This window comes from Hippocampus comes, unplaced genomic scaffold (genome assembly GCF_001891065.2).
Source record: "Hippocampus comes isolate QL1 unplaced genomic scaffold, H_comes_QL1_v1.1 scaffold68, whole genome shotgun sequence".
In the NCBI taxonomy this organism is placed as follows: domain Eukaryota; kingdom Metazoa; phylum Chordata; class Actinopteri; order Syngnathiformes; family Syngnathidae; genus Hippocampus; species Hippocampus comes.
In genome coordinates this window covers 3,072,341-3,144,084 of record NW_017805625.1, presented here as the reverse complement: position 1 = coordinate 3,144,084, position 71,744 = coordinate 3,072,341, and the positions used below count along the sequence as shown (strand labels likewise).

Here is a 71,744-nt window from a genome sequence, read left to right as displayed (position 1 = left end):
AGCTATTTAGCTTCCAACTAATCCCTCATCACTTTATCACACGAACTATTGGTTCTCCACTGTGTCTGTGGACCTCCCTGCTTCACTTTGGATCTGCTCTCAAGTTCCGGAATAACATTCACATTCTTTCTTGAAACCGAGGGTGAGGGTGGTGGGGGTCACCAAAATTTTTGAAACTGAGAGCTTTTCATGCAAAGGGCTACCAGTTTGATACAAAATTATGAAATGATGATATCTACAATGACTTAAGGCACAGGTGTGAAACCCAAGGCCGAGGGGCCAGATCTGGCCCACCACATCATTTTATGTGGCCCGCCAAAGCAAATCAAGCATGTCAACTTCCATGATGCTTGCTAAAATCTTCACCAAAATTTACAATCCTTATATGTAATAAATAAGAGACATATTGTAAGCATTTTCTTGTTACCAAAACGCTCATTACAGTAACTCAAAAAAATAGTTGAATAAACGTTATTATTAACTTTTGTATATGGTTTCGGTTATAACGGCCCTCCAAAATGTGGCCCACGACAAAAAATGATTTTGACTTAAGGTATGGGAAATAATATCAATGTGCCGCACTTTCTCTCAATCTCTGAAAGTGTGTACATCTTCAAATGATCACTCCCACAACATTCCTAGGAAATCACGATATGCCATTCATCTCCGGTGAGCCATCTTTCGAACAGCCCTGGAGTTTACTCATATGGTGCCTGTCGGTGACATGGTCAACTTATTTCTTTGGCGTGTAAATGATCTTATGCATGCAGGCAAACAGTACCTACGGGACAAAAGAAAATCAAGAACAAAGAGAGACAGCAGATCAGATGAGATCAGGTGCTGTTCAAGTCACGGTTATGGCCGTGAGCCCCACTTGCCGTTCACCCAGCGCAGTACGTCGTCTACCAACCCATTCATTGTATGCTTTGGTCAGGTCAGGCCAATCTAGACAAATTTTGTTAGACTACCATTAGAGTACAGTACACCATTTTGCAGAACAAACAAAAGAATTTTTTTTTTGTTCGCTACTCTTCAAAAAACTAAAGACAAAAATCCACCCCTTCCACTTCCTTATTTAAAGATTCCTTAAGAGCAACACAAGGTACAGCATTGACAGCAGGCTCTAGTGATTAAGTCCTTTCATTGGTTAATTAGCCCCCACAGCGAGGCAAACAACCTCCGTGACTCACCGAGTGATCAAAGACGCAGCCTGTCAAGAGGCTCCAACTCTTGCCGTACCTGTGGGACACTCACACACACCGAGTTGTACCTGTGGGACAGTGTCTCTGCCACACACAGACGCACAGAGTCATGTCTTCTTACCTGTGGGAGATTCCCCCGTGCCTACTCCTGAGGTGGAGTGTCGTGCAGTCACACTCAGGGTGACACACTTAAGACGTGATATTAGGAACTTCACACATCTACATCCGCACAGAACCTGCGAAGGAAAGGGGACAACAGAAACAGAATCAAAGAGTTTGCCGGTTAGGAACCTGCAGTCTGTATAAAACAACATAATAGACATATCAGCAAAGATATACTGGGTTAAATGGTAAGCATGAAAAAAAGAGTCAAAACACGTTTTATTTAGGAAGAGAAAGACCATCTAGGCCAAGATAATATCTGCATCCTCTGGGGGCAGTATTGCGCAGTGTCAGCATGTGTTTGTCTGATTCTCTTTGGATCCCACTCAGTGTTCCCATCACAAGATGGACGGTACAGTGATGAGATTGGCACAGAGCAAGCTTGTCCATATTTGGCGCTGGTTGCCAAGTGACTGCACTGCAGGAATTAGCCTTTTCCCACAGGTTTGGACTCAAGGTAGGTTGCAGCTTGGCAAGATGGATTTGTCAGTTCTGTTAAGAATCAGGACGAGACGAGCAGCAGCTACATAAAATCTAAAAACAGGGAATGAGTCCATCCGATTGCTTATTCATGAGAATTTTCCTTTCAATGCTATTTTCACTGTTGAAATCTGTCGGCCAGTCTAAAAGTCAGTCACGACCACCGGAACTTTTGATTGGTCAGTTTGTCACTAACTTCCTATCCAGACATTGGTTAGTACGGTGAAGTTCCCGCCAGTCACTGGGGAATAGGGATCCACCCCTGCCGCGAATAGAAACACTCTCCACCTAAAAAATTTTGTCATTGCGAATAGCGGCCACAAGATGGCGGCACTTGGCCATGCTGTTTCTTTCAGAACAAAGCTCCTCCCTTCAGTTCAACATAGTTCCTTGGTACCCAGATGCTTTCAAAAGAAAGGGAAAAAGATTACACATCCAAAATTGGAGGTAGCAAATGACAAAGATGCTAATAGCAGGTTTTTTTTCAAGCTCTGGATTTAATGTTTGTATAACATTGTGATAGTAAATTGTTCATTTGGAGACAAAGATGCTCCTGAGAGTGTCAAACTGATTCATTCACTGGAATATTGCGTCTTATTTTCACTCGAAAAAAAAAAAAAGAAATAAAATCATCTGCATCTATTTACATTATTTAAATAGACTATACATCAACTTGGAAAAATGCAGCTAAATCCAGGTGATTCAATTGCTTGCAGCCTCTTGTCAAAATAAAATGTGGGTAAATTCAACACACCCTTTTTTTTCCCCTCAGTGTTGGCCAATTCCAGACACTTAAAGTTACAGTCATGGTCCAGAATACCCTTCGGGATAAATAATGCTAACCTTGCAGCATCCACAGCATAAAGAATGTCGACTTTGGTTAAAAAAATAAACAAAAAACGAACAACTACATTTGACAGCAGCAAAAAAAGTCAAAATGGCCCAAAAAACATCATTTCCAGGGCTGGTTGTGTGGGTATATTGTGTTTTAGCAATAATTAAGGACACGTTAACCCACTTTGTGTAAGATGCCGGTGGTTACATCAATGTCACTTGTGACAAATTAATGGTTTCAAACTTAAAATTTGAAGCCCGGTGATGGACACCACAAAGCGAAGGTGCACCGCCACGTGAGCACCCGTGGCTGGCCCGCAGCACTAAAGAGCAGTAATGGTTCTAATTCCAATAAAGAGAAAATCCAAGGTCACACTGTGAACTTCCTCGCCATCAGAAGACCACAAAGACTGTCTGGGAGAGTGCATAATATCCTCACAGCTATTTTTACCCTCAAATTAAAATCTATGACATGTTGAAATGACTGCAGTGAGTAAGAGGGGTATTCAAAGCAGACACTAATGGCGCTTATTAATGGCATGAATGAAGTCTTGACAGGTCGTGTGTCATTCTGCAGGCAATGCTCCACTGGCATAATGGCTAATGTAAGTGGGGATAATTATATATATTATACCCTGTCTTGTGGTATTTTGGCAGGAGTATGAGGAGCCAGGCAGTTAGCGAGGAAGAGTGAAAAGTACTTGCTCTTTTTCAAGAGATGCGCGTGTGTTTGTGGGTGTGCTCCATCTTCTTTGCTGCTCCAGCCACGTAATGGAATGATTGGGAGACAAGAGCCCCAAAATGTGGCCTAATGTTATTGCTTGCATTTACCATACATAAACGAAAGGCGCTCAATGTGGACAGACGACACTGTTCAACGCGACAGTCGCAATCATATTGCGCTGGTGTGGAGGAGATAAGTTAAGATAAGAAAACCTGTATTTGTCTCACGATGGAGAAATTCCCAATTTACAGCAGCAAAATTATTAAGACCTTGAATGGTGAATTGTGGACTCTAAATTGTCCATAGGTGAGAATGGGACTAAGGGTGTTGAAAATGGATGGATCAAAATTTTTGGGGGTATATTTAGTATGTTGCATTAAAACTACTCGAACAAGTACAACAAACGCAAAAAGTTACTTAAGTAAATGTAAAGCCATAAATATACGAAACTCATTACTAGCCACTTCTGATGGTGGGGGTAATGATGGGGTCACGGTGTCGATGCTGGTAATGGTGGCCGTAGTGCTGGCTGTGGAGTAGGCACGCCTGGGTGGGTCTCGGAGAACGTTTCCTGTCTCCGGGGTTGGCAGCAGAGAGGCGACTAATTGGAGGCCCGGTGGTAAAATATGTTCATTACGCCTGCGCCTTCAAATACCTTCCCTCATTTATCTGCGTATTTACCCACTTACCCCCAAAGCCAACACGGGACCTGGGAGCAGGTTCGGCACCAACCGAATAAGAGTAAGAATGAGAGCCATGTGCGAAGGGAGGGAGGGTTAACCGTATGCTCTGTGGGAATTAACAAAGCACTGAGTAATTAAATCTAAATTGACATTCAGGTAATTAGCCCCTTGATTAGGAGCAATAACGCAATTAGCCAACTAGTCTTTGCTAATTGTTAATTAGTAGAAGCAAAGTTATTGTGCGAGTGCAAGAGGGAGGCATGTAAAAGAACAAATGTTAATCTGTCTCTCTTTCAACAGCCTTTCTGGCTATTGAGCTAGCAGGCAGGCGGCTCCATTGTCTTTGTCTCCATTCACAGGCAGGCGCTGGCTAATTAGCTGAAAGTCTTATCCGGGATGTGATCAGAGAGCAAGCTGGCACATCTCCACTTCGACCCGCTTTGCCTCTCCGAGCGCCTGCGCCGGGGCGATGTATCACACGGAGGCTATTTGTTCCCAATGAAGATGTGATGTGGATGAAGTACGATCCGAAAGGCAAGCGGAGGGAGCCGCTGTGCTGCGGATCAATCTGAAGGAGATGTAACTCATCTAAAAGGTTTTTGAGTTGGCGAGGATGGATGAACACAGCGACTCATTAAAAGGACGCAAGGAAGTAGATGGAGGAATATTATAGACGCTGCAGGAAGTGAGATTTACTTTGGCCACAAGTGAGAAATGGACATCGGTGTGTGTGTGTGGGTGTGTATGTATACATACACATATTGTAACTTACTGCTCCTCCCTTTCTTTAGTCAGCAAAGTAATTTTGACCAGATAAACGGCTCCTCCGGTTGATTCTAAGCAAGTGTTCTCTTCGACATTGCTCCCATTGCTTCTAGACATTCAGCATCTGTATGAGAACTAAATATAAAATTTGTCATATGAACACAAAACATTCCTAACAATATATTTATGAGCCAACAAAGGGGCAAAGCTGCTTGTCCCATAAAAAAAAAAAAAAAAAAGCATCTGCTGAAGATTCGTTTGCTGGACTGGGAGTGAGTGTGTACATTCCAACTCTCAATTTCTTCCTTAATGACATTTTTTGATAGAACATCAGAATTACCAAATGTGTCGGCGTGTGTGTGTGCGGAGGTGTTTAGGCCTGTCTTGCAGTGTCCCACCCAGCGTGCCTCTAATTGGATCCTTATTACCAGGCTAGCCTCCATCTGAGGAATGATGGATTCATAGCACGCAGAATTCCATTAATCATTCCTTTTTCTCAGTCCACTCGGAGGAGAGGGCAAATTCATTTCTTTGGTGCGCCAAGCAGGCTGGCATCATGAATATTCATGAATGAAAATTTGGGGTCAGGCCTAATAGGGGGAGGTGATTTGTTCTGTTAATGCTTGGGTCTTGTTTAAGAGGTTAACCTATAGAATAGTCGCATCCATGCAAAAAAGGCGCTGTTAGGATCCAGATGTACAAGTCACAGGTTATTCATCCGTCCGTTTTCCAATCCGCTTATCGTCGGGAGGGTCGCCGGTGTGCTGGAGCTGTCTTCGTGTAGTAGGCGGGGGACACCCTCAACTGGCTGCGCGCCAATCGCAGGGCACACATAGGCAAACAACCATCCATCAATCCATCTTCCGAGCCGCTTTATCCTCCACAGGGGGGGTCTTCGAGCCAAACCCAGCGGTCTTCGGGCAGTAGACGGGGGACACCCTGAACTGGTTGCCAGCCAATCGCATAGACAAACAACCGCGCTCACACTCACACCTAGAGACAATTTAGAGTGTTCAGTCAGTCTACCATGCATTATTTTTGGAATGTGGGAGGAAACCGGAGTACCCGAAGAAACTCCACACAGGAAGGCCGGAGCCAGGATCGAACCAACGACCTCTGCACTGTAAGGTCGACGCTAACCACTTGACTACCGAGCCGCCCGCGAACAACCATTCGCACTCAAAATCACACCAAGGGACAATTTTGAGTGTTTGGGTCACAGGTTATAAAAGAAATAAATAAATACAGCCATAGATAAATAAATTAATGCATACATAAATACATACGTATGTACATACATACATTGATGAATGTCAGCAATTTGCATTGACCACAGTACATTTTTGGATGCCTTATGATTTAAAAAAAAAAAAAAAAAAAAGAAGCAAAATCAGGCCTCTGAGACTCCCTCAAACACTCAAGTGTCATAGCATCTCACCCTGAAAAATCAGCACTTAAAGTCACTTAATTAATAATTGATCAGCATATTTGAAGTGATTAAAATTCATGACTTGAAAGTGAATCTTGCCCCAGTACCCTCAGGGTGTCCAATCAGTGCGCTGTGTGCGTTAGATCAGGAGTGAATTCCTAATTGTACCTGGATATTTAGTGGGGTCAGGTAACTCCCACACGGGCACACGCATTCCTTCAGCCAGTCCTAATTGGTCTGTCACCCCGTCGTCACCTCCTTGTCATCACTGCCCTTCCTCTTTGTCTCCATTGTCCACCTCTGTTGGAGACAGAAAGAATCATTAAGTCGTCACGATTGAGACGTCATGCCCAAGCCCTGTCACTCACACTCACACACACACACACACAGACACACACACACACAAACACACACATTGTCAGGCTTCTCACCGGTTTCGCGAAGGCTCGTTACCCATGCATGTTCAAAGACCGCAAATTATAATGACTTCATGTTGTGACAGTTATCAACCGTACATGCGTCGTATGCACTCTCTCTGATGTTGAATGCAACATAATTCATTTTGCAGGAAAAGATGCTCCAAACACTCATTGTTATTCAAATCATGTCGAAACACTTACAAGCGTCAATTAAAACGGTCAACCCATTGTGCACTTGTGTTGCGTTGACTTAAAATGTATGCCTTCAGGCAACATTAACTTCACATTCTGTTGAAATAATACAAAATAATTAACTGTGTGCAAAAAGGGCAGCGCGACATCTGAACTGTATTTGTTGATGAAGTTAATAGCCGTTACATCAATAAAATTAGCATGCTGTTTTTGTCACCTTTTTTCCCCCCCATATACTTTGTGTTTAAATCACAAAATGAGTAAACTCAATTGATAAGAGTAAACGTTTGTGTTGAATAGTCCCCGATACAGTCCCCCAAATCGAAACTATAACAAGATTCTGGCTTTATCTTTTTAAAGGCAAAAAATACAAACATGTATTTGTATGAAAAAGCTTGGCCCCACGCGGTTGACCTAAACATGACAACGTCCCCCGCCCCATCAATTATTAAAGCGTCCTTGAGAAGGATTGGTCTGCATAATACATGTTTTTACTGACTGTACCTGCGGCCCGAACGCGTGTTAGTGTTAACTTCTATTGGAATACAAAATCTGTCAAAACAAAGTCATTGCATATTGGAACGCTAATCTGTATCGAGAGACACCAGACACGGGACATGTGGGTAGATACACCCCCACCCCCCCCGCCTCCTTCCGCGCCGCAGAGAAAGACAAGCTATTGAAGGTCTAAACGCAGAACATGATGTGTGTATTTCTCACTGTGGAGGTGAGCGGTGTGGCCAGTGTTCCTCTGTCCTCTCATGTATTAAACATCTCTCTCTCTCTGCCCCGCCCACCCCCCCACTCCCACCCGTCCCAAGGTTCACAAGCCCCCAGCACCCCCAGAGACCAGCGCACTCTTTTAAAGATATGTGCTCACTTAATCACTGAAGAAAAGGGCCCCAGAGCTAGCCTAATATTATAATTAATTAATTCAACCAAAAAGGGGGTATTAAATTTCCTGCCTCTTAGGATAGCGTGTCGAATACATTGACCTTTGCAGAAAAGCCTCTCACTCAAATCACCGTCTCGCGCGCGCACAACTTGTTTCTGTTGCTTATGGCTCCAATGCAAAATGCATCATCGTATGCGGATAACATTATTATTTCATTGACAGGAGGCCTAAATGTAAATTGCACATCACGTTATCATTATTAGACATTAAGGCATCATTTTTGGATGGCGTGGTTTTTGTGTGTTTGTGCATTTTCCACGGCCCAAAGAAGTCCTTTTCCGTTTGGCTCATCAACATGGTTGGATACATTCATTGACGCATTTCCCTTGGCAAATCAGCTGCTGATGATGTGGAAGAATTTGAGGGAGCTGACATGACGTCATCTGTTTTTCGAACAAGAACCCGTGTCTCTTGTAGAATCACACCGGCAAGAAAAGGCAGGGCAGTTTATTTATATTGTGCGTTTCATACACAAGGTAACTGATGACTAAAAGAATACACAGAGCTAGAACATGATTATATGGTATAAACGTTCAAAGCATTTACACTTTTGGCTAACTGCAGCGCTGGAGGGAGCTTGCTTATTCCATTGGTGTGCAGCATAACGGCCAAATGCTGATGCACTATGTTTGCTTTGAACTCTGGGCTCCACTAATGGACCCGAGTCTGCTGACCTCAGGACCCTACTGCGTTTATATGCCATGAGCAATTTAATTAATGCATTCCGGACCGAAGGCATTCAGTGATTTTCCGACCAGTCGCAGCATTTTAAAATCTATTCGATTCTATTCAAGAGAGAAATGATACATGCACTAAAACTTGGCATTGATCCTATTAGACATTAAGGCATCATTTTTGGATGGCGTGGTTTTTGTGTGTTTGTGCATTTTCCACGGCCCAAAGAAGTCCTTTTCCGTTTGGCTCATCAACATGGTTGGATACATTCATTGACGCATTTCCCTTGGCAAATCAGCTGCTGATGATGTGGAAGAATTTGAGGGAGCTGACATGACGTCATCTGTTTTTCGAACAAGAACACATGTCTCTCGTAGAATCACACCAATAAAAAAAGGCAGGGCAGTTTATTCATATTGTGCGTTTCATACACAAGGTAACTGATTACTAAAAGAATACACAGAGCTACAACATGATTATATGGTATAAACGTTCAAAGCATTTACACTTTTGGCTAACTGCAGCTGGAGGGAGCTTGCTTCTTCCATTGGTGTGCAGCATAACAGCCAAATGCCGATGCACTATGTTTGCTTTGAACTCTGGGCTCCACTAACGGACCTGACTCTGCTAACCTCAAAACCCTACGGTGTTCATATGCCATGAGCAATTTAATTAATGCATTCCAGACCGAAGGCATTCAGTGATTTTCCGACCAGTTGCAGCATTTTAAAATCTATTCAATTCGATTCAAGAGAGAAACATACATGCACTAAAACTTGGCATTGATCTATGTGATCATGAGAAACTGACCAGAGATGTTCAACATCTAATCTTGTGTAGGAATTTCGACAATCAATGAAAACATCCATCCATTTTCTACTGTTGAGCTGGGGCCTATCTCAGGTGACTTTGGGCAAATCGCAAGACCCTCGACTTGTCACCAGCCACTCACAAGGCCACTTTAGAGTGTTCAATGCGAAAATGAAAACTCCGATTGAAAAGATTCGAACCTTAGACTGCGAGGTTCCCCAACAGTATCGTCCAAAAAGTGTTTATGCAAACTGGTGAAATGGGTGTGTGATCACTGCGCACACACAAGAAGAGAAAGTTTTCTTATTAGTGGAGAAAGTAGGGAAATAGCAGTCAGCTAAGTCTGTGTCTATCTCGACTCCCCAGTGTACTCTCAGTCTTCACTAACTCTGACTGAAGTTCAGAGGGGTTAGGTGGTATACTCAGGAGGGGGGGAGACAAAAGGGAGGAGGCGGAAGGAGGGGGGTTAAGTAGGATTGGAACAGTGGCAGTTTTAAAACACAACTTTAAATCTCCACCTGGGGGGGGGGGGGGGAAAAAATGGCATCATGTGGCGTGTCGTTATCTTCGGGGAGACGGCGGTATGAGACTAAAAAAGAAGCTTGAAGAAGGGCATAAATGTGATAACAGCTGTAGGCTGTATAAGCTTCTTCTCATGGAGTGATGCGGAAAAAAAAAATCTAATCTTTGCGACCTTCACATCATAAGTTCAGTCAAACACACTCTTGCTCACAACCATTGCAAATGGATTTTAAAGATGGATGGATGAATGGATGAGTGCCCGGTGGAGAGAAACAAATACAGCAACAGAACAAATAGATCTTAATAGGAGCTTACAAGCTAGAATGAATCCTGTGTGCCACACCATTAACTTGCGCTCTTCTATCAAGGACAATGAAATAAGCCATCATTTAGCCAGTCTTTGTCCCGTGCGTAAATTTATTGCCAGGAGAAGGCTGCAATCAGGAAAAGGTACGGGTAGGATACATCCCTCTCAACAGCGGTACAAAAGATGGAGTCTGTAACCTTCAAAAGGAGACAAATCCTGCCGGATGCATTATTTATCTTAATAATGACGATTTTAAATTAGCAGCCAGCACAAAGCTAAATGATGGTGGCATATTTGTGTTCCCTCGTTGATCATTCTAACAGACCAACGAGCTGGCTTAACGCAATTTATGGCTTTTACAGAGACGATAGATACTTTTCTTCCCAGCAACACATTTAACATACAAGTGTTTCAAAGATACGATATCTTATGTTACAAAAAAAAATTCACAAGACACGACTAAAAAAAGTCACTTAAAGTAGATACACGGGTTAAATGTACCTTCTGCCACCTTGTGGAAGAGGATCAAATTGTTCTGCCGGTCATTCTATGTTGCTGGCAGATAAACAAAAACTATTTGTACTGTTAAATTTAAAAAAAAAAAATCATACCAATTGGGTAAAACTGGATAATCTCCTGTGGTACACCTATCATCAAGTTGGCAATCACGACTGAAACCACACAACTATTGAGACGCCTGGCTTTGATCACCGTATAGGGAGCAAAAATGGAAGATTTTTGATTGGGTTCCGGTCAAGTTCTTCCACACCAAACTCATCCAATCGAGCCTTGTTTGACGTAGTCGGACACGAAACGGCCTTCACATAACTGCTCCCAAAGAATTGTCCAAAATGTTTTGGAGTGATTAAGATTTACATTTTCAGGACGAAGAACCCCCGACTGATTGAAAATGTCAATTGCTGTCACTGCAACACAATGTTCATCAAGCCTTACTAATCATCTCCTTAATGGGTTTGTCTTAGGTTGTGGACCACTAACTCCCCCTACTGGGTATGAGGAGTAAAACACCATGGCAGTAACGCAAGACTAGTTAGGGGACAATGTATGTATTCTTAATTTTGCCCGCCCCTCCTCGAAAAATAGGCAAGCAAAATTAAGAGGAAAATGTATATTTCATTTCATTTTCATCCACGGCTAAGTCTCTTAAAGTGTCACCACCGCACATCATTCTCGACGGCTGTCTAAGAAAGGAAAAGAGACAAACCCTGACCACTGACCAATACGCCATCTCATCACCTGCACACACTTGAAAAGACCAAACCTTTCCTTTGCCGCTGTTAACGGCGAGGACATTATTCATCTCTCCAGCCAATTTGAGTTTCTTTTTCTTGCAGGAATGGAAGCACCGGAGGTTGAGGGGAGTCAGTAAAGAGTATTAATTATGTAGAAGAAGATGGACAAAAGGAGCGGCGGAATAAAGAGGGCAGCGGAGGTGGGAATGAAGAAGGACGGGAGGTGTGCGGCGCTGATGTCGAGGTAGTTACAGTGAGAGAATGTGAAGATGGCAGAAAGAAAAGAGAAGACGCTTCGCCTCTGTCACGGGTAGCTGCATGTGCTCTCGGTTTTGACCTTTCAAGAAAGGACACTTCGTCTTCCACATTTGAATGTAGAGCCAATGAAGCTCAAATGAGGAGGGCTCAAAAGTGACAAAGTCTAATGTGGCCGCTGTCAGGGTGGAACCTCCGAGGTCAAATGCCATTCATTCCGCCATGATGGAAAACATTTTCCCATAGAAAATTAAAACACTCTCTTTCAGGGTCAAACTGTTGCAATTTATTCAATAGCATTTGAATATTATTTATTGTCATACAAGTCTAACAATTCAGTTCACAGTGGTATATTTAAAGTGCAATTGGTTGGTGGCCAGTCAAGGAACTGAGTGAGTTGAGGAGTTTTATTTGGACAAAAAAAAATTGTGGTTTGACATCATCTTGTGGCATCTTGGTGTCGAGGAACTATGTTGCAAGATGTTAAACATTTGGCTGCGGCTGCCCTTTCTCTTTGTAACCCCCCGCCCCCCACCCAAAGTATGCCGATAAACCTCCAAAGAACAACGTTGGCTTCCAGGCGTTCCACTGTACAGTATTTGGATCTGAGGACTCCTGGGATTTGTAATATAAATCAGTCTACAGTAGACATGGTCACATATGGTGAGAATGAAGAAAAAAAAAAAGATTATTTAACTGAAATTTCGTATTGTGCGATGTCAGCATGAGTTTGACCTCAAAAGTTTTGTGTAACTACAGGTATATTTCAATTTAAGGGCTCCGTTGCAATTCACCAAGCGGGAAACGTCAATGTGCGGTAATGAAGGATGGCTCTCAAATCAATTTTGCGTCACTTTCTTTGGGACGTGCTACTCAACGATGTACGGCCACGGAAGCTATAAATTGTGGCTCCAATCTTCATCATGTGGTGAGCTCCATTATTTTTGGCTGCCCAAGAGAATCGGCCCGATGCGGAGGAAATCATAAAACTGGCCGTGATTGACAGCAACTTAATGGAGGAGGATGGATCAATGAGTAATATTCCTGATATTATATCAGCAAGGTAACACACATAAACCTTTACCAACTTCACAATGTCACTCATAAAAAACTTTGCTTCACATTCCCTAAGAAAAAAAAAAAGAGATAAATCCATCCAAAAAAAAAAAAAAGTCTTCCCAGTTTTTATAGTCCTTCTCTGCCTTTCATCAATCTTCCTCATCTCCATTTTGATGTGTGTCTATTAGCATGAGGTGAGGCCTTGCCTGCTCTCACATCCAGGGGCTAAATTAGCTCAATCAGGCCCCTTTCACCTCTCTTCCTTGGGCTTCCAGCAAAGTGACACACTGCTCCCCTGAGGAAGAAGGCGGGACAAAGGGAGGTGGAGGGAGGAACGCCAAGCCGAGTGGCCAGAGGAAGACGATGGAGTAGGGGAACAGGTTTGAGAGTGTAGGATGTAGTATGATAGTTTACATTTTGGGATGCTAAAACCTCGGAGAGAAAAATGACATTTTCTGTTTTGCCCTCAACCGAGTGCAGCAAGTGAGCGGCCACACACGTGCCACTAGATTGCCAGCGTTTCTTAAGTTGCTTCTTTGTGTTTGATTTGTCTTAACCTTTTGCCTTGCCTCTTCTTACAAAACAGCCCCCTGAGTATCAATAGAAATGCAAGGCAGGCACTTCTGCCACAGTAATAGCAGCACATTTATATATGTGTGTGTGTGTGTGTGTGAGTGCTGGAGGGAGATCGGAGGTGGTGATCGGAGTGAGCCATAAGATCTACTCTCTGCAGCTCTACAGGGATTTATTAGACCAGGGAGTACATTAGCATCATAAAGACTCTGGAGAATGGGCCTGCGGATGGGCTGCACACACCACTACTACACACTAACATCCTCTCTGTGCATCAATGATGTGTATGTCTATGTGAGGATTAGAAATAAGATTACCTCTATTTAAGTTAAGGACTATTAAACAATTTATGGTTCATCCTGAAGGAGACTTGGGCTAATACATTAGAAGAAGATGGAGAGAAAAGGGACAAAAGGTGGTCGGCGAAATAAGACCGAGGGAATATTGCATTCCTTCTTGAAGGCGCATTGGGTTTGATGTCCTTCTGCACGTTTGTATTTTATTTTTTAAATTTCAACCGCCTGGCGAAAAACATTTTTAAACCTTTTTGGGTTGCAAATTATTATGTGTGTCTCTCTTTCGAAATGACAACTCTATATTTCATAAGCGTAGTTTCAAAAAAGAAACTAGCATTCAACAACCCATAGATCTCTAATGCCCCCTCATGGACGTTATTATAATGACATGGAGCAAACGGTCCCTTTAAAAATGGGCTTTATGAATTGGATAGAAATAGGTTACTAATGACTTTAAAAGCTTGTTTAAAGCCATTAATAAGCAGTTGGAAATGACCTACAAGAGGTCAGCAGAAAGTGCCGGCTTATTATTTGGCAAGTCCACTTTATCGATATCCATTTTTGCAAAAGAACAGAATTTGAGCCAATGCTTTACCTTTGACTGGAGCCCAGCACGCGAACAGTCATAACATATCATACATCAGATCCACTTTAAAACAAGACAACCTCTGAACCTCACTCCTTTTCTGTCACTGGGAACAGACATCGGTCACATCAAACACACCACACAATGAATTGTCTAGAAAAAAGGACATTGGGTTACATTGTTTCATTGAACATTTACATCAGTTAAAAGATACGTGAATATGAAATGTGCACTACCTTCTGTAATGGGGTCTTGGCGTAATGACACTGATCTATTCTGTCTGTAGCTTTTCATTAAAGGGACACTTGATTGGGCTGAACATTGGAACTTATATAAATAATAGGTCTTTATGGAAAAATGATGTCAGGACTGCTTTTTGTCGTCTCGATTTGACTACGTGAGTTAAGGAAGGAGCGTTATAATATTGTTTCCTGGCTTGCGTTGTCATATTCTGTTGTCACCTAATGTCTGAAAAATGATGAGCAATAGTCACAGGAATTTAAACAGAGCTCTACTCCTGTCCATTTCAACCTGTGAAAATATGAACGTAATTTTAAAAATATATTTTTACAAGTTCAACCAGACAAGAATAGGAATGCGTATATGAACGTTGGTGGCAACTGGTCGGAGTTTTCAGACATTTAGCAATGGGAATATTTTAACTCAAAAGGCAGGCAGCTATTAGCCCCCATCGCAGCTAACAGGCTACCACCACTTCAATTTTGGCAGCTGACACAGCCAAAATTATCGGTAGAAAATTATATTAGGCCGGTAAAAAGATCATTTGAGAACGTAATATGTCACCACAGATGAAAAAAAAAGGCTTGAAGCAAAGTGATGGATTCTGGTAAAATATTTTATAACTTATTCCAAATCAAGAGATGTCCCCTGTGTTATGTTGCGCTGCGGAGCGCCCTCTCGTGGAATTCTCGAGGGGTTCCGAGCGAATCTTTGGAGTGTTGGCAAGGTTGTCAACAACAGTCAAACTGTGGTTGAAATGGGAAAAGACAACTCTGGTGGGGAAAAATAAAATAACACGGTCAGGCACTGATAACGTTGCAGCAGAGAGTTGAGGTGAAGTCAGTCTTCCGGTTTCCGTGGAAACCACAGTTACAAAGACAGGGAAAAGGCACAAAACTGACTTCCCGCTGACCAGACCTACTGGTAAACTTTACATTCACAATGTGAGAAAATTGAATTCATTCAGATCAAAGAATCTACTTCTATCTACTATTTGGCTTTAAAGATAACAACGAGAAAAAATAAAAGGTATCAAGATGTACAAATCTTCCAGGTAAGCAAAAGTTCCCAAATGGCTCTTTACTCCATCTCAAGTAACACGTGTGTAGCTTTAACTGGCTTTAAAAGGAGGAGGAAAGAGTTGCACTGGGGGGCAGAAATGAAAATTGCATAAAAAGAACACAAACGAAATACTTAAAAACTGCTTAGTGGCATAAAACTGCAAAATAATAATAATCATTTTTGTACAAAGTCAAAACAATAATATAGTTTCCAGTGCTTTGGGAAATACAACAATCTACGCTAAAGAAACATTTATAATTAGGGATGGGCACAATCATCTACCAATAAAGTGATAATGATTACAAATTTGGTCGACTGCGTGGAATAAATTATTGACAAACTGGTTTGTGGTCTTGGGAACAACATGGCATCACTGTGCCATGGAAATGGGAGTTCTGAACATCCACACAGCAATTCCCCATTCCCCAAAAGAACAAATAATTGATCAGTTAAGCGTTATTTTCCCTCATTAATCAAGGAAATGTGAAATGCCCATCCCTACTTATAATGAAAAATACCGCCAGAAGATTTATTATTTTTTTTTACCAATCACAATGCCTTAAATGCTCAAATTGCCATGACAACGTGGACCAAAAGATATCCTTTTTGTGTGTGAATCGATTATTAATATAATCGTTAGTGAGCAGCTCTAACGCTGAAAAATGTGCAGCTGATACATGTGATCGGTATCGGAATCGGCCGATCCCACTCTTGGATGATGGGTATCGGCAGCATAAAATCAACAGCTCAAATATGCATGTGTGTGTGTGTGTGTGTGTGTGTGTGTGTGTGAGAGAACCAAAGATGTGATCTCTACTGCAATATGTACATGATTAAAAGCCATCCTTTGTATGGGCCTCTACCACCGTAAAGAAAAGTTAACCGTATCAACTTCTGTCACGGCCTGGTTCGAGTTCCCATCGGCACTTAATTCAACCGACCCTGCTTGTGAATTCCGTTATAGTACCTGAGTAGCACGATGGATGGATGAAATGGTTTTAAATGGCAATGAACACATTTACAGAAAGGAGGTGTAGGAAGTGGCACTGGTGGAAGTGTGAGTTGACAAAAAGTACACTGAGAGTGAAGATTAGAAAAGTCACACCTGTAAAGCCCACAATGTGCATGTCAACATGGCTACTTTAAGGACTTGAAGGACTGACTGACACCAACCACATAGTGCTCATCGTGACGACAAAATTGTGCAATCACCGATATACCGAAACAAAAATGAGACGGAGACCGTCATCACTGCAGGCTACCTGTAAATTATGCACACCATGAAGCTGTTCCTTCTGTATATGATTCAGTATTGTGTAATCATTTATAGTGATGCGGCAAATTGGGCAATGTACAAGGTTTTCATCCTGTGAATAAAAAATGACCACCACCATCATGAAAACGACATACGGTCGAACTCTCTGACCTCAGTGTTGGTTTACCTCTTGAAAATGTCCTTTGAAAGTTCCAAGATCCTCAGTTCGTGTCTCCTTCCGTTTTTCTGTTGTTGTGAAGTGTTGCGTGTGTGAGATCAGTGCAAGCTATCAGTTTTGACATTTGTTGGATGCATCGTGGGATACTTTTTATGCGGTTCATAGTGGTACTAACAATTTTTTTTTTCCTCCAAAAGTGTGTGCGAGCAGGAGTGTGTACGCGTGCGTGCGGGCATAGGCCTACAGTATGTCTCCATCCTCTATGCTGAAGCTAGATCTGCGACTGGAGTCGACAGAGGCCTCTGGGGACATCGTTGAGAGCAAAGGGTCGCCGCCGATGGGGGACAACGGCTCATCCATCATGAGGAAACCCATATCGCTTCTGCGGCTTTGCATATCCAGTCCTCCCAGATCGCCCAGCGCCGAAATGCCGTCTGAGAATGCCTGCATGCCGTCGCACAAGTCCAGCGACTGGGCAAAGTCAAAGGGCTGGGAGCTGCCTACGGCCGGGTACTGGATGGGCGGCTGGGGCTGGAGGTGCTGCGGAAGCACGCTCAGCTGCCTGGGTTGCTGAGGCTGCGGCTGAGCCTGACTTGGAGGGTGCAGGTGGGTGTGCGGGAGGAAGTGATGCTGCTGGGGCTGGGGCGGAGCCTGACTCTGGGTTAGGTGGTGGTGGTGGTGGGGAGCTTGTGTCTGGGTGTGGGAAAGGTTCTCCTCTGGGCTGGTCTCTTGTTTTATATATGGGGCCATCACGTCTACTGGGTTGAGGGCAGATGGAGAGTTGCTGGGTAGGCCATGCAGATGAGCTTGCATCTCCAATTCCTGTTAACGCCAAGGTTTTCAATGCAGAGGCGTCTCGACATACAGTAAGGCCCAAAATGATTCCTACTCCAACCACATTTGCCCAACCCAATTAAAAAAAAAAAAAAAAAAAAAAAAACGTACTTCAACAAATGACAAAATTACCTGAATTCGAAGCATCAACTGTTTGTTGGCCATTTCCATCCTTCTAAAGTTAGTCTCCACCTCTCTGGTCCTCTGAACATCCTTCTGCATACGTTTGATGTAATCCACAGATGCTCTCAGGATGGTGCCCTTGTTCCAGCGAACGTCACTATCCAACGCATAAAGGCAAATGACTCATTGACGTCACCTAGCAGCGTTCCTGTATAGTGCCCGAAGCATTTTTTTTTTTTTAATCTCCTCAAGTAACTAGGACTGGAAAATGATCATAATCTTTAATTGAGTTGTCGGCATGTGATTAACCCCCAACATAATCTGATTAACGTGAAGAGAAACAACCTTATTAACTGGACAAACATTTGATTGCTCATTTAATGATATTTTTCCAAGTGTGTTTGTCTGCAGGGCAAACACATTAACACAGCACCCCCCCCCCACCCCACCCCACGAAAAAAAATCATATTAACAAATACTACTTACAGATCATTGGTTTTGGGAATCATTGTGCCAAGCTCTTTAATACGATCATTGATGTTGAACCTCCGTCTTCTTTCAACTGTAAATGATTCAACAAAAGAAGGAAAGACAAAAGAGGATGAATTAAAAGACACAAGGGAGAAAAGAAAGACACACGTCGAGAGAGTTACACCTCTATACACATTGGCTCGCGTTCACATGAGCGCACACAGTCATGGGCAATTAAGTATACTTCAGTGCCAGTGCAGCAAAAAATTTACAGGTTATCTAGCCACCCACTCACTGCACTACGTCTGCCAAATCAGCAAAACGGCATATACAACTGTACAAGATTATTCTTGAGTAGGTGTGTGTGTGTGTGTGTGTGTGTGTGTGTGTGTGTGTGTGTGTGTGTGTGTGTGTGTGTGGGTGTCGCTCCTGTATAAGATTACGCAATGTACTCAAAAACCAAAAACATTACATTTAGAGTAAAACTGCACACTGGTAGATGGAAAGACTTACTGAGATTGTGGTTGTCTTTCTTTTGTCTCTCTTTGGCCAGGGCACGGGCTTCTGTGTCTTTGCAATAACAAAAAGTCATCAACAAATGGCTGACACAAACACTGTATGTGACAATAAGTAGTGCAGATTAAATTTTTTTTTTTAAACTTTTATTATTACAAGCTAGTCTGGTCTGTCTGTATGGTCTTGAAATGGTCGAGTTTCTCAAACGGTAAGTCACTGTCAACTATCAAGGAGTTTCTGTCTCAGGGCCTAACAAGAGTCAAATAATAAACGCAGTACCCGTTGCACCTTTTCTTTGGCTTTTGGGTGACACTTTTTCGAAGAAAAGAACAACCAAAAACTAAATATACCCTAGAAATTAGAGAATTCAATCCGGTGTAACCAGAAAATTTGACATTATTTTACTTGTTTTTCTACTTGTGTCACAGACGTGTTCAACTGAATACATCGACCAATCAGCTTTGCCCCAGTCCTTTTGGATCAGTATTTATCTTCATTTGAAAGTAGACAACTTTTTTTTTTTTTTTTTTTTGCACTTGGATATCTGGGACGAATGTTAAAATGTTACTGAATAAAACATTGCCTCTGCAGTTCATAAAAATGTGATGATGTAGACGCGTTGAGTCTGACCCTGGATAAACTGAAATGGCAACCAATCCGTGATCCAAATATCCCGACAATTGCGGAGTGTTTCAATCGCGCGCGATGAGCGGCTTCGCGACAAGCGTGCAAAATGGTCGCACCTGAAATTTCCCGTTTGATGGTCAAGTTGGCAGGACAGGAGTTGCTGGTCATCGCGATGGCTGGCCCCTTCATCCCCGGACCTGTGTACACATCCAGGTGGCTGCTGGACAGAGGGAGCTGCGGAGGAGGCATGGAAACGCAAACGCAATCAAAACACCAACAAGCAGATGTGTCAACTTCATCTTAACATTGATCCGAACCCATACGTGGCCTCAAGAGAGCCGAGTCTCGACATAGATGATAGCAAAGAGTTGCGGGGATTCCCAACCAACGAGTCGTAGCACATTCGTACGTCGGCAGTCAGTGAGCATCGGCTGTGCCGAAGCAAATACTCGAAGGGCCACTTACGACAGGCGGAACAATGAAATGCTCTTCTGCTCGATGACAAAAATCAACTACTTTTTGTGCCGTGAGATTTACTTCTAAGACAAAATAGGTGCCTCGGTCTACTAAAGGGAAACACTGATGAATACTTCAATCCATTTCACGGCAAAAATCCGAAATGTGACGTCGACGGATCATAAAAAGTGAAAAGTCAAACATCGGGCGAGCGGGCGTAACTTCAGATTACTTCTGTGTGGGCCCCGAGACGACGCATTTACGGCCTCACATCCCTGCTTAAGTACATTTATGAAGTCAGCGTCCATGTTTTTAGTGCGCTGTAAAGAACAGATAACCTAGCGTAATGCGACAATATCACACCTGAGGATTTTTGGACAAGCATGCTGCAAGGAGTGACCGTCATCCTCTGGCCAGTATCTTATCTGTCTCGATGGCTTTATTCAACGCTCATAAAGGTCGCACTTCAAACGCTAACGCTGAGAGCTGTGTTTTTTTTTGCTATGAAAAGACCAGATGTTGTTTGAATGGATTCGTTTATTGATTGAATGCCTTGTTTTCTATTGTGTTTTACTCTCTGGCGTGAGGGCGATTGGGGCACTCGCTAATGAGGCCTGAAAGATAAAGACATCCAAAGGAAGTGATACCTTATCGACTGGCTACTGTGCGAGCTCCAACGTCACATCACACGCACGCACGCACACAAACAAACAAATTGCTCTGTATGTAAATCGCCTGCTGTGAAATGCAAATAATGACTTCAACCCGGTGCGATTGAAATGAATTTCATGTTTTAAATTGTCTGTTAAGAGTAAGTTATGCGTCAAATTGCAGCGCAGAAGCATTGCAAGCCCTTTGCAGCTAAAACCGTCTGACCTATCGAACGGCATATTCCATAAGAAATTTAATTTCACGGGGCACTATATGGTTTATGTGGCTCAGGGTTTTATTGTACAAGGCCACACATCAACACAAACTCTTAACTTCCACCCCAGAGTAAATTCCTGGTATTCAGCGGTGATCCCGGCCGGGCTCTTACTAAACTTTGAGATTCCAAGAATTCCAGGAGTATTCCTCTTTAATCCCCGTCCGGATTAGCAGGTGTGTTTGATTCGTTGGTTGGTGAATTCGGAATACAAGAAAACCGAAAAATGTACTTTAGTATGCACAAAACACACAGGTATATTCTTCTCTCTCTTTCCGGCAGTTCGTTGAGTTCACGGGCTTCACGCCACAAGACGCGTCAGTGTTGATTGTCTTAATCTAATCAATCTACTGCCGTGATGTGACAAATGGACGGGAAAACGCATGCAGACAAATGTGCCCGCTCAGATAAAACCAATCAAGGTCAGAGGAAATTTACCCGACCAATAACTCCGTCGTGAGATGAAATCAAACATTCATGCCATGATGCATCGCACAACCTGCGACAACCTGAAAATGCCTCCCGCCACCGCACTCTGTGTGCGTAATCAGCGACCCGAGGGTGGTAGTTAAAGTCGACCGCCATCTTGGTCCCACTCTTTCACCCAACACCCATGAGAGCGCCGACCAACTCCACCAACACTGACCGCAGTAGTTCAAATAATAAGTCAATATCTTACCAGCTGAATTTGTTCTCCTTCAATAACTTCCACAATGGCATAAGTCGTACTCATCTCCTTCATCCTCTAATCCCTCCCAGTAAGGTCGGAGGGGGTCCTTCCTCCTCACTCCACAGCAGACTGCGTCGGGACACGACCTCACCAGCACTGATCCAATTTTCGTCGAGATACTTCTCTCCCCGCCACCAAACAAGAGTGAACTTTCCCCTAACTGGACTTTCAGCCTTGTTTTCCCCTTGCACAAATTGCCCCCTCCTTCTCCTTCTCCCCCTCCTCCTCTTCCTCCTCCCGTTTTCCAAATACCTTGTAAACACGTTGAACTCTAACTGCCGGCAGTTTAATTGTTAATTCTTACTTTGGCCCTCACCCTCAGTCTTCAATTGACATGTTTTTGCTGGCGTGTATAACCTTGCTCAGCATGTTCAAATCAATAGAACCGTTGGGTGTTTACGCAAGAAAATGCTTGTGACATCACAAATTGTTGCTTGGGTTTGGACACCCAAAAAAATAAAAATAAAAAAAGCATATGTGTGATAAACACTTGGAATCATACTTTGCATTTAAATTGCAATGATGAGATCTTTTTTATTTATTTAAAACTTCTTGTTCCATGCATAAAGCTACGTAACATTTTGTCAAAATAAATAAATACAAATCCTGGAGGTAGAAAATGATGTATGGGGAAAAATACGATAGCAATGAATGAATTTACTGTTATTGTGTAGTAATCTGGTATAATTGCATAAAATGCATCCAAAGTATTCTGCTCAAACTTTTCAAAGACTGGTTATTGCACACACGATATTAAAATGGAACCAATGAATCTAGAAAGACTTCCAATCTTTTCAGAAAATATATGTTCAACATTTTGGATTGCGCCTTTGAGGGTTTGTTGTTCAGTTATCCACAAGCAAAGAGGTTTGCAATATGTCAGGGTGAGCTGAGGAATGAGAATTCTGAGAAAACTAATCGGTGCGGTTGAACTCTGCACCAATTGATTAATGAACTGATCAATAAGATTGCATCAACAGCGTTGTCCATATAATACTGCTCACAATCGTCATTCACGTGTTCGTTTTGGCCGGACTTACTGTGTTGGGCATCTGGACGGGGTCAATGTAGGCTTGAACATCATCGTAACTGGACTGCATGCTGATGATGTCATCAATGACCTCATCCATCTGAAAAAAAAACAAAAGAAAACATGGGAACACTTGTTCGGAGAGTATTATCACAGCCTGTAACGTCGAACTTTAGGATAAGTCATGCATCGGAGCCACATTTGCACACTCAAAATGACATGTCAGGAGGCCTTCAGGTGAACTCACCTGCAGGCGCATGTTTCAGTCTAGAGTCGACTGAAAAGATGACTTCTTCAAGGACTAACTGCTTAGACTATTTCCTCTCAGTAAGACTGACAAAAAAAAAAAAGAGGCTGAGAGCTCCGGTAGAAGAGATTTTGGTCAAAGTCTGCCAGGTTCAAAGGCCCTTGGCATAGTAAACTGTTGGTCTGTCACTTGTTAAAGTCGTAATAGCTGTTACGAGGCCATAATGGAGCATTTAAACTTCAATGAACGCCCGTGTCAGTTCGTCAATACTGTTATTCACCCACTGTGCGCACGACACAAATGGCTTTTAGAATGCCGCTTCAGCTTACCAGCTTACCAAAGGACAATTAAATCATTACGACCCATCATAAAATGTGCCGGTAATGGGGATAATCTTCAATCCTCATAATGTTATATGTATGCAATAAGGTCATATTTCAGGGGGAGACTTGTTCAAGGTGTTTTCTTGTAAACTGCACTATTTGACATGACCTCCAATATATGTTTACAGGCCACAGTCTCTGCGCCCCTACCTCTTGCTCATGGTTGGAGCCGATGTTGAGCATGGCCATTGGGCTGTTGGGTGCGCTACTGCCAGTCATGAGCTGCTCAGTGCGCCTGTGGGGAGAGTGGAGGGGTGGGGGGAGGGACGCCGAACCCCCTGTGGGCCCGATGGCCGCGGGGGGAGATGGCGGCATTGGCCCCGCTACGGCGTGAACCATCTGACAGAGAGAACCAGAAGAGCGGCTGAGCAACTTCCAATATGCGGTCACGGTGTCATGTCGCGGAGGAAGGATGATAAGTGACAGATACCTGTTTGGTGGCAAAGGTGGTGGAGAGGTACTCTTTCACCTGCTGCCTCCGAGACTGACGGATGTGGTAGTCTGTCGGGTTCTCAAGGTGGGTCTGTACCTGCATCGGAAAGGAAAGCAAAACTCTCGTTGATTTTTGAACATTTTGGGTTCTCACCATCGTGAAAACATTACAAGCGAAGAAAAATGATTGATGTGATGAAGGGCTTAGGGGTGTGTTTGCAAGTTCCTGCATTTTAAAAGCAACTCGTGTGTTGCTCGTAGCGAGCGTGTCCTTCTGCTTTCCCTGAGTGTGCTTTAAAATGTTGATTGACATTTCAGTTGGAGTTTCAGAGGTGCCAAATGTTTACTGATCATCCGCATTTTGTTTCCGAAATCACTAACTCGTTACGGGCAAAACACTGATTGTTGTCTGGCTAGCCAAAATGGCTAAACGCGATGCAGAGTTATGGAGGTGAAAGTTCACTTAGCATCCGGTATCAGCACAACATGGGTCACTAATTATCACCTCCATGGCAGAGAATAAGCTCGACTTCTGTCAGTATCGCTATCACGGGGAGTATTTAACAGGAGAAAGACAGGCCATGCTAGTTGCCTAGCTATCCTCGACGTAGGCGGGAAACCACGAAATAAGTGATGGGCGATACAGTGAACTTGCCACAAATTGCCTGGCTAAAACTGCAAGAGAAAATAATGAACAGTAACGTCACAACGAACCGGAAACAAAAAATGAATTAGGACATCGCTGCATAAATCAGCAGAGAGGAGGGGCCTATAAGGTTCAAAGTACATTGCAGTAATACGATAAAGAGTCATAATTTAATTCTTTTCTAGTCCCACAATGGGGAATATATATGTGAAAATGATCAATCGCGGCAGTCCTACTGACCTTAAGAACCTCCACGGGCACCTGCATGCTTTGGTAGTTCTGGGGTGTGCTAATGGCCGCAGTGGGGGCAGGTGGCCCGGCCATGCGGTGCTGCATGTATTGCAGGGCTGCATTTTGCTGCTGTTGCCGCTCGCGCTGCTCCTCTTGCTGCAGCTGGTCTCGCATCAGCTGAGGATGGAAATATGTGCAATCACTGAGCACGAAACAATTGATGACTGCAAAATTACAAGGTGAGGCGTTTGTTTCCATTCTTCTTCCAACTTCCAAAAAAAAAAAAAAAAAGTGGACAATAATAACGGTGGACAAGTTATGCTCATTTTTTTTACCTGCATACGCAGACCAATGCGTGAGGCCATTGCTGGAGGTCGAGGGGGCAGGGGAGGGCGAGACGAAGTCAATGCACCACAGTCCAGTCCGAGAGGTGGTGGAAGCTGTGAGAGAATGCAAGTTGGAAAAAAAAAAAAAAAAAAAAAAAAAAAAAAAAAAAAAAAAAAAGAAGAACGATCAAATTTGGGTGATTTCCATTGCAGTCATATAGGATGGATGGCAAGAACAATCGTGCCGATGGTGGGCACTGGGGTGCTAAAACGAGTATTGCGATACATGCTGACTCCGGTCATATGAGCAAAGAGGTAATGGGGAACACCCTGACCTCTTTACAGCACATCCTTCTGTTTTCTCTCACGCATACCCTCTTGCGACATTCAGATATAAACATTCGGTGGGGACTCCCAGTTCCCCTTCTGCAATGACACGTGTTCATTTCCCCTGCATGACTAAGCTCGGCTGGAGTGAACAAACAGCGTGCTGGGAAGCGACTGACGGTTTCTACTTCATTTTCCTTGTCTCGGTGTTGTTTTGACAGCCACAGATGCAGTCACATGAGGTTCTGAACCACCAATCGGAGCCAGACTCAGACATTGGACATTCATGGTCACGAAGACGACGGAGTGGAACGAGACAAAGAGAGAAAAGGTCATTGTGCACGAGGTACAATAAGAATGGCATCTCCTATTGAGGGAGGCTGAAGCTGCCTGTTGTCCAAAGTGTGCATTTCAGCACCAGAGGGGAGCATACACTGCCCGCTTTGTACCTGCGGGATCGCCCACATGAAAAAGAAACACCCGTGCAGATAATGACAAATTGAAACACTTCCATTCGATCACAAAAATGTCAAGTGGAAATCTGATCCACAGTCAAAGACCATCAGAAGTCAAATAAATGACACTAAAAAACTAAAAGAGTGATGTTTTCCGGATGCATATGTGCTCACATATTATATGTGACTGATAAAAACGAGGTACTCACGAACTTAAATATACAATCTTAATTTTTATGTTCAAAATTGTTCAATACATAATCAATCAACTTACACATCTGACCAAAAGTTATCAAATGTCAGTTATACACACATACGTTAAGAAAGCCCAAAGTGATTAATAATATGGAATTAAGTGAATTCTTATTTGTTAAGTGGAATGTATCTGCTGGAAATGACACAAGAAATGGAAAAGTTATGTTGAATAAAAATTTGCCCACTATTTCGCGGCATCTAAAACCCTTTCTACTTCTGAAGAGCTATAAAACTCTTCTTTGCCGTTGGACGTGACTTTTTTTTTTTTTTAAGTGCAGCTGCACTGATGCGATCTGCACCAATAATCATCAAAAGCTTCTCCGTCAGTCCAAACAACAAATCAAATAAGTGACAAGAAGCATTTGTCTCATTTGAGACGTGCCAAAGAAATCTAGCAAATTCAATTAAACACATTCGATGTGCACCAGTTTGTTCTAAATCAATTGAAACTTCCAACAGGTCAACTGCTCCTAAAAGTAGATCTCGTGGCGACATTCCACGGCCCTGCTGTTTATTCGTTTGCACAATGAAACAACAACAGGAACAACAGGCTAAAAGACAAACAATTACACAGGGCGTGGAAAAGAAGCCTGAGGGCTCGTATGAAATCCATATGCTGTCAAACACACATGACGTAACTCGTGTGTGGCTTGCAGCTCTGACTAAGTCATGGTATGTCAGATTTGAAGTGTCGCACGCATGCACGCACACAAGTGGGCTATCATTTCCTGATCTCATATGGTGACACTCGGCTACCAGGCAGTATAACATCCCACGCTGGCCTTTCTTTCCATTGCCAAGCATCCACCGGGGGAAGCAAGCATCTGTGACGCAGCGCAGGGACAGCAGGACCATTGTTGTGTCCGACGCTGTGATGTCACAAGCCCCAGCACTTCAAACGCTCGGCGCCAGTGGGAAGACACGGAACGGAGGAAGCCGGGCGCAGAGGTCAACTCTACAAATTCACCACCAACATGCGCGTCAGCGGAGGTGTGCGGACCACAGGCGCCGTTAAACCATTGACAAATTATTACAAGGAGTGCTTTTCTGCCGTCAAGTCAAACCAACTCGTAGCACATATTTGATAGTGTGCCCGGACACACACTTGGGGGCAGTGTGGGGCCATGTCACTTGTGCTAACAGATATGGTGTTAATATGTGTGGGTATTTTTAGATGTGCGCTATGCCAACAAAGGGCTTTTAGCAGCCAAGGGGGGGGAGGGGGGGGAGTAAAAAGAATTTGTGTACAGAGACGAACACAAAAAAGGTGGAGCCTCTCAATAAGACACGTGAGTGCTACACATGAAACTAAAATTATAATTTATAAGTAGTTTCATTTGCGCAAAAAGTCTGAATCCAAAACAAACACGAACGTAACATATGCAGTCAATCAGACTCAACACACACACACACACACACACACACACACACACACACACACACACACACACACACACACACACACACACACACACACACACACACACACACACACACACACACACACACACACACACACACACACACACACACACACACACACACACACACACACACACACACACACACACACACACACACACAGACATTCACAATTTGGGTAGAGACTAAAATAACATGCTCGCTTTCTCTGTTCTCCTTTTCAGGAACGCGTTGCAGCTTTCCTTTGAAACAGGCATTTTTCTTGGCTTACTGCTAAGCGCACGTCTTTGTTTGTGTCGGGGCTTGAGGTGAGCCTATAGGCATGAACACAAAGTGTCTTCAGTTACAGGTTCTGTTCGGGAGGATTATGGGAGTCGGCTGGCCCGGCAAATATGACTTGACAAACACAAACAGCCATAGCCCTTGGTGACAAGAGCACACCAAACATTCTGGATGAAGACGGACAGACACGCACGCGTCTTGTGTTCATGCCGTACACGCTTCCTGATATCCTGATGGGATCCGTTCATGGGACTTCATCTAAAATATCAATTCATTCTTTAAATTGATGGGGGAACACTGCAAGGTGCTACAAAGCACGACTGCCAGAATGGACGTCTTCTATTGATTTTAGATTTGAAACTCAAGAGGGCAGACATACGGTATTTACCTTGTTTGAGAGGAAAAATGTTTTTTTTTCCCGACAGGACTACGCTCTGCTGCTGCTGCTGATGATGATGATGATTACATGTCTGGAAGCTGAAGCACGATGATGACGACGATGGAGGAGAGCGGTGATGGGATGGAACAAGAACAAAGAGACAAAATGACAGAAAAGATGCTTGGTTATAAAATGGAAATGTAAAAATCAGCGGGTGTGTGGGACAGTCATCCCCCCTTTCAAATCGACAACAACAAAACAAAAACTTGGGCCTGTCAGACATAATGTTAGTTGCATTGCTGTAATTGCAACACTGTGGTGTTCTCTTCACACATTTACATTGATGAAAAAAAGTCACACCTTAACTTTAGCCACAGGTGCTTCTACTGAACCTGCAGAAGGCTGTTTATTTGAAAAATATCACAGTAGCTCTGACATTAAAGCCCGGATGGCGATTGGTTGCCAGTGTTTGTGCACATAATGAATGTAGGTTTTTCATCAGGGTTCGTTAAAAGTTGCAAATGTTCGCCAGATATTTACAAACAGTTTTAACAGTAACAATTTTTCTTGTCACATTTTGAACGAGTTTTAATTTTGATGGCGGCAAGACAAAAAAAAAACTGCTTGCGACCATGAAAGGAGAGGCCAACTAATTAAAAACTACTTTTTTTTTTTTTAAACAATAATGTGTTCCATGCAGCCCCATTAATCTTAACACGGTATTCTGATTCAAATTGTGTCTGAGGAATATGAATTGAGAAGCAAAATATTTTTCCCCCCCACCATCTCAGGTGGTGGCCATTTTGCATTTGTCGACTGAAAATGACATCACAATTGCTCGGGGCTCAGGTGACAAACAACCACAGCTCACCAACTTAAACATTTTCTTTACAGTACCGTAATAAATTCTGTAGCCCCACTCATCTATTCTGATTAATATTTTGTTTGTGGGATATGAATCAAGCAGCAAAAGCCACCAGTTTGTATCCATCTTAGCGAGCGGCCATTTTGCCAGTTGTTTGAGAATGTCTGGCGAACGTCTTTGCAATCTTTTGCGACCTTGAATGAACCCTGACCAAAGAACAACATTCGCAAACACTGACAAGGCAGTGTGATACCACCTTAAATTAAATTGCAGCTGTTCATGAAGTGTTTTTGTATGAATGATGGAAATTAAAACCGGCTGTTGTTGGCAAGATTTTCTGTTTTTGAATTTTTTAAAATCTGCTAGCAACAACAACAAAAATGTTGCCTTTACATAGCATAAAATGTGAGGTGAGCTTAGAATGTTCTTAAAAAAATCTATATATATTTAGTCATGCCTCCCCTGAAGTCCGCTGCTGAAGCCAAGGCACACCTCAAAACTTTTACAATTTGAAAACCGTTGGTGTTAAGGAAAGAATAGTTGCTCAGATGCAAGAGCTAAGATTGGCAAATGCGATGTGAATGAGTGACATGTTTAAATGGGGAACATATCGTTAACAGGTGCACAACCCGCAGAACAACACTTGAAGACTCTTAACAGAGGAGGCACGAAATCAACAGACGCCGCTTCCAAACGGGGCGCCGACAGGACTGTACATACAACCGATAGATGTGAACAGAGCGTGATTAAAAAAATAAGGCATATATATATATATATATATATATATATATATATATATATATATATATATACAGTATGAAGGTTTTGATCATGTTTCCAAAATGGTGTCTGCGGCTAAAGCAGCCGCCTGACATAAATAGTTGGACACTTTCACGTTCATTCTCCAGATGAGATTTGAAGTGACCAACATTCTAAAGGAAGGCCACCGTTTGTAAGGAGCGTGAACCCGCCAACATCCACGAATCCTTCTGTCCCAATGCAAAACAAATGTCTATATTTAGTCCACCTCTAGTGAATGTGTAAACATTAGCTCCCTACTAAGGCACAGGAAAGACAAAGATGATCATCATCAACAAAACACGGCGCATCACTTCCCTTTTCTTCCCTTCGGTTATCACAACTCCTACTTTTGTCAGAGTTAAAGTAACTTCCTCTACACACAACACAGGAAAACAACCGACCTTTGTGTACTTTTTTTTAACATTTGTGAATATTTGTTTTTTTAAAAACAGGTAAGGTTGGTATTCCCTTTCCTTTTTCAACTATGTTTTTAAGTAAAATAGAATGGTGTCTAATTTGAATCCCGAAAAGGAAAACAGCTATTCCTCATGCCTAACCAAACTGGTTGAACAAAAATTACTTCGCGAACACTTTGTACACAGGTATTTGCACTCAGATCACAAGATATACAAACGGTTGTTGCTGTTATTGATACACGCTGTACACTTGAGGCAACAAACTATACAGTACGTCATCTAAAAAAATATATAGAATGCTCTCTATGCGCAGTTGTATTCCGGGGATCATTTAGAGACGACGACCACATCGTCTTATTTAAAAGTGCTTCTGTTGTAGTCGCCAAAAGAAAAAAAAAAAACAAACTTTCTGGTCAACTGCAGAATGTAGGAGCTCAAATGCTTACCGGCAGTTCTCCAACGAGCTCAGAAGTAAGACATCCACGTGAAAGCCGCTCCTCCACGTGCCGGCAGATGCACTTTTGCTTTGCTGAGCCTCACCAACTTCCAAAAGCGAGTTCAATGGTTGTGTTGTCACCCCTCCTTCAACTGGTGGAGTTACAGTCACTATTCATCATCTCCCCCCCCCCCCCCTCTAAACACTGGCTCAGCTTCCTCCTCCCACTCTTACTATTCCCCTAAATTAGGCTGATAGCTGGAGTCAACAGCAACAACAAAAAGAACTTTGTCTACAGAATTCATCCCCAATTTATTTTTTTTTGTTGTTCTTGTCTTCTTGCGACTGCAGAAACGTCATCCCCATTCCTTGTGTGCAAATGTCTAACACACACCTCACATAAGATGCGCACACAAAGAAATGTACTGTATTTGTGTTTCACAGTATAGGACAGTGAATATGAAGATTTAATGAATGACACTCCCTGGACGTTTCAGAGTTCAGTCTGAATTTTTGGACATGAACAACAAATCTGTGATATGACAGACATACAGATGTCGGGCTTGCATGGAGCCTTGCATTCTGATTTGCATAAAAATTGAATGACAAAATGGAATGAAAATGCTCCATATAAACAATAGGAATAAAATGGCCAAATCCGCAATGAATTTCATTCGGGTTCACAGGCGTGATATATTCCTTTTGCTAATCCGAACAGACACGATTCAATCACAATAGTTAGGCCGCGTCCAATCTACGCACGCTCGGCATTCGTAAATGCAGAGCGATGTCAACGTTTCCACACATCAAAATGGCTTCCGGACAGAATTTATCTGCAACTGCTTTAAAACTACTTCAAACTTGTTTTTATCAAGCTGTTGCTTTAATGAACATGTAAAAACAAATCACAACCTACCGAGCTAAATAAATGGTTGAACTCCTTCCTGATAAATCACATGATGTTTACGTCAATCTGTGCGTATCACATGGCTGTAAAATTACTGTTTTGATTAATATAGTGGTGCAAGTATTTGGTGGATCAGAATAGATTATGTAGGGTCCAGTCAATGTGACAAGACAGGAGGTGTAGTTTAAAACACCCGCACCAGTTTTGAGTTTGCAAATCCAAAGAAGCATTGCTCCGAGGGGACCGTGGCACACACAAAAGAGCTCCCACAATGCCTAAAATTAAAACTTGTTACCTTTCATCAAGCTGGAAAGGTCACAGAAAAGGTCTCCAAAAGCCTTGACGTACATCAGTCCGGGTTAAGACAAACCGTCAACAAATGCAATGTCTCCTAGCTGCGGCCGTCCTGTAAAGAGCACTGCACGAGCACATTAACAGAATTTTCAATGAGGCGAATAAGAATCCAAAAAGTCAGCTAAAGACTTCCAGGAATACCTGGCCCATGCGGACATCTCTGTTGACGACAACAAATTAGCTCAAACATTAAACAAATGGATGTCTTGGAGGACACCATGGATGCTACCGGCAAGCAATGAACAGTGTGGGCAGATGATCCCGAACTTGAGTTGTTTGTAATGAACACGCAATGCTACTTACGGAGGGGAAAAAAAAAAAAAAGCACAACAAAAGCACAACAACCAACTGAAGCTTGACACAGGATGGGCAATGAACACGACAATAACCAGAAGGCAAAAGTAAACCAACAAATGAATGTCTTCAACAGAAGAAAATGCACCTCAACCCGATTGAGATGCTGCAGCATGACCACTAGAGGGCGATTGACACCTGACCACCAAGGAATAATGAAAGCGGAGTCATGGTCCAACATTCCTCTGATCTGTATTCTGCCATTACGTTTGCTTGAGGTTATGCCAAACGAGGCTGAACCACTTATAAAATCCAAGCGGTGCACATATTTTTAAGTTATGACATTTCCGTTTTGTGTTCAGTATAAGCATTTGTTTCTGTGTTATTATTTTGAAGAAAACTGCATTTGTCTATTGCAGTGACTTACATGAAGAACAGACCACGTTTGATGGTGAAAGATTCATTTTGAAGTGACTCTAATTGATTCGATTGTAGCCGTCAGCCACTCTGAATCGAATGACAGCATTTTGCCCCGAAGGAATCATCTTTGTGTTAACTTGGGCAGGGACAAAGGAACACTTGACTTCATATCAAGAAAAATTCAATGAAAAAAGAAAAACGAAATACAATTTGGTTCAATTTGATGAAAACGAGTTTTAAAAAACAAACCGTCATCTGTCCTCACAAAACTTCCACAAAAGATGTCTGGCTGAGAGTCACGTTGAGAAATGCTTTCAAGAAAACTGCATGCAACCTGCCCACAGTATTTCTTTCGATGAATGCACACAAGCATCGGTATCAAAGTGCCCCTCTACGAGAGGTTGGAGCCTATCACAACAAAGACCAACATTTATAGGCCTGCATGGTTCAGCAGTACACGACTGACAAACATGCCTTGTTTGTACACAAAGCATTCATCAGCTGGGCAAGCTCCAGTTCTCATAGTGCTTGCAGTGTATTTACAGGGCTATTTCGGTCGAGGGGCAGGACCCCTCCAGGCCCTCGGTTTATTGGCTGGGAAACCTGCATTCCTGTCAAGACCAGCCAATCTTAAAAACAAAGTGGAAGGAGAGAAATCATCACGAACCAAGACAGTCGTGTACGCTTTTGACAATGGGTCCGTCACACGGAAGTTTACTTTTCCAACAAGACAACGGTCGTAAACATAAAGCAAAATCAATCAATCAATCAATTGAATGGTTCAAAAAGGAGCATGTCAGGCCTGAGAATGGCCAAGTCATAGTACAGACCTCAATCCAAGTGAGAATCTGTGGAAAGATACCTCAGCTAGATCTGTTTTGCAAGACAGACTGGGCAAAACGTAAAGTCTGAAGTCTATTTAGGAAATGGACACCTATGAGGCTCAAATACAGTGGTACCTCGACTTACAAAATTAATCGGTTCCGGAAGAAATTTCTTAACTAGAAAATGTTGTAAGTAGAGATGAATTTTCCATGTAAATGCCCTAATCCGTTCCAAGCTCCCCAAAATTCAGACAAATGTTTTCTAAAGCATAAAAATGCATCAAAATATGTCACAAATACATGTTACAAATTAGATTATTGCACAATAAAAGAGAGTTGTGCATAATGTAAAAAAACAAAGAATAAAGAATAACAATGATGGTCATTTAACTTTTAACTGTGCATCCTCATCGGGTTTTTTTTTGCCCTTTTTAGTTCACGTTCTCTCTCTCAGAAGTGGTTTTTACCTGGCGTTTTGTAAAGAACTGATACAAGGACGTCTGTTTTTGTCGGCTTTTAAAAATCCTTCGAAAATGTCCAAGGCAAACGTCAGCATAGTGAGCGATCGCCCAACTGGGTGGTTCACATTTACGTAAAACTATCGGACTGGCCTGAGGGGCAAATGACGAGGAAGCTGCATAGACAAATATCTATCTATCCACACACAGTGACGTATATGATAGAGGTTCATCTTAGCCAATGGGATGCCAGGATGATGCTCGGGAATAGCCAATGGCAGAATAGCTATAAGTATGTTGCGTTCAGGAAACTTGGAGCTGTGAGGAGCAACCCATACTGTATTTTTACCTTTCGTATTTTGAAATTTCTTTCGTAACTAGAGGCAATATTTTCCTGCTGAGGCGTTTTGTAACTTGAAATTTTCGTATGACGAGATGTTCGTATGTAGAGGTACCACTGTACAGTTGAAATGGGTTTCTTCAATTCTTACCCTGGGCAATTTCACTTACACCATCAGGATTTATTGATGGATTAACTGTTGTGATATTTAAAAAAAATTATATATATATATATAAACTCTAAATTAATTGGCGGTTACAGCACAAACAAGAACATAGCGAAAAAGGGTCAATTCAAGTCACAAGAAAGTGGCCAAACCTCTTGATGTTTATAGCCCAAAAATATTCTTCCCTTCAGAACATATTTAGTGTCCATTATTAACGCAATGTAAACAAATGGAGAACTAGAAATGAGCTTGCGTCAGAAAGAGACCACGTCCAAGAACCTGCGAAGCCGCCCTGCAGCATTTCTCTCTGCATGGCTGAAAGTCACCATGCGCAGCGAAATGGAATGGGAGGTATTTATGAGCTCAGTTGCCAGATAAGGGTCACACGAAATTAATGCCAGTCACTCCGGGCTGCTTTGTTGCTAAATGCGGTGCGCGCTAATAGCCATTTAATAGAAAGACAGTGGAAGCCCCCTTGAACCATTGAGAAACAAATAACTTGGAATAATGTGGCTGTGCTAATCACAGATTCCAAAGCTTTGCAAGCATGGGTGTTTCTGCAGTTGACGGGAAGCATTTTTAAATCACTGAATTATTCATTCACGTCGTTACTGTTTTGAGAATTACTAACAGGTGATCCATGATCACCGTTTCCAGAAATGGTTTTATCAGCTTTTTGGTAATAGACCAAAGGTGATGGTCATTCTAATTATGACATCAATACGGGGTGTTTTCGGAAATGTGTCGCAAGTGATGGCTTCCGATGAATATTTCCTTTGTGTTGTCATCTCAATCGATAGGGTGGAAATTGCTTGGCTTAGTCTGGGGCGTCTGAGTGAAATCCATATATTTCCTGACCGAGCGACACATACCCATGAATCATCGGTAGACCGTTTTAAAAGAGCTGATTCTGCTGAATGCTGTCAAGGAGAGACTTTCTTTGAATGTTTTGCCACTGTTAGTCTGAAACACAAACACCTGTGGTCTAAAATAACAGGGGGATTGTTACCCCCCCCCCCTATACTTGTTTGAGGAAACACGCAGTGGTAAGGTAGCATATATGGAATTTAGAGATAATAATGTTCAGTGTAAGTAGAAGTACAGTTCTCCAAAAGTTGTTCTGGTCCTTTTATTCAATGGAAGACAGCCCCAAACACAAATCACAGACGACCCTTGCGGTTCATCCAAAAACCAGGCCAACCGCTTTTGTGTTTTTGTCTCTCTCTCTCTCAAAAAACAAAACAAAAAAAAACAACTGGTTGTGTAAGAGAGGCTACAGTCTGCAAGTCAAAAGAGGATATGAGACAGTAGAAATGAGCACAGATGGGGAAGTGGAGTCACACATTCAGCACATGCCCCAAAATATCCCACCCACACTCACCTCTTCTAGATCATGGGTCATCAAATATCACATGCCAAGCTGTCATTCCACTGGTTTCTAAGAAGCACCGTTACGTGACATTTTCTGTGTGCTTTTTTTTTTTTTTTTTTAAATCTCTCTTCTTTAAGTAAAATCCAGTAAATCACGCAGGCGCTTCCTGGCCCAGTCACGAAGCAAAAAAAACAAAAACAAAACAAAAAAACAAAAACCAGCCCCTATCCATATGGCTGCTGAAGTTGTATTTACACACACCTAGTGCGCTTTCACACTGGAGTACATCGGACCAAGCTGGCTTCTGTGTGTTTGCACGGACGCTTCTGTTTACTTGAGGAAAATTAGCCCCATCACCAACACGTATAGGCAAACACAAGCCCAATGAGGCTGAAATAGGACCACTCGCACACTTTTCAACATGGATTGCACACACGCTTGCCCGAGTTTGTACACTCTTTACATGGGTCACAATGTGAACCAATGCGTGACAATGATACAGTACAGTGGGGTGGACCAAGTGCCTTGCAGACCGATACCGGGCCACAGAACGCAGTGAGAATTCGATGAAAGTAATGTGGTGCTTTTATAGCTGCTCAATATACGAATCAACCTCACACCTGGCTGACAGTGACCACACTGTTGAGTGAGTTTGTTTACCTACCCCTGACTCCTCTCACTGTGCGTACTTTGCAACGTCCGTCTACATCTGTCTCAGTTTGTGAGCTGCAGAGGTTTTGGAAGCGAGAGGGAGTGAGAAAATCTAGTCCAAATTTTAAGAGGCCGCAAAGGGTTTGATGTCATCATCGAGGAATCTTAAATGGCGTTTGACAAATAACTTGCAAATTAAAGAATTAGACTGACGACCAGATTTATGTTGCTGAAACGCAATTTCTTCAGAATAATAGTAAATAAGTACAGCGGTGCTCTGAGATTTGAGTTTCAATTGTTCCATGAACACTTTTCAAATTATCTTTCTCCATTGAAAATAATGGAAACTTCGATTAATACTTTCCAGCCGCCCCAACAACAAATCAGTTTTGTGGTCATGTTTTTAAATAAACAATGGCACTCTATGATATTGTATTTTGGTAATCAAAGAGAATTTTGAAAAGTTCAATCGTTGGGGCAACATGATTTCATGCTGCATTCTAATTCATTGTGCTGCTCCTTCTGGTGTGCTTGCCTTGGCTACCGGGAGGCTGTAATAATAGACATTTGTGTTGCAGCAGATTAAAAAGATACACCTGTGAATATTCTTGTATTGTCTGTCTACATGTATCCGATGCTCCTAAAAACGTGACTCCGGTGTCAACGCTAAAGGTTAGCATGTCAATGGCCTTTAGCATTGTTTGTTAGCATTAAACTAAGTGGGCTTTCACATGTCAAAGCTATGTGGTAATTTTATACAAATTGTGTAATTTGTTTCATAGTTAGTTTGACACTTCAACTGGGTGTGGCATTAAACGGCTTGAAGCCTCTTTTTTTTAATGAGTTGTTCAAATATTTGTCAAAGTGCTGCTTATTGTGAAGTGGGTTGAATTGAGTTCATTGCCACTATGTACAACGCTTAAATTTGCACTTAGAAGTCAAAGCACAAAGATGGCTGAATGGCGCCTCGTATTTTGAAAAGCTCATTTTAAAAAGAAGTAACTCATATCTCAAGGCACCACTGTATTCGGAACACTTTTCAGTATGACCAGATTGGCAATACAAAAACACTCAAAGAAATTAAAAGCTCAAATCCTCATACGGTAACAGATTTGCTCGATTAGTAGTAGTCCCAGGTGTTTATTTGAAGGGAGAGAGTATAATTGAGAGCAGCTCATTTGTACAAATGTTAGAAGATGCTACTTTCCTACTATTTAAGTCTAGGCAGTAAAGCAGAGCGTCGGCCTTACGCTGCCTCAGCCGAGCAAAAAGCATCAGGACAGCTCTCACCCTGGCAGTGACCTATTTGACCTGTTGCCCTCAACAAGGCACCACAGAGATGCAGAGCAAGGACAATCAGACGCAATAAGACTTTTTTTGGGGGCTCCAAAATCCATTGCCACCCTTAATTGATTAATTGGTTAACTGTGACATCTCTAGTTTGTTTAATTAAGTGGACAACACCGGCACATTAATTAAGGCATGTTGTCTATTACAGCAAAGATGACTATTTGAGAAATTACATTAAGTACCTAATTTGCATTCACTTTTGAGCAGGTCTAATTGCATGTTCCCACAAAAGAAGAGAGACCACCCATGAAGCAAAGAGTGACGGGGACAGGTGGTATTTTGAAAAGATTGGATTATTAAACATGATGAACAACAGCACAATATGGATACCGGTACTTTTGAATCAAGTGGGGTGGGGGTAATGAGGAGTTGTCGAAAGGGGGTAAAGTTAGACCACCAAGAAATACTATGGGAATGCATCACATTAACTATCCTTATTACTGGACTGCTTTTTTAAAAATCATATTCCTTGTATCACATTTTTTACTCATTTTTTTGTAACAGTGATACCAACCGGTATGACAAATTATATCCCCACTAATAGTAAACCAATGGTTGAATGATTTAAGCCTGAGAGCAAAGAGAATACATACTTTGTGGTACCTTCAACAAATTATGTTGGCAGTGTGCAATTAACTGTAAGCCAAAGTATTTGAGCAGGCAATATAACTTATGTAGTCACAGCTTATACATAGCAACACAGCCTGGGGCTGAGGTGTTGTTACTGATACTGGCCTGGCTTCAGCTGAGAAATGGCAAGCGGCTGACGCTCAGTGAGAAAAGGAACAAGTCGTGCATTTTCAAATGACAAAATCTCGATCGAGAGCTGAATCAAAGAGCCTCTCAACGTTTTCAATAAGAAGCTTACAATAACAGACTATTATGACACATTTAAAAATTAAAAACACCATTTTAATTCGTTTGACTGATCTGAAATGTATGAGACTGCAAAGCATCTTAAAGTTCTTGAACGTATCTGCCTTTTATAAGCACAAATAACATGTTTTAAATACAAACGTAACCCCCCCCCCGCCCGCACACACACACACACACACACACACACACACACACACACAAATAAATACATACATTAATAAAATAATCCATTCAAAGTTGAAATACGCTTTGCCTGATTTACGCCGGCGTTGTTTTAAAAGTGAAGTTTTGTTGAAACGTCACGCTTACCAGCTCTGAAGGTCAGACAGAACGCAGTTAAGAGTAGCTTGGCGACAACTTCTCTGGTGCACTCCCCAGGGAGGAACCAGCAACAACCTCTAGCACTGAAAAAAAAAAGTGCTGAGTTTGATCAAGTAAACGCCCCAAAAAAGATTACGTCTTTCGCCACTAGCACATGTCGCTACGCAGCGTGCAATGTTTTGCCAGTCTAGCCGTGGCGGCCTCTCGGCGCGTCGACTGTCACCTGTACCGTCACCACTGGCATCGGGCTCGCGCGGGCTTGTGGGTAATGTAGTTCTCACGCGCAAGCAGCCGGGACTATAATTAGACAGTGACGTGAGAATTGTCAACGGAAGGAGGGAACAGGTCATCCAACAAGACCAAAAGCAAAGAGGCAACTTTGTTTATTTATAGCTGCAATTTTAGGCGCTGCCAATGTTATATAATCAAGACTGTTCCATCCGTCTTTCTAAAAACTGATATGGGCCCTGGTAGGACTAAGGTTCCCACACAGGTTTTAGAACAATGGACTGTAGGATCCTGACATTACTGGATGACTTATATCAGCTTGAATTGGTTAATAAAAGGTCTTTGTTTAGTGGTCAGAAATTTGTAATGGTATACGGTACACCATTGTGAGAAAGTTTGGGGTCAGGTCACCTTGACAATTTCGTGAGTTGAAATATGTGTGTGTATTCATATATCCACTGTATATTTCTCCCCTAATGGCCCTCTCTATGTGTATAATCTCTATACATACATGCATGCACACATGTATTGTATGCTATAATCTCTATACATACATGCATGCACACATGTATGAACTTATTGACTTTGGTGGATTGATAGTTCTAATTATGTCCTGGTACCGTATATACTGTTATTTCAAAACATTGGACATTTCTAAAGAGTCCCAAGCTTTTCAAGTAGTGTACAAGTAGTGTGTTATATGTACTACTTACAAATATGTTTTTAAATTCAGCAGACCATGGTGTAACAATTGTTGGGTAAAGCACATACCATACTGATAACCATTAGGTGTGTCTGGCTGCTGGGAACTGGAAAATGTTCTTTTCTTTTTGTGTTTTGGTTGTTTTGTTTATGTTGACCGCTGGCTGAAATGAATAAATAAATGAAATGAAATTATCAGGGAAATCAGATGTGATCACAATACCACGTGTCACCACATGAGGGAAGTGTACTGTTTCAAACAAACTACAGTCAGTATGGCATTCAAAGGGTCATTTTCTTTTTTTATTCATTTCAAGACAATTAATGTTCGAGTAAATAGTTGATCCCCAACTAAAACACTCAACTGGCATCTACCAAATGTTTGTCTCTATGAGTCTTCACAGCACATTAACAGATGAAGAGATGCCACGTTTTATTAAAGCTGCTAAACAATTCAGATTGAATCCTTTTCTGAGGTAGCGTCTTCCCTCCACTGCACATTATGATCAAGTACAGCAGAGCCATGTATGATTTGACATTCAATACGCTTAACACAAGGGCAGTTATTACAGTGGTGGAAGGAAGGGATTCAATTCACACAAAGTCAAATTTGTTTTTTTTCTGTGTGTGAAAAGCGAAGAAACATGAATAGATAAACAGCGATGTAAATGTTCTCACTGTCCACTTATCACACAATACATTAGGAGTTTATGATTAAATTATCTGATTAAATCAAAATACGGTTATTACTATGAGGATGTGGATGGGGACGGTTTTTATGGTTTAAAAAACATTTTGTGCATGCATTAACATAACAGAATTTCCTGAAGCGGTCATCAAGTGGCCATGTATTATGATTATTTATTTAAAAAAAACTGGCGAAAGCAGGCAGCGGAGGGAGGACTTTGTATCCCTCTCACGTTATCTTTTGTGACTTTCTGCACGACCCAGCAGTGATCGATTTGAAGTGAGTTTTGGGAAGGCCATCTTTATCGACCGATAAATGCTCAGTCCGTGTAAGTCAGGAGGTTGGAACAAATTTCTCTTGGCCGAGCAGCAAGCAAACGGTGAGGATTCTGGGTGTGACGCTCTGCAGTAGTCGCAGTTAGAGCGAGCCATTTATGTTTACTGGGACAAAGGGTACTGCGGATGCCACCAGTCCACAAGCCTCACACTGTGCACAGGATCCAGCACAACCTGTGTGCCGCCATGATCGCCTCTTTTCTTCCCTCTTTGGATCGGTGAGTCCTGGAACACGAGACGAACGCGGTGATGGCGCATGTCCGTGCTGACGTTGATGGTGAACTACAACGACAGCACAGAGAGCAATGACCATCAAAGAAATCATAATAAATGATCAAGATAAATGTCATGTTCTTCCCATGTTCAAATGGCAACTGCAAAATCGAAATCTTACAGTAAGTGTAAAAACGGAGAGATTATCAGACCAACCAGGGTAAGCGTCATGCCCATGACCACGGGGGTGAAGATGAAGTTGAACGTTGACACTTGAAGCATGTAACAGTCAGAGTCCGAATTTGTGTGGACCTCTTCATACTGTTGGGGCATCCGCAAGGACTTTGCATGTCCGTTCTTCGTGTTTCCCTGCTCAGGAGCAAAAATGATGATTAGGTAAACTGTTAAGCATCAGTGTAGTAGCTGTTTTGGAAAAAGACAACTACCTGCTTTAAAAACTTGAAGTTGAACTCCCACAATCCTTCTGGTCGAGTCCCAGTCACCTTTTTTATCCAGAACAATAAACACTGCAGAAGAAAAAGTCAGACATTCACTTTAACAAGATACTGTCCATGCCAAGCCTTGTCCGGGTTGAGTGAACGCTGGCGTTGTCTGGCTGCCGCTGATCACCCCGAACACATTTTTATAATTTTATCTGTGGTTTTATTGCTCTTTTGATTGTAAAGTGTCCTTGGGTATTTTGAAAGGCGCTTATAAATAAAATGTATTATTATTATTATGATTGTTCTTTGCTTCCACAGTCGAACCAACAACTCACAAAACAATATTGTTGATGATTGCCATTATAAGAGATTGAGCACAAAAAATATCCAGTTGAACTATAAACAGAAACTGAAACATCTGTAGGAAAAAAAGTCTTAATCGTGTCTGAGAGCAAGGTGACAGAGTAGTTTACCTTGGAATTGAGCAAAGTTGTGGGTGTAGATTCTGGCATGGTTGGAATTTTGGAGACACGTGAGCTGAACGGCTCGTACAAATGGAAAAGGGAGCGAATCACACGGGCCCTGAGACTGCACATCCTGTCAATGCAATCAGGCTGCAGACGAAACGGCAGGTCAACATCGTTCCTGTAATGCCTTTGAATGGGAGAAATGATGGGAGGGAGTAAAAAAAAATACATATCAAGTATGTTATACTTGAACCGCAATGCAACCACTATTTTGGAAACACTTTTTGGGCCAACCTCAATAACAATCAGACACTTTAAAAAGCGAATGCGTGATATAAAATTGATGGGGTAAAATTAAACTCACCTTCTGTATAGCCTGGTCCAAAAAACTGCAGTGCATGTGACCGTCCATGCATTTCTACAGATTAGTGAGAATCTGCAAACGTCTTCTGGTCGAATATAAGAAGAAAGCACAAGCCAGATGTCCACTGGATACTCCTGTCCGTCACTGCTCTCACTGCTCTCTAGAAGGACACAAATTGTATTTATTTAAAACAAAGCTGCTTGTCACTTTTTTCTTCATCAACGCTGCCATATCATACCCTTTCTCCTCTTGTTCTTCTTCTTGTGGATCACTTTAGTGTCACTGTCGCCATCTTCTTCTGCGTCTAGGTCATCACTGCTGTCCAAACCATCTATTTTGACGGTCCCAGCAGAGGAAAGAACCTCTTCTACAGTACCCTGAGATGCTTCCAGGCCACATAATAATTTGACTGAAAGGTAAAGCGCTCAAGCTAATCAGTTCAGACACAAAACCCTTTAGAAATTGTGTGCAGCAGTCATTGTTGAATTACCTTCTTTTTCAACTGCATTTGCAACAGCCTTTTTCACCCTACCAGACTTCACAACGGCCGGATCGGCATCAGCGTAATCAGCCACAGTCACTGAAGTGGGGAAAGAAGTGCATGGTCATGCAGCACTTATCTTAAAGAGAACATGCACAAGACCTCTGGCTTATATTTAACCTGCGAGCTATTTGAAACCTAGGGCGGTATGGAAGAGATATGGTATTTTATATTATTAATATAATTAATTGATGGTTTTAGAACGTACTGAAGCTGTCACGCCATAATTTCTTTATGAACCAGGGGAACAGCTAGCTTGTTGGCTAATGGAAAAGTGAACACAAACTCGACCGACCTGATTCCGAGCAAACGTCCCCAGCCCGAAATTTCAGCCGTTTTCGGTTCCCTTTCTTGGGCATGTCGACACTAATGTTCTGTGGACGCTTAACGTGGCTGTGAATCCAGCCATGGCTCTATGGCAAGCTGGGATTCAGAAAAAGAAAAAAGAATGAGAGAGATATTGAAAATTACCCCGCCAGGATCTTCAGCCATCATGGAATGACGTTATGGCTAACATCGCGAGAGTAGAGTTGTCTAATTCAGGAAGTAGTGCTGCTCGGGTTTATATATGAATGGACCATCGATTGGCACAACGCGGCTGAAGTCAGAACGCAACCATTTTACGTTGCCAATGTTCTTGACAACTTCTGTTATTTTTTCGCTGAAAACAGTTATTGCTGCGCGTTTTATGCTATGATCTCAACGTATGGAAAAATCAAAGCCCCCGAAAGAACGAACTTCACTGTTTGCATCGAACATTCAGCGAAAATGATCTCAGTATCGTGAATTGTGACTGACAGAGGTTCGGTTTACGTTTCCCAGAGAATTTTTACCTGGTGGGCCTAGCTTTTCACAAGAAAATGTGTCAAACTCAGGCTTGGCGGCCATATCCGTTACAAAACATCATTTTATGTGACCCGCAAAAGCAAATCGTGTGCATCAATTTCCAGGATTCTCGCTAAAATCTACCAAAATGTCAAATCGTTATATGCAAAATGATATAATGCGGGTTCAAATCTGAGCACCTGCCCTTCTTCTTGCATTTGTTTTCTCCTGTACTGGCTTTCTCCCACATTCCAAAAGGACTCAAAATAGGTGAATTGATGACTCCATATTGACCATAAGAATGTGAGAAAATGGTTATTTGTCTGTCTATTTGTGCAATTAGCCGACGACCCGTCTCAATGTACTGCGTCAAACCCAAAGACAGCCGGGATAGGTTCCAGCTCGACCTATCGCGCGAAGATAAACGCTAGAAAAAAAAATTGATAGATGGATTAATGAATGTCGTTTATTCGAGGTCCATTGCATTTAAGTTTAAGAGAGGTACGGCATTGCTATTCACACAATAAATACTTTTACATAACTTTAGCCTAAATGAACTGGTTTATTGTATTTTCGTGTTGGGTTGTAGCAAAGAAAACACTGTGAGGCTATTGACATTTTTTTTCCACAAAGCCGTATAATATGTGAAGTATATGGCACACGTTAGAGCAGTTAAAACCTAAGAAGGCTTGTAATGCCGTTTTATGTCTCCCATTACAAACGCATGGCGTGATCCCATTTTCATTGGATATCCTGCAGGGAGCGCTGTGCATCCAAGTGTGCAATCATGCAGAGTCGTAATGAGCGTGTGTCTGTGTGGTGGTGATGGAGCTACTGGGTCATAATCATGCAAATAGCGCTGCACAAGTATACGTTCACCCGTGAAGCAGAAGACAAACTTGACCTTGTAAGTGTACATCATATGAGGTAGACGGGCGACAATTGCAGATGCGTGTGTGTTAAGGGGGAAGGGGGCGTGCGTGTGTGCGCGTGTTTGTGTGTGTGTGTGGGGGGGGGGGTCTATGGGGATAGAAGCAGAGAAGGCGGATGCAAATAAGACTCACTCTCTGACACGCGCGCACACATACATAGACGTTGACTGTCTCCAAGAGCAGATCAGACGTTCTGTCACGGATCTATTCTGGCATTTTGGAATTCTTCCGTACTATGATCCCCGCCGTGCTCGCGGACACCGCCCCTCCGAGCGGCCGCGCGCCTAAGCTGTCAATCACGTCACGCCGGGCTTGGTACATGTGAGCGAGAGAGTGCATGGCGCGCCGGCTTGGGCGGATCTGCACACGGGGAGAAACGACGGTGGTTAACGAGGATGAAAGGTCGACAGTTTTCGCATCATTTCGATCACTCTGAATAGGTAAGAATATATGGTGCACTGTTGGAAGAACACGCATGGCGCGCGAACATTAAGTCGCGCGTTTGCATGTTGCCCGTTTTTTTTTTTTTCTCGTGGCCTCCAATCAGTTGAGATGCATAGGTTAGTTTATATGTAACACACACGCCGGTCTTGAACAGACAGTTCGCATCGCCCCTGTCCATTCAGCGCAGCAGAGATGATGTGCGAGGTGATGCCGACCATCAGCGAGGGGGACTCGGCCGGTCCCCAGAGAGGAGCCGGCAGCGTCCCGAATGGCTCCGAGCAGGAGGCCAACTTCGAGCAGCTGATGGTCAACATGCTGGACGAGAGGGACAAGCTACTCGAGTCCCTCAGGGAGACACAGGAGACCCTCATCCAGTCGCAGACCAAACTGCAGGGGGCGCTGCACGAGAGGGACGTGCTGCAGCGTCAGATCAACGCGGCCCTGCCTCAGGTGAGGAGCAGCCGGTCTTTGGAGGGGAACAGATTCCATACATTTATATTGCGCTTGTTATTTGATACTCTGTGGTAGCCTGCTTGGCTAGGCAACAGTCAGTTCATTGTGGTTGGTGAACGTAAGGCGTTTATAGATTCGCACATACTGTGAAGAAAGATCACCGTCATGGTAGCCTTGTTTCCAAAGCATTGTGTGAATGACTTGGGACTCGTGATCTTCAAGTTGTATGAAAATAGGTCAGAGTAAGTGAGCGGAGTCCTTCTACAGAGACCTTGCACAAATTGACTTTCCAGTGGCCGCTCAGGACTGGGGTACGTCAAAATATGTTAGAAATGTAAGAAGATGTATTGGCGAGCGCAGGTCCCAGTCTCCTGAATTTGCGAGTTAAAAGACCCAAAAATGATGGCCCACATTGGCAAATACGTGCACGAATGCAGATGTGATGTTTTCAACATTGTTTTAAAATGTGTGCCACACACTGCGCCGGATTTACACTTTTCACGAAAACAGAGTTCTGTACCACTGCAAACTGCAACCACAATAATGAACAAGGTGAATCAATACCACCCTGCCAGTGTCAATCAAAATTGAACATTATAGTCTTTGTAAGCTTATCTTGAATTGGATGTCAATATTCCCTTGTAGTGATGTTGATAATATTGTGGCTGCCTGGTGTATACGATGCTTCTCTTTCAATATCTTTTTGTGTGAGTTTGGCTATCGGTGAGAAAACCACATTTACAGTTTGGATCTTCAACTGAAACACTTTGGAAAACCTTGCATCAGTAAGAGTCTTACCCAGCAGTAAATGGGCAAATAAAGGTTGTTCACATTGTAATCATTTCAACCAATGAGTCCAAGTACTTGTCATATGTCAGATAAATCAACTGAGTGCAGCAATTAAGGAGTGAAAAACAGTTTCCCTGCCTGTGAGTTACTTCTTGTGATGTTCCCGATGTAGGTCGTGACTGGCATCAAGTTTCCTCCTTAATGGGTTGCTGTTTTTCAGCTCTTGATCTTGATCAGCCATCCTTGACTAAGAAAAGTCGAAAAGTGGAGTTGTGACGATCATGGCCTGGCCCACATTATGCTTGGAAACCCCGCAGAGAAGAGGCCAAGGCCCACCTTATCATTAATATGATTGAAACAGCCTCACGTGGTGACCTGCCTGCTCCTCAGGGCCATTTATGTACTTATGGCGACCTGGAATATCTTTTGATAGCCCGTGAGTGTGTGTTTGAGTGAAAGAGAGCTGAATAAGCGATGTCGCAGCCACCTTGCATGGCGACAATAAGGCCTCAGCACATAATACTGTGTTATCCTCTCCGACCATCAGGTCTAAATGCGTGGCGTGATGTCACACCGAGCACGATGGTGTGCTGCATGCATGTGTGTGTGTTAGTGGTAGAGAGAGAGAGAGAGAGAGAGAGAGAGAGAGAGAGAGAGAGAGAGAGAGAGAGAGAGAGAGAGAGAGAGAGAGAGAGAGAGAGAGAGAGAGAGAGAGAGAGAGAGAGAGAGAGAGAGAGAGCTCGGATGGCAAGAGCCTGTCATGCCTGTTTTCTAATCTTGCTTCAGCGTAATGTGTAATTGTAGCTATAATTCAAGTATTAGTTATACCGTCATACACCTCAGGGACATTACACACACATTATGACTGGCCTGCTTGGCTATAAGCTGACTGCGCGCACACACGTGCGGGGTTTTCACACACCAGTTGTCCTGAATGGAGATGATGCAGTGGGCTAAGCCAGTTTCTCAAACTCGGGTTCAGAAGATAAATTGGGTCAGAGCTCAAGGGTCAATTTTTATTGGGCTGTGGATTGTCTGAATAAAATACTGTAAGAAGCTATCATATTGATCATCAAGCAGGCACACGTTTTATTCCAGGATTTGCTGCGCTCATTTGAAGAATGACGTCTGGCCTCAACACATTTCTATAGTGAAAAATACAAACAAACAAGAAAAAAGGAGGAGTGAATCAAAGCTTTGGATGCACTGAATGTATTAGAGCACTATTGTGCTCTTTGCTGGAGCCAATGATTCTATGTAGCCCCCCGGTCGGAAGTGTCTCAATCGTTTTTTTTCTCTTCCATGTTCAGTTCCCTCTGTTCGTAAGGCGATGTAGCTCATGCATGAGGACAGTATGAGCATGGCAGGACAGCATTGCTATTCCTCAAACCAAACACTTTGTCCTCTGCTGATTTTGCCAGACAAACATTTGTCTTCAAACATGCATCATCTACACCTACTTTATCTGCGAGTGCGTGTGTATGTGTGTGTGTCCGTGTGTGTCCGTGTGTGTTTGTGTGATTTGACAGTTCTGGGCCAGTGTGCTCCCAAAGAGTCAGGAAACACTGAAGACAGAACAATATACAGGCACAAAAACATAGGGGAAGAAAACGTATGGTTAAATCAATACCGTTGTGATGATGTTCATCGAAACCGAGCATATTGTTTTGTGAAGTCTAAATTTGTGATACGGCTCTCAATAAATTCTGCACCTCATATTCACTGACTTAATTCAACGAGTCAGTGAGCGCCACGCAGTTATCTAAACGTCATTGTTGTTTTCAGAAAAGGAGGAGAATGTATGTGAGGAATAGCAATTATAATAACAATAGCATTGCTCTGTTCTCTTATGCTCATTCATTCATCCAGTCATGCATTTTCTAGGCACTGTATAGTATGCGACTTGGTCTTTAGGGCCTCGGGTGAGCTTGTGCCAATCCCAGTTTACTATATGCAAAATAGGCACACCCTGGGCTGATAGCTAGCCAACCGCGAGTCTCCAATTCGGCTAACTTGCAGGTCCAGAAAGTGCAAAATCCTCACAGGAAGGCCGGAGCCAGAAAAGATCAAACCCCCAAACCTCAGAACAATGAGGTAGACGTGCTAATCATTATTTCAGCATGCCTTATTTAGTTATTTATTCTTTAAAAAAAAAAAAAAGGCATGTTACTCAGGCTAGCCAAAATCCTGCTCTATTGAAATCAAGCTAAACAAATAGATATTAGACGTATAGCCCTATAATGTTTCACACACTGAACCGGCTTGGACAGTTAAAAATCATTTGGTTTTGCCCCTCCATAAAGTCGAAACTATTGTATTTAAATGTAAAATATTTTGACCAGCAAACCAATTGCTGTGATGCTGAGATTGAGGTTGCCACCCTTGCCCAGACTGACATCCATTTTTAATTTGGCCTTCATTCTGGTCTCAGCTACTGACCTGCATCTCTCATGATGTCGGTCGTGACTGTTACAAGGATAAAATCCGTCCACAGACAGACAGATTTATTAGTAAGCAGCAAATCAGCGCAACAATATTTCTTCCATTTATTCATCCTATCGCCAATTACTATGCCGATAAATCTCAACTGAAACCCATGCTCTAAGGCCTTCACTTTTCCGAGCATTTGCGTGTTTTCAACGAAAAGATACTCTATTTCGGTAGGTTGTTTCCATAGCAAGAGCATCCCGAAACATTTGAAAACAAGTTTATTAGCATTTCTGTGCTAAAAAAAAAAAAAGACAGTGAAAAAGGAAAACATGTGAACGTATTCACTGGACTGCAGGCATTTGTCGGCATATTCCTCACTATTAAAACAGCAACAGCGGATCACCAGGCTGCTGTTGGTTTTGTCCTTGTTGCGCTTCTCCAGCAAAATCAACATTTACCATAGCTGCTACGGTGTCAAACGGAATTCTGTTATTTTAAACTTGAAAAAAGAAACTGGTCATGTTCCAGTTTCCCGTGTGACATCACCAATTACTCGCCTTGCCTGTGTGTTACAGCGATTTCGGTCATTTTTGCGAACGGAGAACGGGGATTGTTTTTACATTGTCATCTAAACCTTTTTCTCGTCATTACCTTGAGCTCCTTACTTTGCCAAGCCATTAAAAGTGGTGCGAAAGCTGTACACTGCTGCTAATAGGTGTGCTGAATTGTTATTTCCATATACCCCACAATGAGAGGTAGACACTTTAACTTTGCAGTAATTTGATGCCCCCTATTATTTTGGAGTGTCGATGATGAGGAGAGCGAGAGAGAGAGAGAGAGAGAGATAGAGAGAGAGAGAGAGAGAGAACCATGCTGGAGATGACAGCATCGCTGCAGTCGCTTGTGGGAGAAACATGGCTGCTTGCTAGTGTACATCGCCCTGGGCTACTTGCTTCCACACATACACTTACGTGTCACGTGTGTTTTTTATGTATGTGTGGCCGTGTGTTTGTGTGTGTGTGTGTGAGAGAGAGAGAGAGAGAGAGAGAGAGAGAGAGAGAGAGAGAGAGAGAGAGAGAGAGAGAGAGAGAGAGAGAGAGAGAGAGAGAGAGCTCGGATGGCAAGAGCCTGTCATGCCTGTTTTCTAATCTTGCTTCAGCGTAATGTGTAATTGTAGCTATAATTCAAGTATTAGTTATACCGTCATACACCTCAGGGACATTACACACACATTATGACTGGCCTGCTTGGCTATAAGCTGACTGCGCGCACACACGTGCGGGTTTTTCACACACCAGTTGTCCTGAATGGAGATGATGCAGTGGGCTAAGCCAGTTTCTCAAACTCGGGTTCAGAAGATAAATTGGGTCAGAGCTCAAGGGTCAATTTTTATTGGGCTGTGGATTGTCTGAATAAAATACTGTAAGAAGCTATCATATTGATCATCAAGCAGGCACACGTTTTATTCCAGGATTTGCTGCGCTCATTTGAAGAATGACGTCTGGCCTCAACACATTTCTATAGTGAAAAATACAAACAAACAAGAAAAAAGGAGGAGTGAATCAAAGCTTTGGATGCACTGAATGTATTAGAGCACTATTGTGCTCTTTGCTGGAGCCAATGATTCTATGTAGCCCCCCGGTCGGAAGTGTCTCAATCGTTTTTTTTCTCTTCCATGTTCAGTTCCCTCTGTTCGTAAGGCGATGTAGCTCATGCATGAGGACAGTATGAGCATGGCAGGACAGCATTGCTATTCCTCAAACCAAACACTTTGTCCTCTGCTGATTTTGCCAGACAAACATTTGTCTTCAAACATGCATCATCTACACCTACTTTATCTGTGAGTGCGTGTGTATGTGTGTGTGTCCGTGTGTGTCCGTGTGTGTTTGTGTGATTTGACAGTTCTGGGCCAGTGTGCTCCCAAAGAGTCAGGAAACACTGAAGACAGAACAATATACAGGCACAAAAACATAGGGGAAGAAAACGTATGGTTAAATCAATACCGTTGTGATGATGTTCATCGAAACCGAGCATATTGTTTTGTGAAGTCTAAATTTGTGATACGGCTCTCAATAAATTCTGCACCTCATATTCACTGACTTAATTCAACGAGTCAGTGAGCGCCACGCAGTTATCTAAACGTCATTGTTGTTTTCAGAAAAGGAGGAGAATGTATGTGAGGAATAGCAATTATAATAACAATAGCATTGCTCTGTTCTCTTATGCTCATTCATTCATCCAGTCATGCATTTTCTAGGCACTGTATAGTATGCGACTTGGTCTTTAGGGCCTCGGGTGAGCTTGTGCCAATCCCAGTTTACTATATGCAAAATAGGCACACCCTGGGCTGATAGCTAGCCAACCGCGAGTCTCCAATTCGGCTAACTTGCAGGTCCAGAAAGTGCAAAATCCTCACAGGAAGGCCGGAGCCAGAAAAGATCAAACCCCCAAACCTCAGAACAATGAGGTAGACGTGCTAATCATTATTTCAGCATGCCTTATTTAGTTATTTATTCTTTAAAAAAAAAAAAAAGGCATGTTACTCAGGCTAGCCAAAATCCTGCTCTATTGAAATCAAGCTAAACAAATAGATATTAGACGTATAGCCCTATAATGTTTCACACACTGAACCGGCTTGGACAGTTAAAAATCATTTGGTTTTGCCCCTCCATAAAGTCGAAACTATTGTATTTAAATGTAAAATATTTTGACCAGCAAACCAATTGCTGTGATGCTGAGATTGAGGTTGCCACCCTTGCCCAGACTGACATCCATTTTTAATTTGGCCTTCATTCTGGTCTCAGCTACTGACCTGCATCTCTCATGATGTCGGTCGTGACTGTTACAAGGATAAAATCCGTCCACAGACAGACAGATTTATTAGTAAGCAGCAAATCAGCGCAACAATATTTCTTCCATTTATTCATCCTATCGCCAATTACTATGCCGATAAATCTCAACTGAAACCCATGCTCTAAGGCCTTCACTTTTCCGAGCATTTGCGTGTTTTCAACGAAAAGATACTCTATTTCGGTAGGTTGTTTCCATAGCAAGAGCATCCCGAAACATTTGAAAACAAGTTTATTAGCATTTCTGTGCTAAAAAAAAAAAAAGGACAGTGAAAAAGGAAAAAATGTGAACGTATTCACTGGACTGCAGGCATTTGTCGGCATATTCCTCACTATTAAAACATCAACAGCGGATCACCAGGCTGCTGTTGTTTTTGTCCTTGTTGCGCTTCTCCAGCAAAATCAACATTTACCATAGCTGCTACGGTGTCAAACGGAATTCTGTTATTTTAAACTTGAAAAAAGAAACTGGTCATGTTCCAGTTTCCCGTGTGACATCACCAATTACTCGCCTTGCCTGTGTGTTACAGCGATTTCGGTCATTTTTGCGAACGGAGAACGGGGATTGTTTTTACATTGTCATCTAAACCTTTTTCTCGTCATTACCTTGAGCTCCTTACTTTGCCAAGCCATTAAAAGTGGTGCGAAAGCTGTACACTGCTGCTAATAGGTGTGCTGAATTGTTATTTCCATATACCCCACAATGAGAGGTAGACACTTTAACTTTGCAGTAATTTGATGCCCCCTATTATTTTGGAGTGTCGATGATGAGGCATTCGCTGATTTTCAAGTGTGGAGCACAGTGGGTAGCCTTGAGACAGGAATTAACAAGAAACAGCAAGGCTGGTTATTCAAAAATTTAAAATCCGCACGCGGATTTGAAGAGAGTCTTGAATCCAGTTTTCACATTTAGGTGAGTTCAGTTGGGTCGTTTTCTCACAGTGATGCAATTTGTTTTCCATTTGTATTGTAAAAAAAAAAAAAATTGTCTTTCCAAGTATGGTAGTGGCAGGGTGACTTTGGATCACTGGGTTGTTTTTTTTCCCCTCCTTTTCATTTGTCACTATCTATAGTTAGTTACTTTGCCAAGCAACCTCAGAGCGATGACAAGGGAATCCTGCGGCCTCCTTGCCATTCGTTTTACAATGCCAAATTTTTCACGGTGAAGATTTCAGATGGAGCCTTGTCCCATTTTCACTATTATTCCAAGAACGGCCAACCACATCCCAGTATGAGGTCTTATAAGGGTTATAAAAAGTTTCCAGTATTCAGCTGCGTGTTTGTGTGTAGTGATGTTTGGACACCTGTTCCAGTCAGATGCAACACTGGCTATTTTTTGCCAGCATACATCAACGCACGCACACATGCACACAATGCAGCCATTCCAAAACAACAACCAACTCTTGTATTGAATTGTAGTGGCCGGACATGCAGTTGTGCACAAACTTTTATCCGTGGATCAATTTGATACTTATAGTTTTAGTTATGTACTATGATTATATTTTTAATACAGTGACAGCATGCTGGTATCTCCAGAAGAACAGTGTGCCTTGTCCTAATACCTTCTTTCCATTTCGGTTTCAGGATTCAAGAGCCATTTTCACCAGGTAGTACTCTTCAGTTACACTTAGCTCCTCAGGACTGTTGGGACTCGTTAACGTCTAAGAAAAGCAAGTCCTCAGTGCAAAAGGCATGAAAAGCATTTTTTTTTTTTTTTTTTAACATTTTCTTCATTATTTGCTTGTCTGGTGCTGGTTGGTGAAAACAATATACTGTATACGTTGCAAAATTGGGTGCTGCATTTCAATTGCCAAATTCTAACGGTGGTCCTAGAATAACAAACTGTGGTTCTTCAGTTTTGTTTACTTTAAACATTAAATAGGATTTACAAATAAGTTCCTTTGAGCAAAACAAGCACATTGTTGTTTCCGTGATGATGCCAAATGGAATAAAAAAATAACAAAACAAAAAAAAAACTAAACAATTCACCCCCTTAGCATAATTTTTGTAAGATGGTTAGGCTGGTAAATGAGGTGCATTTATTTTGTACCTTAACTGTGCTCAGAGCGCACTGAGTCAGAGCTAATTCGAATTACGGCATTTTAGCCCTGATTTTCCATTTGCCGGTAGCGTTTTGAGCTGGCAGACAGGAGGCACATTGGCTCCGGCTGCGCTGACATGAGACGAGAGGCTCGCTGATGCGTCAGTGACACAATCCAGATGTCACAAGAGGTTTAGTATTTGGATCTGAAATGTTTAGGCCACCATAAATGACGATTAAACCATGTATGTTTTTGTAGTATTCATTCTGAGTCACGTGGTTAGCAGGTTTAATATCAGCATTGCTTTCTGGTGAAACTAGCGATTGGCTACTGTGAAGGAAATGCAATCTTGTATGTGTGTGTTGTTTAAAATCCACTTAGCAGTTTCTCTCAAAAAATATCAAAATATATTGAAGCTCAAGACACGAGCACTGGTCGCCACTCAGCCATTTTTCCTAAGTGGAGTCGTCACGTAGCAGTCACAAAGTGGGCAGGTCCTTGAATAATGAGCGACGAATGTACGTCACAAAGCCACCAAAATCAAATTTGCACATTTCTGTAGGACTTTGCCTTTCAAAGATGATTGCAGCCAAACAACAAACCGCTTATTCTCATGATTATCATTAACAATTTTGTCTTTCGTTGTTCTTACTAGAGGTAACTCCTCACATACTTCTGGGTCAACAGACATGTTTTCACATTTTATTTTTACAATCGCGTTTTACTGTAGGGGAAAAAAAAATAAAACATTGTCAACCACATAAAGTCATAAAAAAAAAAAAAAAGAGCCTGTTTTTTCAGAGTTGCAACATGTTCACTTTGTGCGTGTGAAGTTTGCTCTCATCCATGCCAATGTTGAGCTGACGCCACAGGATCAAGTGTTAAAATGCGTGCGGCAGCGAGAAATCATAGGCTTAAATCTAAATTGGCTCTGCGAAGAAATGCAGTTCCGACCATTGCGATAAGACTTTGTTTTGCTGTACATTATTATCCCGACTCTGTCATTTTAATTCCCATAGTAGTGCTGGCAGGCCGCTAACAGCTAGAAGCGACGTATGGCTAACTGGGAAACAAACAACAAAAAAACAAACACTTGTCGGTACCTGGGCAGGCTGCCAATACGCCTGACAAAAGTATTTTTTTCTTTATAAATAGTGCTAAATGGATGGCAGTATTTTCAAACACTCAGAGGAATAACATTTGGTGTATTTTCGGAAAACCAATTGAAACACTGACAGACAGAAGAGCCACGAGCTGCTCTGTGGGAGCCAAAGAGACGCAGGTTTGGGAGCCTCTGGCCACCCCCGTGAACTAACGTCACAGAAACATTCTCGGTTTCCGAACGTTACAATGTGTGATGGATACGTCAGGGTTTATGAGCGAGAGAGCATGCCCACAGCAAGTGTTGTTTACACATGATTGGTAGCGGCAGCGTGATAGGCCAATATTGGGGAGGGCGAGTGAAGTCACTTAAAAAAATAGGCCCCATTCTCATTGGTGAGCTGCCGATGCCCAATCTTTTCGCTGTGTTACATAAGCCCCAAACAGGGGAATTTGGCTTGATGCAGAGCAAAGTGGAGCGTAAAGTGAGCAGCTGAATGCCACCAAGAAACCCTGTTAGAGGAGGAGAGGGAGGCAGCAAAAGAGAGAGATAGGGACGGAACATGAGAAGTCAAGACAAAAGGACGTGAAAATGTTCTCAAGGGCCTTCTTGTGACGCTATCTGCATTTTGGGGGCTTTTTTCTCCTGGTGTTTTAACTTTGAACATTTGATACTTCCATCCATCCATTTTCCGACCCGGTTATCCTCACAAGGGTCACGGGGGGTGCTGGAGCCTATCTCAGCCGTCTTCGGGCAGTAGGCGGGGGACACCCTGAACCGGTTGACAGCCAATCGCTGGGCACACATCCATCCATACTCACACTCACACCTACAATTCAGAGTGTTCCGTTAACCTGCCATGGATGTTTTTGGAATGCGGGAGGAAACCGGAATACCCGGAGAAAACCCACTCAGGCACGGGCAGAACATGCAAACTCCACACAGCAAGGTCGGAGCCGGAATCGAACCCTGCACCTCTGCGCTGAGGCCAACGCGCTAACCACTGGCTCACCAGGCCGCCTACATTTGATACTTGTAGGGCACAATAAATATATGTATTTAAGACACTTGATCAGACCAATTCCGCTTGTTTGAAAAGATACAGGCCACTTGTGAGCATATTGTAGTATTCTTTATTTTGGGATGTGTGCCTTAAGGGGTGTGGCCTTGTGAGGTACGTCAGGAGCAATAGGGCTGGTTCGTCCATGTGTGAGTAGCTGGGCGTGGGTAGTGGCCGACAGCAGCTTCTTCAGAGTATTCTCGTTTTGTATTTCAGTGTTTGACTGTTCAATAAAGGGCTGAAAGTGCACCCGCAAATGTGGCTCTTGTCGCCCACTTGAGCGAGCATTAAACTACCCCCACCATTTCTTTTCATTTCATTTGAGCAGGGCATATCTGATGCTCAGCCACAACTTGGCTCGCAACTCCAAAAAAAAAAATAAAAACATTAAAAAAAAAATCTACCTAATGACTCTCATAAATTGCAAAACTAAATCTAAAGCCCACGAAATAGATCATGATTTGACTCCAGCGTATAGTATCTATGTACAGTTTCCTACTGTCCCGAGTAGTTTCACACATCCAGATGTAAATACCATGAAATACATGCTGAATTCTGAACGTTTTTTGTCTGATATTCATCGTTTGATCTGAAACCCAAATGTCTTCAGTTTACAACAAAAACAAAGGAATTGACTTTGACGTTCCAATACTTTTGGAGGGGATTGTACTGTACCTCCCGCAGCAGCAGCAGCAGCAGCAGCAGACTAACATCACACTCCTCTCTCGCCAGCATCTTGACAGCTTTACATAATGTGTCATTCTCTTCTTCTCGGCCGCTCGCAATATTCTCTCCGCTCGGTAGCTCTACAGTTTGATTCAAGACCTCCTTGGAGCGGTGTCTGACCAGGTTGCACAGCTTTTAGCCCCCTCTGGGAACTAATGGATTATAATTGTGCATCGCTATCACCGCCATGCTGCCCTCTCACACCATGACTTCGGCGCGCCATCTTTTACTAGCATCCATCCTTCGCTCCTTCCGTCCCTGCGCCAGTGCCATCTGGCTCTCGGCACCAGGCACATTTAGCTCAGCGGGGAGCCAATTTGTCCCCTCTGCATCATGGGAGATCAAGTGGGGACTGCGAGAGAAAGAGAAAGATATACAATTTAGATTTAGAAAGGATGAGCGGGATGACTGTAAGTTTGAAAGGAAACAGAATCAAAACGGTCTTAGTATGAGACGTGCCCTTTAGAGACGCATACACAACGCATGCACATACGTACATATGTGTGGACATCTTCAAGACTTTTTTTTTTTTTTTTTTGCAACCAGCAGAGACACAGAGTGTGACATCAGAGGCTAAAGTCCGCCGTTGAACCGTTAAAGGGATTTAAAGAAACTCATAATGCTAAATGCACTCCATGAAATACAGTTTGTCAGCCACGAAGCACTCTCCGCGAGCTCCCATTCGGCTACCGCACACGCACGCACGCACGCACGCACACACACGCACACAACACTTTCTGAGAGCGTGACTTGCAAGTAAAATAGAGGATTTAGGAGAAGGACACAGAGTTACAACACAGAGTTTGGCTCGTTAACGAAAGGCTGACATTGAACATGTTTCTTGTCTTGTGTGTGACTTCTCCCATGTTATATTCAATTATGACTTTTCCATGTTGCATCACTAGTGACAACTCCCCGCCCCCCCAAAATTATATTAATATATATTGAAAAATTAATCGGTCATACAGTACTTCTAAAATTGTCAGTCAGGTTGAGGTTTTTATGTTCACACATCAATAGTGTGTGAACCAGTTGGTCAGCCAATCCTCCATTAAGCGTCTCCAGTTGGTCCAGAATGCTGCTGCTCGCCTCTTGACTGGTACTCGTAAGAGGGAGCACATAACTCCTACTCTGGCATCCCTTTACTGGCTCCCTATACACTTTAGAGTTCTTTTTAAGATCCTATTATTTGTTTTCAAATCTTTAAATGGCCTCGCTCCACCTTACCTCTCTGAGCTCCTCCGCCCCTACACACCTGCCCGGCGCCTCAGGTCTGCGGACCAGACATTATTAGAAGTACCAAGAACTAAGTGGAGGCTCAGAGGGGATCGAGCCTTTTCCGTTGCTGGTCCCTCCCTCTCTTGGGAATGACCTCCCACTGAACATTCGGCAAGCCCCCTCGCTGCCCATCTTTAAAACTTGTCTCAAAACTCATTTGTACTCTTTGGCATTTGACTCGGCATGACTCAGACTTGATCTTAGTTTGACTGTTTTGTGCTTTTATTGTCGTATATATATGATATTTGAACAGCACTTTGTATACAGCGATGGTTGTTTTAAAGTGCTCTATAAATACAGTTGAGTTGAGACTCCACTGGAGAGCATGGAATGCAATTTCTACAAGTCCACAGCCATCATTGCTAAATTGCCCAGACGGTGTTGCACCTGGCTCAAAACATCCTTCACACACAGCCGCATGGGGATAAACATGCACGACGACTTCTGCTAGCACACTTAAGCGCCTCTCCTGATGCGAATGAGAGATTAGCCACTTGAAAGCGGAGTCATGGCCGGCCACACACCAAATTTATCCGTGTTCTGAGGGTCGTCTGTGATAAATACATGGTGACATGCTCTGACTTTGCCGCAAAAGCCACGCTCTGGTTTTATTTCAAGACCTGAATGCGATCTTGCAGAGTACACTTGAGTCGTATGAATTGACTCGAGTCAGAAGCAAAAGGGAGAGTTTGCACACTTTGGCTCTCCTTATATCCACGCTCGTGTCTTGGCTTTTCTCGCTCTCTGTTTTATCAGCGGCGTTCACTGTTAGCGTGCGCGCTGAGAGGCCTATTAGTTAGCTATCCGTCTGTCAGATAAAGCTTCATATCTCTTTGCTCGCTCGCGCAGCTTCGCTGCGACTCCATAAAGGTGGGCAGTGTGCGCTCGTGTGCGCAAAGATGTCCTTTAGCGATTGCACGTGTGCAACGAATCGACCCAAATCAGCTCATTAAACTAATCGCCGCGTCTCCGTGGCCCGAGAGCATGATTTTTAAATGAATTTGTGTGTGTGTGTTTTTGGAACAAGGTAAAATTAGTGACTGCGCTGTACCACCGTTGGCGTCAGCTTTTAATTCTTGTTCTCTCTCGCCTGAAATCACGTTTTGATTGTACGGAGTGCCGTTCACTCGATAAGATTGGGGGTCAGTAAGCATTGCAGCGCCCCATTAGATGACTGGGGGCTCTGAATTGAAATGCGTCGACGCGCGCTGAGTTGCCTTCCGCTCCCTCTACAGCTGCCACTGTCTTGTCCTGCCCTCAATAACTCCCTCCCACTGCCCTTTCATTCGCTTGGCCCTTACGCTCTCTTTTGGACCAAAACATACTCATTGCATGTCAAATGGCGTGATTTGATCACCTCAGAACTGGAAATTGAAAATCTACCTTGTACCAGTGTGAGGTGCGGATGTTATTTGTTTATTTTGTCCTGTCAGATTTCAGTCCGTGTGCTGCCATGTCAATCTGATCCGCCTAAGACCTTCGGACTCAGTCGTAAGGGCCGTCATAACGTCATTTACAGTGTATTTACAATGGGACTGGTTTTGATCAATCCGATTTCAAGTTCACCTCAGAAGATGAGTGAGCCTGGCCCACAACAAAACATCCAAATGTTTCCCTCCTCAAGTGTATTCAAAGATGAATTGTTTTACTTCATTTTATTATGAAGTAGTGGAGATCTACCTGTTACGGCAGTTACCGTAACAAAATGTACTGTATAAGTCGAGGTTTCATCATTGTGAATCAAGCTGTTTTTTTTGTTTTGTCGCGGGTCGTTACGGTTTCCTTCGGAAGGCCGTTTTGACACGTGAACCCAAACAATGAATGACGAGTTTTGACACCAGAGGTCGGTAAAACTATTTGTGCAGATATTATTACATTTATTTGAAAGGGGGATCGGGAAAAAAAAGAGTGAAGACAATTTACTGTTTTGGTATTTTAGCAAGAAACATGAAGTCGATGCACATAGTTTGATTTTGTGGGCCCCACAAAATGATGCGGTGGGCCAGATCGGGGCCCTTGGGCCTTGAATTTGATAGCTGTGCTGTAGCGTAATACCGTTAGTTTTTTTTTTTTTACCTTGTTTGTAAGGCTATTAACTGACTGTTACAAATTGTGACCGTTTTATGGTATTGACTAATCACGATGAACCATGACTCGGCTGCAGACGCCCTTTTGATTCTGTCTCAATTAATTTGTGGCCCGAACGATTTAACTAAGCAGACCTCAGTATTTGGCTACTCAAAAAAAAAAAATAAAATAAAATAAAAAAAACACTGGCATGGAAAGAGGACAGAACATTTAGTGATTTTCAAGCAAGCGCATTTGACCGAGAATTCACAGCGGCAACAAGAAGATGAGCTACCCAAATTGCAGCCACTGTGCCCCAACGTGTCAGAGAGGCTTGTACACTCGTCTCTGCATGTGAATCTCTTTCGATTTTTACTCCATCAATGCGTCCACTTGAAAATGAGGACCAAGCAAAAGACAACTGTGAATGAGAGATGGAGGAGGGGCCTGTAGTTATGTTACATAAAGGTCACTTGAAGCTGTGCGGCTTCCATCCCACGATGGCAGCGCCCAGCGCCCGCCCCTTCGATCCCAACCCCTTGCACACACACTTCCGCTGCCATCTTCCATTACTCCTCCTCATCCGTATCCAGTTTCCACTTGCACCCTTTTGTCATTGTGGCTTGTTTGGTTTTGCCTCCTCAAGGGTGATCGACAGTTTCTGCGCTTCTCAGCTCTGCGTGGACCGACATTTCTGCATCTTGTGTCACTCGCCGAATAACCACTCTTCTCGTTCTGCTCTCGTCTGTTGCGTGAGAAGAGTAATGGGGGGGGGGGGGCTCTTGATTGACAACCTCCTTAAAGAGCTGCTTAAGTCCGTCCAGTTAGGCTGATATAGAGCATTTAAAGCGACAAACTCTGGGGAGAACCCGATGGATCTGCATGCCTCAGTCAATTTTCTTTTATCAAATCTGCGCTTTTTGTCCAGACATGAAACATTAGCATGTGATCAAGAAGGAGAAGAGCTGCCCTTGCTTCCAGAGTCAAATAATGGTCATTTGTTTTGTGTACGTGTGTGTGTTTGTGCCAAGTCAGCACACATAGTACAGGTCTATTCCATCATCTGTCATTGTTGGCAGGTTATTTTTAATCCCCTCATTTGTCATGATCAACTCTTCTTTCCTCTCCATCTCAAATTACACTGACTTATGTTGTTGTGTTACACACAAGCAGGCAAAATCCAGTCGGAGCATGTTTAATGCTGACCCAGTGGGATACAAGTCCCTTCAGAATCCCCCCCCCACCCCCAGCCTCACCCCCCCAAGGGCACCGCGGGGTGGGCTCCCGCAATCACACACATTTAGCACACACAATACACGTCAAATCATCCAACCTCGCGCCTCTTGCGACATCAAACTGTCAAGTCAATCAGGCTCCATCAGTCGATATGCGTCTGCGTGTGCCGACTCAGACCTTTCCATTCCCACCTCAACCTCTCGAGGCTCTGCACATTTCGTCTCCATAGAAACGGGAGGATGGGGGTGAATGTTGACTTCCTGACACCTTCTGTCTCACGGGATGCCAACTGTCAGCAACACCGCGTGCGTGCGTGTGCAGTTCATTTAAGCACAAAGTCACGTGATGAGGTAACGACCCAAAACAAATGTCTGTTTTCAAGATGTTTGGCTTTCTAAGCATTTGTTTTGTTTTTATCCACTGTGTGTGTGTGTGTGTGTGTGTGTGTGTGTGTGTGTGTGTGTGTGTGTGTGTGTGTGTGTGTGTGTGTGTGTGTCTGCGTGTGTGCGCGTGTGCCGCTTCAACCTCGGTGGTTGGTTCTGATCGGCTGCCAAAGCGGAGCCGCTCAGTGTGTTAGTGGGTCTGGCTGAAGATCAGTGTGAAGGAATTCCCTGTTCAATGCGGTAGGAGGGATGAAAGCCGTGCTTAACCAAAGGGAAGAATGAAAAGCTTCTGTACCGGTTTGTTTCATTTGTCTCACTAGGTGAGCGAGGCAGGAAAATTAACTCTGACTTAAATGGCGGTAATCTGCTTTTGCTTCAAGGGCTCGAGATGGCTAACAAGGAGGTCGTTGTCTCGCACATGAGCCAGTTGCAGTTGTATTTACAATTGTGTCAGACTGACACTTTGGCATTGAAAAGTAAAATTCTGCCTACGGTATATGTGTAAACGGGCATGAGCCAGTAAATCATGAAAAGAACTACTGTATATAGAACAAAAAAAAAAAACATTGGTTTTAGCTATATAGCAGCACCAAAACGGTAAAATCTTGCAATTTGTCAAAAATGTCAGTAACGTTTCAGTTTACGGTGATATAACGCGTCATCATTGATGATGTCATGAGAGACAGCTGAATATGACGTGATTATGCCACGCCTACTTCAAAAGAAGTTTGTTCCGCTATCTCTGTGTTGTTTGTAGTTCTTCTGCTTTATCTGGCTTTTTGGAAACAACAATCCCCAGATAAAGAGAGGTACAAATGTGACAAGGGAAGAAAAACAGCAACGAGGAGTAAAGGGGACTCACATTCCGCTGAAGGTTCACTGTCATCAGATGCATCGTCAAAGCCTTTTTTTTTTGCTATGAATAGTGATCAGATCAAAGGTCGACCAGGGTTATTTAAACTGTCGGCTCTACTCTGAGATATATTATATTGTATCGATAAAGAAGTAAAACAGAAAAGGTTATGTTGTTCAACAGATAAATTGTTGAAAGGAAACAAATTAAAAAAAAAAGACTAAGTGCCCTAAATCACCTCGCTTCCAACATGACTGCCAAGGAGGCGGGATGGGAAGGGTGCTGTGTACGGTAAATGAAGTTTTAACACACTTGATAAATAGGAGAAAAAAGTACGAGAGATTAATTGAAGACAATGAAGGATGAAAAGGGAAGTTTGAGTCTCTGCCTCACTAGATACCACACCTACAGTTGCCATGGTTATTGCACCTTGGCAGCGGGCAGGATTGTGTGTGTGTGTGTGGCTGTGTGTGTGTGTGTGTGCGCGTGGGGGGGGGGGGGGGGGGGGGGGGGGGGGGGTCCTAGTGAGTGGTGTTCCTGGATGACATCATACAGTAGCTTGCTGAGAGGTTCGTCTGCAGGCATCTACAATATTTATAGACACCCCCCACCCCCAGTACAGATGAGCTCACTCCGTCACTGTGTGACTGGCCAGGCTTGGCACACCCACGACAAGCAAAGTGGCACACGCAAGTTATCACGCAAGCCAGGCCACACCCAAACATGCCAGCCAAGCTTTGCATGATTTCAGGTGCATCATGCCTATGTTAATGCATCCCGGCAAACAGTTTGGTGCAGTTGGCATGAGAAGACAACACAAACACACACGCACGCACGCACGCACACACACAAAGTGTTTTTAAAGCATTTATATACCCAGGGAAAATGAGCTGCCACTGCATGAGTCAGAAGGAGAAAGACTGGTTGTTAGTGAGGGATTAAACCAGCGGGAAAATAAGGGACCGCGACAGTAACCACACACACACACACACATTTATGCAAACACATGCGCACTGAAATGACCTCGTTCCCCCTAAACATGTGCATACTACTCGCACAGGCTTTAAATCCTCATTTCTCAAAATAAACAAAATCATCTCCAGGGAGAGAGAGAGAGAGTGTGTGTGCGTGTGCGCGCATGTGTGTGGCATCCATCACCAGATCACAAGGACCCAGATGATTTATTTATGAAATGTGATTTTTCTTCTGCTGCTCTCTTGCCCTATAACTCACATGCACGCACGCCCACACACAAACACACACACACAGCTCTAAAAAAATGATTCGCCTGTAATCTGGTTCATAGTATGACGGCCATTCTGTACGTCTGTGTGTGTGTGGTTGTGCCGCAAAACCTAATGCATCCGCTCTAGACAAATAGTAGGCCCCACTATAATAGACACCATGACCCAAAAAATTGCTGGATGCATCATGCATCTGAGCGCACCTTTTTTTTTTATCTTCAAGAAAAACAGGTGGTGTCATTGTCACAAGGTGGCAAATTGATTTTCCGGTGACTGATACCAGCATGTGGAAACCTCTCTAGCCCAACACACGCTGCCTGAGAGGTGGCACCTGTAAAGCTGAAGCTTATGGAAGAATGACATTCGGGAACAAAAATGCTTGAACCATTTTCAATGCTGACTTGAGAGAATTAGTGATTAGAGGGAAAATGCAAGACAAATCTGATGTCCACTGACAACAAAAGAGCATCCTTTGCTGGAGGGATCGAGAAATAAGTTCGTGACGAGTTGGACAAAAAGCTTTTAGAGTGGATATATTACATAAAGGACAAACGCAACCAAGTCGTGTCCAGAATTTTTTTTTTTAACTCAAGCAATAAAATCCATATTTATAATACATACATTATTATATATATCATTATTATAATGCATACATTTTATATTTTAGTATACCGTACAAAGTATGTAATTTTAGACAAGCAATATTTTATATTATCAAAAAATGTATTCTAATTTTATTTCAATTCTATGAAACAAGGTCTCCCTTCTAATAAGTGCCCTCAAATAGACACCTGGTCCTCTTTGCAGTTGACCACGAGTGAAGCAATGGCACATATGCATTCTATTTATCTAAACGTATACAACTATGTATTCATATGAAATGTGGAGTTGTGCGTCTTCACTGCGTGAGGAGCGTGTGCAGTGTTGCCCAAGTTCCAGTTTAATATGCATCCCTGCTTTTGGCTTTAATATTTGAGTCAGACGTCCCACTGTGTGTGTGTGTGTGTGTGTGTGTGTGTGTGTGTGTGTGTGTGTGTGTGTGTGTGTGTGTGTGTGTGTGTGTGTGTGCGCGCGCGCGCGATACAAAGAATAGCAGAGTATTTTAGGAACCTGTGTGTGATAGGAAGGTGTGCGCGCGCGCACACACACACACACACACACACACACACACACACACACACACACACACACACACACACACACACACACTCTTGCAGACGCTCCCTAAAGGCTGTGATGCTGAATGTGCACATTTATGAGGTTCCATTGGCACGCCATATATTTTTAGAGGAGGTCGAGCAAAATGAAGTAAGATTGGGGAATGCTTGATGGATGGGTGCAGGCAAAGTAATTAAACCGCTCATGAGGGCCTCCCACACCCGGGCGGAAAAGCAGCACATTTAAAGTCAGCATGTGTTATGTTAAGCCAAGCTGAGAATTACACTCTGGATCGAAGTTGTGTTCAGCATATATACGGACAAAGGTGTTGTGACTGGTGTGAAGCGAATCCTTGAGTGATTCGAGTACCTTGGTTAAACCTTGGCTAACCAGTTATTAAATGTTCGCCGTGGGGACAATGAGTCAGGCCCAATTGTTCATGGCAACTTCTAAACTCTTAACAAAAAATATATGATAACATATTGTCAGAGATTTTCTAACACATATGTTTTGCTACATTTATATCATTTCAATTTTTTGAAGTTGTTCCCGGCAGTGCGTTGTGGCATGACGGCTGAGTTGACTCATCTTCCCAACTGTCATCGGAGCGCATTTTAGATTGTCGTCCCAAACCGTTGCCACCAACATCAATCGTCATCCTGAAATCATGTACAATCACTAAGGATGCTGAAAAATTTCTAATCAATTATGCTGAGAGTGTATCTTGTGGCACCCATTAGCAGCTATTGGCTACCAGCTAGCCGCTAAATGAGTGCCCCTATAGGCTAGCAAGAGCTGTTGGATTAATTTTCAAAGGCAGTTTAATCGCCAAAAATGAACCTGCACACTTTGATGTTGATAGCCTGACGCAGTTATCAGCCCTACAATTGTAGTTTGTTTTAGTACGCTTGTAGTGGACACCCCTTTGTTTCATAGCCCAAAATCTCTCACTAATGCTGGAGCCCAAGTTCATCACAGGGCGTGGTTTTAGCCACGTCCCAAAAAAATCTGAAAATTGCAACGCTATCGCCCCACAGTTGAGGACAACATAGTCTGCAGCCTGCAGGTTTTCAGTAATTATGTTTAAACATCCATCCATTTTCTGAACCGCTTCTCCTCACTCGGGTGTATAATATGTTTAGAAACAAACCTTTGAATTAATTTGACAGGGTATTTAAAGGAGATGTGTCTCTGCCGTTTTGAGCATATTCTGTCTACCATACCTTTGTCACCACAGTTTAGCCACTGAAGCTTTAGTATGGCCGGACACACACACACACACACACACACACACACACACACACACACACACACACACACACACACACACACACACAGCTGTGTTGAGTTTCATCTTGCCAATGCAGTTTTGCAGTGTGAAGGTCAAGGGCAGCATGCCTGACCTACCCCCCCCCCCGTTGCAGTGTGTGAGAGAAGCTCATTAGAAAGAGTGTAGGAGACAAATTTGGCACAGTTTTCCTTATTTACCCTTTGATTCAATACAATGGCCATTAATATTAAGACGGCTGTCTGCTGTTTTCCTCTGTTGACATGATGCACTTTCATCTGCAAAGCACACAGAGTTGAACGAGTGAGTCTCATGTGTACACGTGTGTGTGTGTGTGTGTGTGTGTGTGTGTGTGTGTGTGTGTGTGTGTGTGTGTGTGTGTGTGTGTGTGTGTGTGTTTTGTGGACTCTTCTGTGGCTGCCTGAGACTGTTCCAAGCGTGTGGTGCTACTTGCATATTCAAGTAATCGGCCAGACTTCTTTGTATGCAACTGGGTGTCTATCAGGAACCGGTTGTTTGTAAATTAACAGAGCCTAAATTATGTAGTTTTATCGAGATGCACAACAATGAAAGAGGGTTATAAATAGATCCATTTCTGGGACACACTACTTTGTGAACATCTTGGCACACACATTGCTTGTGAGTGCATCTGTTGCAATGGCAGTGCGGTCCCAACGCCACGCTGGGATCGAACAGGACACGGCGAAGGAGAGACAGAGCGAGCAAAGCAACGAGGGCGACAGGGGAAGGAAACAAAGCTGACATCGCTGCTTTAAACTGTCAGGTTGGAACTGGAAGCAAATCATCCTGCATTGCAGAAGGACGAAAGCGGATACGAGTGTGAGGGACTATTACCTTGAGGTTGTCTTTTTAATGTAGTATATTAACAGCCCTTTGATGGTGATAATGGTATTGTACAGGACATGCTTTATCAGATGTCATTATCCAGATGAGTGATAAAAACGCAGATATGATAATCCAGGTCAGTCACCTGGTTTTGAGCACACACAAGAGGACGAGATCCAAGGGTTTCACTTTAAGGATTTGGCCTTTCAAATTATTTGCACACCTTTGAGAGAGATTTACCACAATGATTTTGTTGTTTTTTATGAAATTGCCAGTTTTATTCGCATCATGTATACATTTGGAGTATTCACGTTACTATTTGGCAACATGCAAAACAATTGTTTGCTAGCTACCAAACTGCTGCTTGTTGTGAAGTGAGGTGAGATTGCTAACATCACACAGAGCTTGTATCTCAGGTTTTTGCTTGTCAAAGCAAAAAAAAAAAAAAAAAAAAAAAAAATCAACCAAGTGACGGCCCATATTCCGAAAACCGTGTAACTCCGGTCATTTGTATCTCAAGTCACCACTGTACTTCAATTTTGGATGAAGTTATGTCATAAAGGGTAATGGAAACTTTGATATGCCAACTTCTCCACTTAGCAAAATGAATGCTGTGGATACGCAATTTGGAGCTCAACCAGATTTCTCGTGACGAAAATCTGCCTCTGATTGCAATCTACCTTGAGAGAAATCACCCCAGTAAGCATGAAAGAAAGGGTCAATACTGGGAGGGTTTTTGCTTTTTCTTTGGCTATTTATTGCAATTTTTATGACAATCAACAGTTTCATGAGGGAAGAAAGAAAAAAGTCGAAAGACGTTTGCGCGACTCCTACCACAGAACTAATCTTATGTACAGTAAAACGGCAATTAATGCTAAAGCTTTTATAATGTTCACAGTTTGATACTTGTATTTCATTTGTATTCCTCCACTTTTTCTTCAACATCTAAATAGTTCAGGAGGTGTCGGAATGTGAGATACAATTGAACAGCTATTGGAACATTGCGGCCATCTACGACTATATATTTATAGTTTACTCATTTGTCGGTTGGTTAACTACTTGGCATATAGCCTATTTAATTTCGTGATAAAACAGGCCAATTTGCGTGCCCGGTCTCTTATCCCGGAATCTATGATGTAATTATTTTCTGAGTGGCAATGCATTATACCGTCTGGGTGATCATGCTGGGGGAAGGGTTGCCCTCTGCCTCATATGTTCTGACACAAAATGGCTGCTTTCCATCAAGTGAAGGTTCAAATGAGATTACAACTGCTTGAAAAGGGGTTTGCTATAGTAGATCAAGTGCGAAAGGAAAAATTTGTTGAGTTTAGATAAGAAAGCTATGTAACAATTAGAAAATGGTGCGAATGGGTGACAATAAAACAAAAGAGGAACAGAGTGTTTCCATTTTGGTGATTCTCCAATGAAAAGCCGTCTCATATGTGTCAACTGCCTTTTTTTTTGTCACAAGCTAGGGTGTATGACCGCGTGTATTTTGGAGTGAATCTTCAGCCCTTCTTGTTCTGCCAAACCATCATCTCGTACCCAGGAATGGTACTGAATTGCTGTTCTGAAGTGTGGCTTGTGAACCCCATGCGGCCAGTAGGGGGCACTGTCTCCCCACAAACTTGGTCAGGAGTGGTCTCTGGTCCATTTGGTTGCTGAGTGGAACCACACAGAGGCTCCAGGGTGCACGCGGATGCTGTCAGTTAATGGTGGAAGCTACCACAATCGCGAAAGGACGTTATGATGTGCGGCGACTTGCTTGTCTCACTAATTCAACCTCTCTTGCACGAGCGAGCGCACGCTTTTCCTCTGTCGGTGAGCGCTTGTTTCCGTGACAACCAGGTGCAAGCACGTCGACTTGTTGTCATGAACTATTTTTGCTCACAGCACAGCGGCATATGAGAAGTTATGTAGTGATGAGCATTTAATTAAAATCCGACAGATTAAACGTGGAGGTGGAAACACGTGGAGCAAAAGGGGTGCCAGTGAATGCATACAGTTTTGTCATGAACACAAGATAAATCTCAAGGCATTAAATGAAACGTATCAGATATCAAAAATGTCAACCTCCTGGTCATTCCAGATGGCACGTCGCGGGATTACCGGTGCCGCTCATTTAATTCTCCGTCTCATTGCGGGCTACATTTTGTTGCACTTGAGGTATGAGTATTGAGTCTACCCCACACAGCAGCACCCACTCGCCAATGTCCTCTCCTAACTAGGCTCAAAGTGACACGCAGACATTGGCCGATTGTTCTTGAGACTAGAAAAACTCCGCAAGCGCTTTTGGACTGCAGTCATGCACTTTGAAACCCCGCTGAGAGCGGAGGAACGTTTATAAATAGAAAGAATCGGGAGGCACAGCAGTGTCATAGTGGATGAAAATAGAGCTCTTCAATTTGGGTTAAGTGAGCAGTGATTAGGCTTTTTATCAAGAGGAACGAGTGGCAATATATTATACGACTCAAAAAAGATCTGTTGGCAGATTAGAGGTCATCTTGAAATCGGGTAAAAATTATGGAATTATCATCACAACCAGGCTTGGACACAGGACACAGTTGCAGGGTTCGAAGTAAAAACGATATCGTGATTTGAGGATTAGCAACTCACCTCTCAAAACGGCAAGGCTGTGGAAACAAGGCGAGGACTGGTTAGATGGGTGGCCATTTAAACACAAGGTAAGGGGCAACAGGTAGAAACAATCAGGGCGAGGCTGACAATCAGACCAGCACAGGAGGAAAGGCAAGTGACCTGAAACGAAAGGAGAGTCATTCTTTTAAAATAAAACAAGACGTGACCAGACAAACGTAAACAACGCTCACTGCGGTGTGACAATTCTTTATTTGTATGTTTAGTAATTTTCTCAGAGATGCTGCTGAGCCTGGGAACTCTCTGCACTTTTTTGTTTTTGATCAAATTTAAAACAAAGCGAAACAAAACATTCACTTTTCACTTAACGCTGACATTTTGGACCACTTTATTGACTGTCGAAAATGTTATTAGTGATTTATTCTGTGACGTTTTCATCGAACTTTTTTAAGACACGCAGCTACTGAGCTGCCTGCAACTTTTGTTAATATTAAAATAAAGACGTCGATAGCTAGAGGAGAAGATAAAAAGAAAAAACGTGTTTCATAAAAAAGTCATAAGTAGATATTTTCCTTTGGCGGATCAGTGTCTAGAATTTTTTTTTTTTTTTTTTACTTTTGCAGTATATACTTGGCTGAATTTTATATATATCTATTTGACTTTGGTGGTTCAACTGTATCAGTATTTGTGTGTCCATATGAGACAGAGAACAGGTGGCTGGTCCTCCCCTCCCCGGCACCCTTCCTGTCATTTCCTCCATCAGCTGATCACTACCAGCCGCTCACCCGCTTCCTCCTCCTCCTCCCTGCATCCTCTAAATGTTGTCTTTCGCTCTGATCAAAAACCCAAATGTACCTCAATCCCCTTGACTCTGCCTGCCCTTGTTTCTCTCTCTCTGTCTCTCTCTCTCTCTCTCTCCTCCCTCTCGCTTTCACTCACGTTCCCCTCTCTCAGGCCAGCTAACAAGAGTGTTGTTGCCGTGTCGGAGGGCAGAGGGAATAGCGTTAAGGAACAGCTTGTGAATCCAACTCTTCGCCATCCCCCTCCCGCTCTTTCTCTTTCTTTTCATGGGGGTTCTGTTTGAGGGACCTGCTATGTTTAGCCTCCACCATGAACCCCACGGTGAAGATCCACCTGCAGAATGGGACCCACTTTAATACCTACATGTACCAGGTAGGGAATGGCATGCGGAGTGCGGATACTACTGTAGCAGTGAAGGATAGTCTCCAGCGGAAATGAGCCATATGTCCTTGGCTGTATTGATTTCACTGCCGATGGCTCCTTTTTTTAGGACTGACACGGCCTCCTTTCGTCCCCCCCAACCACCACCACCTTTTCTCACGTTTCACTGCATGCTTTAGTCAGACTGCCATGAAATGATTGATGTTTCAAAGCGATATGCAGAAAAAAGGTGCTCCACTCAGGCTTCTCTCTAGTTGATGTGGGCGCTTGTATCCTGTCATATTCCGCTTCGACAAAGCGCCAAACTCAATATGTCGCGTAATGAGTGGGATTCTCTCGCCGGTTGTGGCATGTGCTCAGCTGCACACGAACTGATGCACAACAAAAAGTCTTTGTGTTTCTCCTTTGGGCCGAGGAGAGGAAGACTTCAACTCTCATCCTCTCTTCCCCTGTCCTCTTTTAGGTTTTGTCCTTCAGGTTTTGTTTAATGAAGGAAGACTGACTGGGATACATGAATGGATGCTATTCCGGTCTCAGGCCTTCAATGGCCGCTGAGAAGTGACTTAGACAACTAAAAAAAAGTGTGTGCATGTTGTGCTTAAGGAAAAACAATGTTGTTATAAAGGTAAGAAAGCTTCCAATATGATTTTCTATGTTTTAATTAGAGATCAAATTCACACCAAGTATTATCCGTACGTTTGTTTCAGATACTGTCAGAAGTCCTTCAAGTCAATGTCAATTGACTTTCTAAATAACCTACATAATGCATCGGAACATTGACTTAGTTTTTATACGCCTCAATCGACTCATGTCCTGACCTTCTTCTTGATCTGGTAATTGTGATTTTAATTTTTTTTTTCAAGACAAAATTAACACGTGATGTGTTCTCGAAAGCGAAAATGTGTTTTAAAACTCCTTCTGTCAGCTAATGCAGATAACTCATTGAAGACAACATTACAAAACACGCTGTCCTGCGCTGGCACGGAAATCAAGATGTGCCACTTTTTACACTCAACCTGAAAACTACAAGGGCCTTAAATGTTGTCCCTGCAGGACTCCACTTACTAAGCCTCATTCATCAACAAATTCGTACTCTCATAATCCTATTCATTTGCTC

General features: G+C 42.9%; 3 protein-coding genes across 15 annotated transcripts in view; 1 reads left to right on the top strand and 2 right to left on the bottom strand.

Moving 5' to 3' along the window:
* Positions 1–15,016: 15,016 nt before the first annotated feature.
* tfeb (transcription factor EB) lies at positions 15,017–39,106 on the bottom strand. Of its 5 annotated transcripts, none has more exons than XM_019881104.1 (12): positions 38,853–39,104; positions 28,023–28,111; positions 24,903–25,007; positions 24,577–24,744; positions 23,689–23,787; positions 23,409–23,597; positions 22,639–22,728; positions 19,604–19,721; positions 18,858–18,908; positions 18,360–18,435; positions 17,883–18,030; positions 15,017–17,738 (listed from the first exon to the last, which is right to left on the bottom strand). In XM_019881104.1, the coding sequence occupies exons 3-12, from the start codon at positions 24,930–24,932 to the stop codon at positions 17,157–17,159; spliced, it is 1,551 nt and encodes a 516-aa protein (XP_019736663.1). In that variant the 5' UTR covers positions 24,933–25,007; positions 28,023–28,111; positions 38,853–39,104; the 3' UTR covers positions 15,017–17,156. The 5 variants fall into 5 exon arrangements, with proteins under 5 accessions (XP_019736663.1, XP_019736662.1, XP_019736659.1 ...); XM_019881100.1 differs by having other exon boundaries at positions 17,157–17,738; positions 18,858–18,914; positions 38,853–39,106; XM_019881101.1 differs by lacking the exon at positions 28,023–28,111 and having other exon boundaries at positions 17,157–17,738; positions 18,858–18,914; positions 38,853–39,106.
* tmem183a (transmembrane protein 183A) lies at positions 23,392–43,402 on the bottom strand. Of its 3 annotated transcripts, none has more exons than XM_019881107.1 (8): positions 43,141–43,402; positions 42,795–42,884; positions 42,543–42,713; positions 42,305–42,464; positions 41,947–42,127; positions 41,477–41,557; positions 41,177–41,399; positions 23,392–23,396 (listed from the first exon to the last, which is right to left on the bottom strand). In XM_019881107.1, exons 1-7 carry the CDS (start codon positions 43,202–43,204, stop codon positions 41,208–41,210), a joined length of 939 nt encoding a protein of 312 aa, XP_019736666.1. In that variant the 5' UTR covers positions 43,205–43,402; the 3' UTR covers positions 23,392–23,396; positions 41,177–41,207. The 3 variants fall into 3 exon arrangements, with proteins under 3 accessions (XP_019736666.1, XP_019736665.1, XP_019736664.1); XM_019881106.1 differs by lacking the exon at positions 23,392–23,396 and adding an exon at positions 40,071–41,099 and having other exon boundaries at positions 41,247–41,399; positions 42,305–42,455; positions 43,141–43,391; XM_019881105.1 differs by lacking the exon at positions 23,392–23,396 and adding an exon at positions 40,071–41,099 and having other exon boundaries at positions 41,247–41,399; positions 43,141–43,390.
* A 1,311-nt stretch (positions 43,403–44,713) lies between these two features.
* ppfia4 (PTPRF interacting protein alpha 4) overlaps positions 44,714–71,744 on the top strand; it is a 51,839-nt gene continuing 24,808 nt past the window's right edge. For 5 of the 7 annotated variants that reach the window (XM_019881354.1, XM_019881349.1, XM_019881351.1 and 2 more), the window contains exons 1-2: positions 44,714–45,042; positions 45,205–45,496. In XM_019881354.1, coding sequence (XP_019736913.1) covers positions 45,239–45,496 — 258 coding nt within the window. In that variant the 5' untranslated portion in view covers positions 44,714–45,042; positions 45,205–45,238. Of the gene's footprint in view, positions 45,043–45,204; positions 45,497–70,376; positions 70,619–71,744 lie in introns of those variants that run through there. The other 2 variants (XM_019881348.1, XM_019881352.1) reach the window with 2 other exon arrangements.

Coding starts and splice junctions, on each gene's coding strand:
- tmem183a (XM_019881105.1), bottom strand. CDS start 43,204: ATGCCCAAGAAAGGGAACCGAAAACGGCTGAAATTTCGGGCTGGGGAC. Junction 42,465..42,542: donor GAAGAACAAGAGGAGAAAGG/GTATGATATGGC, acceptor GTGTCCTTCTAG/AGAGCAGTGAGAGCAGTGAC. Junction 41,558..41,946: donor CAACTTTGCTCAATTCCAAG/GTAAACTACTCT, acceptor TTTCTTCTGCAG/TGTTTATTGTTCTGGATAAA.
- tfeb (XM_019881100.1), bottom strand. CDS start 24,932: ATGGCCTCACGCATTGGTCTGCGTATGCAG. Junction 24,745..24,902: donor GCATTGGTCTGCGTATGCAG/GTAAAAAAAATG, acceptor TTCCATCCTCAG/CTGATGCGAGACCAGCTGCA. Junction 18,031..18,359: donor ATTCCCAAAACCAATGATCT/GTAAGTAGTATT, acceptor TGCGTTGGATAG/TGACGTTCGCTGGAACAAGG.